The sequence below is a fragment of the Gossypium hirsutum genome, chromosome A12 (genome assembly GCF_007990345.1).
Source record: "Gossypium hirsutum isolate 1008001.06 chromosome A12, Gossypium_hirsutum_v2.1, whole genome shotgun sequence".
In the NCBI taxonomy this organism is placed as follows: domain Eukaryota; kingdom Viridiplantae; phylum Streptophyta; class Magnoliopsida; order Malvales; family Malvaceae; genus Gossypium; species Gossypium hirsutum.
Window position 1 is genome coordinate 43,104,709 of NC_053435.1, and position 72,089 is coordinate 43,176,797.

Sequence of the window (72,089 nt, forward strand, 5' to 3'; positions counted from 1 at the left end):
TAAAATACATATATATACCTAGCACAAAGCCGGATGCATATACACATTATAAACCTAGTTTGTCTCATAATATGACCGAATCAAATTTATCAATTACAGTATTTTCCAATTCATTTCACATAGCAAATTATACATCAAAAATTAGGTTATTATTAAACCACACCAAATAGCCAAATTCACAAGGCATAGTAATATCATCTCATAACTTATCTTATAAGAACATATACAATGAAGCAAAAACACATTCATCAACTAAGATATACCACATATCATACTTCCAAAATGAACTACTTATAACCGAAAGTACTTAACCATTAACAACATTATTAAGCCATTTTCGCATGGCTAAATATATATACAAATCAAAAAGAACCAAATCGAAACTAGCCTATACATGCCATATAACCAAATCTCAAAACATTATTTACCGAAATGATAACCAGATAGTGTGATGACATATCCAACAACTTCCAACCCGAACTGTCCCTGAAATTCTATAGACATAGGAAAAACACATAGAGTAAGCTTTGAAAGCTTCGTAAGCCATAAGCAAATAAATCATTCAATGATATTTATAAACCAATATCACTAAACTGAATTTAACAAATCTAAATCATATATAAACATTCATTGTACTCATAAATTCTTATAACTACATTAAATAACTCCACCTATCTTATTTATCAATGAACATATAATCATGCTATCAAATTCGAGTAACAATTGTTAGCTCAATCATATAAATCAAACTAGCACAAACCAAATTAACATAAACCAAAATTGCATAATTGAATCATATAGTTAACCAAGATCAACTTTATTTTACTAAATATATATTACATATAAATCATACACCAACTCAACCATTTTAATTTCATTATCTATTCAATTTTTTGAACCAAAAATCATATAGCAAAGCCATATTCCTTATTTCATAATTCTCATGTTCGAAACATAGAACAATAATTTCATATAATGAACATATATATATAACACATCATTCATTTATATACACTCATACCATTCTTTATCATGTATTTCACATATAGCCATATGATACACACTTACCTTTCGTTTTTGAATTTCATAACAAGTCACACGTACCTGAATCGGATACAATTTCACATTTTTATTCATTTCTCAGAATGCCCATTGAACTATTCAGAATTGGATAGGACACTCAGATAATCACACATATCGCACAATGGCAACATCCCATACGTGGCCTTACACGTAATCACATATCGATGCCACTGTCCCAGACAGAGTCTTTGTAATAGCCCAAAATTGGGTCTGGTTGGAACAGAGGTTTCGGGACCACAAAATTCGAGAGAGAAATAATTATTTTATGATTATTTTTAGATCTATGATATGGTTGCATGATTGTGTGAAAATTTTGTGAAGAAATTCTATGCATAAAGTGCTCAATTTGAAGTTAGGGACTAAATTGAATAAGTTGCAAAACTTGCATTCTAGAAGTTTCTAGTATGAAATTGCTTTGAAATATTAATTAGGAGGTCTTAAATATAAATTTGACCAATTTCTAAGTGATGGACAAAAATTGGACATGGATGGAATTTTTGAAAGTTTAGTAAGGAAGGGCATTTTGGTCATTTGGTAATTAAAAGAAATAAAAAGGGAAAATAAAGCCAAAATTGACTCATCTTTTTCATGGAGGTCAAAATTAGCATGGGGGAAGCCATGTCTAGGGTTTTCAAGCACAATAGTAAGTCCGTTCTAACCCCGTTTTTCAAGTTATTTACATTTTTGGAATCCCGGTAATTTAATTAAGCTTATTCTAGTAATAATATAAGCTAGGGTTCATATTTGGAAAAATACCCATAGGTGAAATGTGTTTATTTTTCTATTTTATGATAGAATATGAGGTTTTAAATTATGTTAGACAACTTGTGCTACTCGGTTTTGAGTGCAAACGAGTAAAAGTGCTTAATCGGTAAAAATACCTAATAGTCATAAGTATATGTTAGAGTGAGAATTTGATGTTTCCATAGAAGGGAAGAGTGATCAGCATGTCATAAAACATAAGAATAAGGGATGAAGTTTAATTCCCGAGCCTAGGGGCAAAAGTGTAAATATGCAAAAGTTTAGGGGCAAAATTGTAATTTTTCCAAAGTTTGAGTTAAAGACTGTTTTGAATAGTACATTAATTAAATAACTAAAATATGATGTTTTAGATCCCGAAAAACGAGATTTGAACCTAGAATAAGAGAAAAATCAAAAATTGGGAAAGTTGGTAAAATGGCCGTTTTAGTATCGAGGTAAGTTCATATGTATAATAAGCATTAATTTATGCATGTTTCAATGTAAAATTGATATATTCATTATGATTTACGAGGTGTTGAAAGTATGTAAGTTGGTATGATAATAATACAGCAATAATGCTGTAATTTATATTTGAAAGTTAAATTTAGTGAATTAATTGAATTATGTTAAATTAAATGATTATGGTGCCAAGTTTATGAATTGATTTAAAAATATGTCTATGCTACATGAAGTGCATTTAATTATCATACATAAATGTGATTTCTATGATTATGGATATTATGGAAAATTGTAAGTTCATATGATTTTTAATAAGGCAATGTGTAATTTAATGTTATTGCCTTGATATTAAATGAGATGTAAGTTTATATGTAAGTAATACATCAATATTACTTGTATTATGATATTTTATAATAATATTGGAAATATGTTTGTGGATAATTACTTGATTGGTGAAATTGTTGGAAAAGAGAGAGAAATCCCGGTTGAACCTTCGGAAAGATTGGATGATACAGATAGTATGTAGCTAGGTCACATGCATGGTGCTGAGTGCACATCATGTGTACAAGAGAGCTACAAGACATTACGATGTAGCTAGGTCGCATGGGTGATACTATGTGTACACCATGTAGACAAGAGAGCTACGGGATATATGTAGCTAGGTCGCATGCGTGGTTCCAGGTGAAGGACACCATGTAGACAAGAGAGCTACGAGATAAATTGGCTAGGTCACATGGGTGGTATTGAGTGTTCACCATGTGTACAAGAGAGCCGAACTATATGATGGGTGGAGCTATGTGCTGAAACCACCAAGTATAGAGGATTGATCCGAAGTGTTCAACGGGAGACTCTCTATGTATTGCTTTGTGAGTTTTGTGATGAATAAGTGTAGGAACTTGGTTATGTGAATGATGTGTTCATTAAGTGACTAGGATGTGGTAAGGTTATAAACAAGTTATACATGAGAATGATTTTAGGGTGACCTTGTGATCATGGGCCTATACTTGTGATGTATGAAATGTGGTGAAAATGATTTGTGATATGTATGTTAAAATGAGGTTAATACAAAGAAAGTGTGAAAGAGTGAATTAGCAATAAAACTATTTCGGACAATAGCAGTAATGTGATTTTCAAAAATCACCAAAAATAGTATAAATTGAATCAGAGACTGAATAAGATATAAAAAATCTTAATGAGTCTATTTTCATATAAAAGAAACAGAGCAAGAAAAGGAGTTCTATATTTTTAGATATTTATATTTTTATGAGACTGGTTCAGAATAATTATGTGATCCCCTGTTCTGAATTTGGAAAATCACAAAAATTTGGATAAAAATAATTAGAGGCTTAAACTTATATTTTTAAAATCCCTAATGAGTATATTTTCAAGATAAATCAACAAGAACATTATCCGAGTTCTGTACTGTGAGATAATTAATTTTTAGTGAAGAGAGGTCAGAACTGTCAGAATGTGAAATAGGGGAAATTTTAATGAATAAACTGTACTAATTGGCTAAACCAAAAATTATGAAAATTTTATGGTGGAAATATATATGAGTCTAGTTTCAGGGGAAATTTACGGATCTTAATTTGAAGCTCTGTAGCTCGAATTATAAATAAGTAAGTGACTATGACTCGTGTAGACAGTTTGATGTGAGCATTTATTAGTAAATTGTGAAATCGTACTTACAAGAATGCTATATACATTAAGGATGTGGAATGGAGAGGAGGAGGAGGAAAATAAATATATGTGGAATACATGGAAACTATGGTATATGAAATAAATGATATGTGTTTATATGAAAACAGAAAGAGAATGATATGTATCATGACATGTATATATATATGACTAGTCTCAATGTAATGCTTGTTGGGTATGGAGTTGAATTGAAATTTTTCAGGCAAACATGTTATTTTCCGCATCTGAATTGTGGTATTTTATAAAGATATGATCTAGTTTTCAATATGAATGCTTGATGATTAAGCTGAAGATATTTGGTAAGATGATAATCTTGGTATAAATGTATAAGTGGTACTATAATAAACAAGGTAAAATGAGTATGAGATACACATGTATGATGACATACAAATGCTATGTTTGTGGTTTAATTGAGAATATTTAATCATTAAATGAATATCATGTTATACGCTTTTGATTTTGTATAAGTGTGTAAGAGATTAAGGTTGACCAAAGCTTGGAAAATAGCCTAGGTATATTCCACACAGGCAGAGACACGATCATGTGTCTCAGCCGTGTATGGAACACGACTTTGGGACACGGGCGTGTGGAGCCTTAAAGCATGAAATTTCCAAGATTTTTGTAAGTTCTCGGTTTAGTCCCGAACCCTTTCTAAAGTATGTTTTGGGCTTCGTAGACTCAAATAAGGGACTATGTTAAGTGAATGAACGTTTTGAAATATAAATGAAATTTTATGGCCCGTATTTTAGTTTAATGTTTGTATGTTTGTCTGGTAACGCCTCGTACCTTATCCTGGCCTCGAGTACGAGTAAGGGGTGTTACAATCTTACACAAAAAAAATACGATGCCGATGTCCCAAACATGGTCATACTCGTAACCACATATATCGATGCCAACGTACTAGACGTGGTCTTACTCGCACACATATATCGAAATCACATATCGATGCCAACGTATTAAATGTGTTCTTACTCGCACACATATATCGATGCCATGGTCTTACTCGCACATCATATATCGGAATCCTATGTCATGACATACGTATCCTAGCTATTCCTAAGGTTCATATGGGGCTTTCGAACATCGTAACTCAATAGGTTCAAGCTCGTAATTAATTCTTCAATGCTTAAATCATTTCGGTATATACACATATATTTATTATAATTCAATTCAGCACATATAATACATATACAATTGAATTTAACAGCATTTATTTACTTATGAACTTACCTCGTACGGACATGAACGGACCGGAATGACTATTCGATAATTTTCGACATTCCCCAATCCAAATTTGATTTTTCTCATTTCTTGATCTAATTCAATACAAATTCAACTTACTTAACCATTTATTCAATCAAATTAATCTAAAAAACACATAAATGAGCAAATTACACTTTTACCCCTAACATTTCATATTTTTTCAATTTAGTCCCTAGTTCAAAACAACTCAAAATATTCAAAATTTCAACATACTCTAGTTCGGTCGAATTTATCTCAGGTCCCTAGCAACTCATTAATTTCATTTATTTCATAATTTTACCCCTCAATTTACAAATTTCACAATTTAGTCCTTAATAAGCATTTTTATCAAAAATTACTTAATAAAACATGATAATCTAACATCAAATATCTATTTTTCATCATCAAACAACAAAAACAACAAGCTCTCATCAATGTAAAATCACAAAATACACAACCAATTCAAAAATTCAAGCATGGGCCAGCTAGTATTCGAAGCAACGATCTCAAAAACATAAAAATTATCAAAATCCGAACAAAATCAATAACTTAATTTGATCCCCAAAGTGTCGAACCCTTAAACAAAGAAAATGTCTTTTTTTTCACTTACATTCGGCTATATGTATGAACAATCCACTAACTTTATGATTTGTTTGATTTATTTACAAATTAATATACCATTTACAAAATTATCCTTTGTAATTTAATTAAGAAACCATATAATGGTTGTCCTTAACCGTCCATACCACTATTAAATGGTCTCATTTAATTTTAAGGCCTCCATATTAAAAAGAACATAGCAATATAGCACATTAACAATTAGCATGCCACTTTTACATTTTACGCTATTAAGTCCTTTTTGCAAATTAAGCACACAAACGATAAAATTTTCACATGAAACTTTCACACATATCAATTCACATATTATAAACACGGAAATAATATTAAAATATTTTATTCTGACTCAGATTTGTGGTCTCAAAACTACTATTCTCACTAGGGTCTAAACCGGGCTGTTACAATATCGGTTGGCATTGCCGTCTGAGTTGGAAAGAATTCATGATGTGTTTCATGTGTCCATGTTGTGCTGATACTGATCAGAACCTTCACATGTGATTTCATCGATAGAGGTTGAGATTTGACCGAACATGACTTATGGGGAAGAGCCGGTTAAGATTTTAGCTCGGGAAGTCAAGCAATTGAGAAACAAAAGTATTGCCCTTGTGAAAGTATTATGGCAAAGATATGGGGTGGAAAAGGCTACATGGGAGCTCGAGGAAAACATGAGAAACCAATACCCAAACCTTTTTGCCGTAAGATTTTCGAGGACAAAAATCCCTAAAAGGGCTAGAGTTGTAACATCTCTATTTTGGGCCTAGTCAGAATAGTGGTTTTGAGACCACAAATTTGAATTAGAAATAATTATTTTATGATTATGATGAGGTCTATGATATGATTGCATCATTGTGCTAAAATTTCATAAAGAAATTTTATGCATAAAGTGTCCAATTTAATAATTAAGACTAAATTGAATAAGTTGCAAAATACATGTTCTAGAAGCTTTCAGTATGAAATTGACATGGATTTTTAATTAGAGGGTATTAATAGCAATTTGACCAATTTCTAAATTTATGGACAAAAATGGGCATTGATAGGAAAAATTTGAAAGAAATGCCTTAAGGGCATTTTTGTCATTTGGTTAATAAAAGAATAAAAAGGGAAAAATGAAGCAAAAATTGGCTCATCTTCTTCTTGTGTCTGTGCTGAAATTTAAAAGGGCGATAACTAGGGTTTTTCTTCAACTTTCAAGCTTAATAGTAAGTGCATCCTAGCCTCGTTTTTAATATTTTTTACATTTTTGAAGTTGTCGTCAGCCAATCTACCTATTTTAGCATTATTTTGAACTAGGGTTCAATTTAAAAATTGACCCATGTGTGACATGCATGTATTTTGATCTTTAATGGAGGAATATGAATGTTTGATGTGTGTTAGACAACTTTTACTAAGTGATTTTTCATGGAAATACCTAAAAAGGACCTTTTTGTAAAAGTTGTAAAAATGAGTAGTAAAAATCTGATTTGAAGGAAAATGTGGGCTGTTATGAGCATGTGTTAAGTTTGACTAGGCTTGGGTGACAAAGAAAATGGACACATTTCATTTTACGAGCCTAAGGACTAAGTTGTAAATATGTGAAAAGTTAGGGGTAAAAAGGTAATTTTTCCAAAATATGAGTTATGGACTGAATTAAATAATGTGTGTATTGAATAAGCTAAATTTGGTATTATAGAGTAAGAAAAACAAGAAACGGACCTTGATCGAAGGAAAAACAAGGTGCACGACAATTAGATTCGTTTTCACTATTTTTTACCAAGATAAGTTCATATGTAAATAATGCAATGTTGTATCATGTTTTAATGCCTTATCAATGTATGGATTTTTATATTTAATTGTTGTGATGAGTGTTTGAACGACATTATGGTATATGAGAATGACGTTGTGAATGAGTTTAACGAAGATGTGGCATTGAGAAAATCTCGTTTGAACCTTAGGAATAATTTATGATACAATGTGACATGTCACTAAGAAAATTGTGATTATGAGCTCATGAGATTATGTGTATATGTGACTATGTGAATCCGGGTGCTGGTCTTGTACATTCGACCAATGGCTGGGTAGCCCGGCATGTGTTGCGTGTGACAGCCCAAAGTTGACCCTAGTCGGGAAGTGGTTTCGGGACCGCTAAACCGAGTCACCGAAATGTTTGAATGTGATACTTATTGTGTAGAATATGTAATTATGAATGTGTGAAAATTTCAAGCTTCAATTTGGTTGATTTCATGTGAATTTAGTCAATAGGACTTATGTGAGAAAATTCTAAAATGTGATGGGTCAATGTGTGAGGACCTATTAGTGCATGTGGACAAAGGGGGGGACTTGCATGTCAAATTCCCCCCCTAAAGAGTAGTGGCCGGCCATGACAAGGAAGGATGGGTAAAACATGTCATGAAACATGTTTTGTTAGTGGAAGAATAAAATAAGGAGTATGGGTAATAAAGAAATGGAAAACAAAAGAAAAAAAAATGTGTGTGTAGTGTTTGTCCCCCCATTGCCGTGTGCTAAAGAAGAGAAAGGGGGGGGATTTTGTTCATCCTTTTCTCATCTTCATGCTTGCCAAAAACTAGAAAGACAAACAAAGAAAAATTTTCTCATCCTTTGGTTCATCCTTGGCCAAAAATTTTAAGGAGGAAAGAAGAAGAAAGATGAAGAGATTCGGCCATGCATGTAGCTAGGCTAAGGTATGTTTGATGATGTTCCATGAGAGGCATGCATGTTTTAGTTGTTAGCTTGAGTTCTACCTAACCCATGGTCTAAATCTTGCTATGTGATGGAAATGGCACTTGACCATGGATGAATCATTCTTGGTTGATGTTTGATGTTGTGGTGATGAGGCATGAGGATGAGTTAAGATTCGGCCTAGGTGGAGGTTGTGTTAATGCCATTGCATGCAAAATATGAAGCTTGTTAATGATGCATGTGATGATGGCTTGATGATTCTTGAACCTCCTTTTTAGCATTTTTGTGTGAGCACATATGTGCATTGGTTGCTAAATGGAGAAGAATCGGCTAGCAAGATGTGTGCTAAGGCCGAATGTAACTTTGCATGTTAATGAGCAATGCATGTGTTAAATTGATGAAAAGGGGGAGGATGCTTTACTAGTGTGTATATGTGTGTATTAAGTGTTGAAATCGACCCCAAAAATGGACATGCATATTCGGCCAAGGGGAAAGAAATTAGCTAATATGTTGTGTTGATGCATGATTTTTGCATGTATGAGACTTTAATGTCTAATGTATAAATATGGGCTAAGTGCCTTGTGTTCATCTTTTGATGCCTAAATGATGAAATCAATTTATTTGTTTGATTAAGCTCAAGAGCAAAGGGGAAATAAAACCGATAAAGGGAAGGAAAAAGTGGTTGAATAGCTAGCGGAATCGTTCGACAACACCCGAGGTAAGTTCTTGAGTAAGAGAGCCTAAATTTCGATGTGATTAAATCATGCTCTATGTGTGGCTATTGAGCCGATTGTGCAAGGACAATATGCGCCTTGTGTTTGAGTTTCGTAAACGAAAATGAAATATGAATGTACCATGAATTATTGTTAGATGTGTATGATTAATTGAATGCTGTCCGGGCTAAGTCCCGAAGGCTTTGTGCTAAGCGAATATATCCGGACTAAGATCCGAAGGCCTTTGTGCGAGATACTAAATCCGGGTTAAGTCCCGAGGGCATTCGTGCGAGTTATTAAAGCCGGGTTAAGTCCCGAAGGCATTCGTGCGAGTTGTTAAATCCGGGTTACGTCCCGAAGGCATGGTGTGAGTTACTAAAACCGGGCTATGTCCCGAAGGCATGTGAACGAGGAGCTATATCCGGTTAAATCCCGAAGGTACGTGAATTGGTAACGAATGAGCTTGCTGTAAAATTCCAGCGAATATTCGAAAAACATCCCAATATGGGGATATGTTACGTATGTGTTGAATTAAATCGAGCCCTTACAAATAAATGTTCGCTCAGTTGATAAACGAGCTATCGGCCTTCGGCTAAGTTAGTCTATTGTGTATGTGTATAAGGGTTGTTAATGTTGTGAAGCAAGTTTAAAATCGATAAATTGCGTATTATGAAATATTCCGTTTAGCTAAATGTGTGATATTCTTTGTGCATGCTGGAATTCCTTGCTCAAACTTACTAAGCATAAATTGCTTACTCGTTACATTGCTCCTCTGTTTTATAGATTTTTGGTTCTCCAGCTATCGGACTCGGGATCTTGAAGTCGAAGTCGCCCACACTATCAAAGGCTCTTTTGGGTACTATTTTGGTTGAATTTTGTTATGGCATGTATAGGACTACCCGTTGTTGTCTTTCGAGTACTTTATGAAATGTATAAGTGTACAGCCATGCGAAAATGGCTTGTAGAAGTGGAGTATGGCATTAGACCATTCGTATTTATGAATGTATAGATGGTTTCATGATGTAACTATGTTGGAATGGAAGTGTTGAGCAAATGATCAGCCACTAGAATGGCTAAGTATGATCATATGTGGGCTTATGTATGACAAGGCCCTAGTTGGTCCATGAAACCCCAAATTAGGTAAGGTTCACTTTGAAAACAGAAGCTGATAGCAGCAGTGGTGTGGATTGGAAAAATCACAAGAATTCGTAGGAGTGGAATTAAATAGTGAATAAATTATGTAATCGAACCTTGATGAATCTACTTTCATATGGAAGTAACGAAACAATTATAGGAACAGTACATAAAGATATATTTGGGTTCTTGTGGAACAGGGCCAGAACAGTTTCTGGATTCACTGTTCCGCCTTTGGAAATTCACTACAAATTGACCAGAGATAATTAGGGGTCATACCATATATGTATGGATTCCTCTCTGAGTCTAGTTTCCATGGGAACAAACGGCATCAGTATTGAAGCTCTGTGCAGAGAGATATCCCAGTCGTAATGGGAAGAGGTCAGTGTAGTCGACCCCTGTAACATGGGAGACTTTGACTAATAAACTGTACTAATTGGCCCGACCAAAAATTCTAGAAAAAAATCCATAGGTCGGGACATGAGTCTAGTTTCAGGGAAAAATCACAAAACTGATTTTTGAGTTGTGAAACTCAAGATATGATTTTTGAAGCGACTAGTACTCAGACTGGGCAGTGTCTGGAAAAATTTTTCAAAGTTTGTTAACATCTCGTGTCCGACTCCGGTGTCGGTCTCAGGTTCGGGGTGTTACATTTTATTGGTATCAGAGCCAGGTTTAGTCGATTCTAGGACTACCGTAATGTTTTGGGTCTAGCTATACATGCCATTTTATGTGATTACTTGATAGTGTGGTGATTTCTGACAATCGTAAATGTGTTTATTTATAGTAATGGATCCCGATCGTGACCGAGAAGTAGCTGATGATCTTGAGAGTGTAGCGCCTGCTCCCGCACAAGGGACAGTGCCGGCGGACTCTCAACCTAATGCTAGTAATCAGAATGATGAAGCTAGACAAGCATTCTATAGTGTGATGAATGATTGGTTTAACCAATACATTCGAACTAATATGGCTGTTCCACAACCTCCATTCCCGACAAATACTACCCCCGCACCTACAATACCACCGGTAACGGACCAAATAAGGTCAAATAAGCCCCCAGTTGACAGAATCCGAAAACATGGGGCTACTGAATTTAAGGCTATGGATAGCGATGATGCCGAGCAAGCTGAATTTTGGCTGGACAACACTATCCGGGTACTCGATGAGCTATCTTGTACACCCGATGAATGCCTAAAGTGTGCTATCTCCTTGCTACGTGATTCTGCCTACTATTGGTGGAGTACTCTGACTTCTATTGTGCCCCGAGAGCAAGTAACTTGGGAGTTTTTCCAAACTGAGTTTCGGAAAAAGTATATCAGTCAGAGATTTGTTGATCAAAAACGGAAGGAATTTCTTGAGCTTAAGCAAGGCTCCATGTCGGTTACTGATTACGAGCGAAAATTTGTTAGACTTAGCAAATACGCTCGGGAATGTGTTTCGTCCGAAGCTATTATGTGTAAACGCTTCGAGGATGGGCTGAATGAAGATATAAAGATGTTCGTTGGCGTTCTTGAAATACGAGAGTTCGTGGTACTTGTTGAACGAGCTTGTAAAGCCGAAGAGCTTAGAAAAGAAAAGCAAAGAGTTGATGAGGGAACTGGAGAGTTTCGTAAAAGATCCTCGGGAAGGTCTCTTCAACAGACATCGAAGAGATTTCGAGATGATGCGGGCCAGTTTAGAGGCACTTCGGGCCTTTTTGGACGAGATCGTGATCGACCCCCTGTGGGTACACGAGGCACTTCGGTCGCCAGTGTTGGGAATGAACGTCGAGACAGGACGAAATGCCGATATTGCGGTAAATGGCATTCGGGGAGTTGTAGATTTCCTGACCGCTCCTGTTACAAATGCGGATCAGTGGACCACTTCATTAAAGATTGCCCGAGGTTGTCGGGGCAGAATGCAAATCAGAGTGGGAGACCGGGTGCTACCACTGCTCGAGGTAGACCATCTGGAAATATGGGCAATGCTGGTGGTGGTCAGAGAGGATCTAGAGATGATATAACCAGATCCGAAGCCCGTGCGCCTGCTAGAGCTTATGCTATACGTGCCCGCGAGGATGCTTCTTCGCCTGATGTTATTACCGGTACATTCACCCTCTTTGATACTAATGTAATTGCTTTGATTGACCCCGGTTCTACTCATTCTTACATATGTGAAACCTTAGCATCCAGTAAGACTTTACCTATTGAGTCTACTGAGTTCGTAATTCGGGTGTCAAATCCCTTGGGTCGTTACGTGCTTGTCGACAAAGTGTGTAAGAAATGTCCCCTGGAAATTCGAGGTTCCTGTTTCCCGGCGAACTTGATGCTCTTGCCGTTTGATGAATTTGATGTTATCCTTGGTTTGGATTGGTTGACCGCGCATGATGCGATTGTGAATTGCAAGAGCAAGACTATTGATTTGAGATGCGCAAATAACGAAGTAGTCCGAATTGAGTCTGCGGACTTAGAGGGGATGCCAGCTGTAATATCAGCAATGTTGGCACAGAAATATGTAAGAAAAGGGTGCGAAGCATACCTTGCGTATGTACTTGGTGACAAAGAATTAGAAAAGAAACCCGAATCTGTGCCGGTGGTTTGTGAATACCCGGATGTTTTTCCGGAAGAATTACCGGGTTTACCACCTGTTCGGGAGGTAGAGTTTGGTATTGAGCTTGTACCTGGGACTACGCCGATTTCGATAGCTCCGTATCGTATGGCACCAACCGAGTTAAAGGAGTTGAAAGCTCAGTTGCAAGAACTGACGGATAGAGGTTTCGCTCGACCAAGTTTTTCACCTTGGGGTGCACCAGTATTGTTCGTGAAAAAGAAGGACGGAACCATGAGGTTGTGCATTGACTATCGTCAGCTGAATAAAGTGACGATAAAGAACAAATATCCGTTGCCGCGCATCGATGATTTGTTCGACCAACTGAAGGGAGCCTCAGTGTTCTCAAAAATAGATTTGAGATCGGGCTATTATCAGTTGCGAATCCGAGATTCAGATATTCCCAAAACTGCCTTCAGAACGAGATATGGTCACTACGAATTCTTAGTGATGCCGTTTGGGCTCACTAATGCCCCTGCAGTATTTATGGATTTGATGAATCAGATCTTCAGACCGTATTTGGATCGGTTTGTAGTGGTGTTCATTGATGACATTTTGGTCTATTCAAGAGACGAGACCGAACATGCTGAGCATCTGAGGCTAGTGCTGCAAATTTTGCGGGATAAGCAGTTATATGCTAAGTTCAGTAAGTGTGAGTTCTGGTTAAGAGAGGTTAGCTTCTTGGGTCATGTGGCATCCGCGTCGGGTATTCGAGTTGACCCGAATAAAATTTCAGCCATACTTGACTGGAAACCTCCGAGAAATGTTACTGAAGTTCGGAGCTTTTTGGGGCTCGCCGGTTATTACCGACGATTTGTGAAAGGTTTCTCGATGATAGCCACACCAATGACGAAGCTACTTCAAAAGGATGTTAAGTTCGAGTGGACGGAGAAATGTCAGAAAAGTTTCGACCAACTGAAAACTCATTTGACTGAAGCTCCAATTTTGGTGCAACCCGAATCAGGTAAAGAGTTTGTCATTTATAGTGACGCATCCCTACTTGGGTTGGGTTGCGTATTGATGCAAGAAGGTCGAGTCGTGGCCTATGCGTCGAGACAATTGAAGCCACACGAGAGGAATTATCCGACCCATGATCTCGAACTAGCTGCCATCGTGTTTGCTTTAAAAATATGGCGACATTATCTGTTTGGTGAAAAGTGCCATGTATTTTCGGATCACAAAAGTCTCAAATATTTGATGACTCAACGAGACTTGAATCTGCGACAAAGATGTTGGCTTGAGTTGTTGAAAGATTACGAGCTTGTCATTGATTACCACCCGGGAAAGGCTAACGTGGTTGCGGACGCCTTAAGCCGGAAGTCATTGTTTGCTTTACGAGCGATGAACGTGCATTTGTCTGTTCTACCAGACAGTGTGTTAGTAGCTGAATTAAAAGCTAAACCATTATTGACTCACCAAATTCGTGAAGCTCAGAAAGTCGATGATGAATTGGTTGCAAAACGGGCTAAGTGTTTTCCGAACGAGGAATCGGAGTTTCAAATTGATGATGATGATTGTTTGAGGTTTAGAAATCGTTTGTGTGTTCCAAGGAATTCGGAACTCATTTCGATGATTCTGAACGAAGCCCATTGTAGCCGAATGTCAATTCACCCGGGGAGTACGAAAATGTACAATGATTTGAAACGTCAATTTTGGTGGCATGGTATGAAACGGGACATCTCTGACTTTGTTTCGAGATGTTTAATATGTCAACAAGTGAAAGCGGAACATCAAGTGCCTTCAGGATTACTCCAGCCGATCATGATACCCGAGTGGAAATGGGATCGAGTCACAATGGACTTTGTGTCCGGACTGCCCTTGTCAGCAAGTAAGAAGGATGCGATATGGGTTATTGTTGATAGACTGACTAAGTCGGCTCATTTCATCCCCGTACGTACGGATTTTTCATTGGAGAAACTAGCTGAATTGTATGTTTATCAAATTGTGAGATTACACGGGGTACCTGTTTCTATCGTGTCGGATAGAGATCCGAGATTCACCTCACGATTTTGGAAGAAATTGCAAGAAGCTCTGGGTACCAAGCTGCATTTTAGCACTGCTTTTCACCCCCAAACCGATGGTCAATCCGAGAGGATAATTCAGATACTTGAGGATATGTTGAGATGTTGCATCCTCGAGTTCAGTAGTTCATGGGAACAGTATTTACCTTTGATTGAATTCGCTTACAACAATAGTTTTCAATCAAGTATTAAGATGGCACCTTACGAGGCTTTGTACGGTCGTAAATGCCGTACACCATTGTTTTGGACCGAGCTCGGTGAAAGCAAAATTTTCGGAGTTGATTTGATTAGAGATGCTGAACAGAAAGTAAAGGTAATCCGTGAAAGTCTGAAGGTAGCCACGGATCGTCAGAAATCGTACGCAGATTTGAAACGAAAAGACATCGAGTATCAGGTGGGAGACAAAGTGTTCCTTAAGGTTTCACCTTGGAAAAAGATACTCAGGTTCGGCCGTAAGGGCAAGTTGAGCCCAAGATTCATTGGGCCGTACAAAATCTCCGAACGAGTTGGAACAGGGCCAGAACAGTTCCTGGATTCACTGTTCCGCCTTTGGAAATTCACTATAAATTGACCAGAGATAATTAGGGGTCATACCATATATGTATGGATTCCTCTCTGAGTCTAGTTTCCATAGGAACAAACGGCATCAGTATTGAAGCTCTGTGCAGAGAGATATCCCAGTCGTAATGGGAAGAGGTCAGTGTAGTCGACCCCTGTAACATGGGAGACTTTGACTAATAAACTGTACTAATTGGCCCGACCAAAAATTCTAGAAAAAAATCCATAGGTGGGGACATGAGTCTAGTTTCAGGGAAAAATCACAAAACTGATTTTTGAGTTGTGAAACTCAAGATATGATTTTTGAAGCGACTAGTACTCAGACTGGGCAGTGTCTGGAAAAATTTTTCAAAGTTTGTTAACATCTCGTGTCCGACTCCGGTGTCGGTCTCGGGTTCGGGGTGTTACATTGCGGGTACCTGTCAGCTTGTGTGAACAGCCCATGTAGTTACGTCTTAACTGTCAGCTAGTATGAGTAAGCCCATGATTAACTCAAGAGCGAGCAATGTGTGACATGTGATATGAGGTAGCATGTGGCTACGTATGAGGCACTATGTGTAAGCTTTTCGTGTATCCGGTAGTATTCCAAGTGTTCAACGGGTAAATCAGTGAGTTATACGACAAGTAAGTCAATGATGAGAAATTATGAGAATGTGCTACGAGTTGGTATAGGTTTGTACGTAAAACTCATGTTTAAAGAACTTGGTATGTTATAAATATGTGGTAAGAATGCATATGAGAAAGTTGTGCTTATGGGACTTGATGACATTTATGAAACTTTTCCTTATATTAATTGTATGATTTATGTTTTTTTATTATTTGCATGTGAACTTACTAAGTTTTAAGCATACTCCCCTTCCTTTCCATTTCTTATAGTGTCGCCAAGCTAGCTCGACGATCGAAGAACGTCGGAGACTCAATCACACTATCAATTGGACATTTGGGTATAGCTAGTTTCAAATTTTGAGTATGGCATGTATAGGAGACTTGGTCATTTTGTTATGTGTCATTTTGAATATACAAATTGTGTTGGCTCATGATGGTATTATGATTCATTTTGTATAAGGCCATGAGATGTGGCTTATATTTGCTTCTCGGGTTGTAACCCTAATTATTTATGCATGCATGCAATATGTTTAGGCTTTGTGACGTGGTTGGTGGCTGCTTGTTGGTAATGGATGTGATAAATGGCACATATGCTTAATGAATGAATTGGGACTAATAGGTATGACCATAACTATGGTATAATTGAGTAGACTAAAGATAGGTTTATAAGAATGAATAAATATGAAATTGGTGTGGAATGCCGTATGAAAGCATGATGGTTTGAGTATGTGATATGTTGACATTAAAAAGTCATGGATTAATCATGATTGTGACTATTTGAGTGACTAAAAATGCTATGTTGCATGTCGTCAAAAATGTATAAGTGAGTGAGCATTTAAAGGTGGCAAACGGCTTGGAAAATAGCCTCAAAGTTATCCACACGGGTAGTCACACGGGCATGTGTCTAAGCTGTGTGTGACACACGGTCTGCCCCATGGGTGTGTGATCTGGCCGTATGTCCCCTGCACCCTAATTAGGTAAAACAGAATGCCCAGTAGTAAACACACTGGTAGAGACACGGCCGTGTGTCTCAGCCGTGTGAAGGACACGGCCTTAAGACATGGGCGTGTGCCCAGGTCGTGTGAAACCTGCACTTAATTTTTTGGATTTTAATTTGCCACACGGCCTAGCACACGGGCGTGTGACTTGGTCGTGTGACCCTAATTGTGTTGATGACGTCATAAATAGAGAGTTACATGGGCTGAGGACACAGGCGTGTCCCAAGCCACACGGGCATGTATGTGACCACACGGCCTACCCATACGGGCGTGTGACCCTGTTTCCATGAAAAATTTTCTAAGTCTTCCAAATGTTTTCAAAGTTCTCGGTTTAGTCCTGAACCACTCCCAATTTATGTTTTAGGCCTCTTAGGCTCGTAATAGGGACGATATGCATATGTGTAAATGGTTTTCAAATTGGATGAAATTTTATGGCTTGTCTTTGTATGTTTGCTTACGTTTAAGTTCGGTAACACCTCGAACCCTATCCCGGCGCCAGATACGGGTAAGGGGTGTTACAATTTTTACAATCCAACCTTAACCAACATATTTTATCAATGTTCAAAAACAACCAAAATGGTGAAGGGCTTCTTCAATGCCTTCACTCTAGAACCTTTTCCTTTCCTTTGCTAGGGCCTCGTCTAACTCGTTTTCTATTCAAAGCATACAAAACACGTACGATCACATAATAGAAAATGTTTACTCAACATCAAATGGCTATTTAATGGCTAATCAACCAAATAAAAAAGCATGAAATACGTAGTCTAAACTTAACACTTTAAAGCTGTAACATCTAAATTTTACATAATTCAAAATTCTCTCGTTCAAATCAAATTCTTTCACTTATATTAAAATCTAAAAATCTCTAGCAATCCAAAACCATATCTATAATTTAACTTATTCCCATTCTCTCTCTAAACTTTTTAAGCATTCAACAATCATCATCTAATAATTTTTCATTTTTAATCTTGCATCTAAAAGAATGGGCTTCTCCCCACTATCATTTAAAGCTATTAATCTAAACCAAAATTCAAAGAAATTACTAACCCTGGGGGAATAGCTCACAGCATGGAGAAGAAAACCATGTAATTTTTCCTTTTTCTTTCTTTTCTTTTCTCTCAACACCGAATGGAGAGGATGGAGGTAAGGCTTTCTCCATTATCTTTTCTATTTTTTCTTTTATAATATTACTTAATAACTTAATAAAATAAATCCAAAGGCTATGGTTGCTCCTCAAGTTGATTAGTCGGAATTTATGACTCATCTCAAGGTTCTCCACTAACTTAATTTAAGTGGTGGCCAAATTGCTTTCAAGGGTTTCATTTAATAGCTCCTTGAGTTTCTCAAATTTTGCTACCTTTAAACTTAAGTCCTTATGCAATAATTACTAAGTTCTCTAAAACATTACTTATATAGTAATCTTGATATTTTGCAATTAATTTATTGTTAATTGTTGCTTGTTGTAGAATCTAGTAACAGCGAATCCATTTTTACCAGTGGTGATATGATCTAGATTTGTATGCTATTCCATTGTGGTGCAAGGTTTACTTGGAGCAGGTAGTCGCATCATGTAACCTACATCCACCGAGTTTTGTGGATCTTCCTCCTTCAAGTTGATGGATAAAGCCTGCTAATGGCTTAGTAAAAATTAATGTTGATGCATGTAAAGGAGGACGATGCGAATTCATAGGAGTAGGTGCAATTATTATAGTTAATTTTGGTCATTTTGTTGCCAAATGTGAGTTTGAATGAGTAGTGCGATATAATGCGTTTAATTTATTTATCATTACAATTTAATTTATTTATCGTCTAACATTATAATATTTAATCTCACTATTATTAGAGTTTTTATACTAAATGCAAATAAACATATTTTGTATCTAAACTCACTTATATTAGACGGAAGCATGTCAGCCTATTGGAAGCATGTGATTTATTACTTGGCGTCATTTTCGAGATTCAAAGTTGAAATTTATTCGCTTTCTGTTATTAGCTATTTTGCAGGCAATGATGAATTAGTATATAGTACGGGTAAAGTAATTAATCAGATTAAGATCTGTTGTTTTTATTTCAATTCTATAGTTTTTAAATATGTTACGTCATCGGCTCACCATCTTGCTAATTTGTAACTAGTAATATCTGTAGTTAGTGGAGTCAGCCTGTTAATTGTATTACATGGTGAGGGTAAAGCTTGAAATTTTGTTATGAGATATAAGATAAGAGGTTAAAGTTCAAAATTTTACATTAAATTATTAATTTTTCAAAGGGACTACATTTATATTTTTTATTTAATTAAAGGTTAAAAAGAATTAAATTGCTTATTTTAATTTTGGGAGGAATTGTAAAATAATTTTCTCATTCAACTAAAAAATCCAAAGTTCTGTTTGCCCTCTTTAACTACGCTCTTATTATGGGGTTAGTACCAATAAAGGCTTATTTCTGAAATTATTTACAAAAATAGATTATTACAAAAAAATAATAATGGATATAGACCGAAAACACAAAAACGTGTTGACGTGGACGCCTTTTTAGGGGAAAACCTAGAAAAACACTTTCACGTCAGCGCTTTTTTTCCTTATGTCGAGCAAAACCGCACTGACGTAGACGCGCTTTAGTAAAAAGAACTGATGAGGACGCACTTTTGGCCGTGTAATCCCCAGTGGGTTATTTGCAAAGTATAGGGTTTTTAGTTTTGATTAGGGTTTAGGAAATTTTAAATTAGGGTATTATGTTTTTAATTGTTTAGGGTTTTAGTGTTTTTTTTTAAATTGCTAAGTATTGTTCTGGGAAAAATAATTTTGACAAGATAGGTTATGAAAAAATAAATTTGACGTGATATATTATGAAAAAATTATTTGATGAGATGGATTTTTTTTAGACGCTCTAAGTAAGATACACAGTCAGTAATATATTTGTACAAAAATATTCAAAAGAGCTTCTATTTTATTAAATGAAACAATATAAAAATAATTTGTACAAAAATATTAAAAAATCTATTTTATTAAATGAAACAATATTAAAATAATTTGTACAAAAATATTGAAAAGTACTTCTTTTTTATTAAATGAAACAATATAAAAACAATTTGTACAAAAATATTCAAAAATAAATCAATGAATGTGCCGGTCGGAATCAATATCACCTGGGGGTGGTCGACAATTACGCTCTGGATTCTTTCTTGGTGAAGCTTCCAACCAGGGTTGTGGTTGTTTGGGATCAGCTTCTGGTTGTGGGTGTTGGGAAGATGGCCCACCTTAATAGAACAAAGATCGCGGAGGTGTTTGCATCACCCACGACAAATGAGCATAACCGTCTTGAATCCCATAAGGCATGGGGATTGGAAATGAGTTGAGCTCCCCAACTCCGGAATGATAATCGGTTCGCGAGTAGGTATATTATCGTACTGATTTTCCCATATTTCGATATATTTCGAGTGGAAGAGCGGCCAATGCGTACCCGGTCACCGTAAGTCGATTTTGTGCTCATCATCAAGCACTTCAGATGCCACGGAATCGGTTGTCGGAATCCAAATTGTTGTAACACTCTATCTGTCTGCTACATCTCAATGGTAGCATAGCTAACCAATAGGACCCTAGCGTGCCAGATGTTCGAATTTTATAGGAATTCATCTGGAATTACTGTCCAAATTGTTGGATCCTCGTATGGTGTCCATTGAAACTACATGAACGTGATAAAAATATTAGTTATATACATAATACTAAATACTAAATACAAAATCAACTGTATTATGTATATATAGTTCAAAATGAAATAAATACTTATATGCACTTCCAACCGTTGGTATAATAGAAGCCGTATATCTTTAAGAACGGTAGGTATTCTCCCATAGCTCGGCGAATGGTTCCTCCTATTTAAATAAAATTTTAGCATAAAATTTTATTTTAAATCTATTTAATAATTGCAAAATCTAATATAAATTTTACCTTTTTACGAATGGGAATTGTTAGAGTTGTGCGACCCAAATTCTAAGAGATTGCTTGCAAGTCAAGTTAAACAAAATATATTTATTTCTAGAAGATTTAGTATTTATTAGTATAATATATTTGGCATTTATTAGCATAGTTTATTTGACTTACTAATTTAGCTTATAAATAGGTTCTTTTACAAGCTTAGAAAATACAACCATTAGAGATTAGAACTCATAACACATTTAGAGAATTTTGTGATTACGTTTTGAGGGTTCTTTATTTTCGAGTTTTTGGGGTTTAGTTTTTATCTCTATTTTTTGTACTCTTCATTCTTTTTCCATTATATTAAAATTATCTTTGCTCATGGTTTTTTATCCTCTTTGGAGAGGTTTTTCCACTTTAATTTTGTGTGTTCAATTTCTCAATTTATTCCGCTATTTTTTTAGTTGTTACTTAGTCGGATCGATCCTATCAAGTGGTATCAGAGCTAATTCAATTTTTATAGATCAGCCCATTTAGAGATGGTAACAACAAGGTTTGAAATTGAGAAGTTCGATGGTAAGAAAATTTTCAATATGTGGCAAGTTCAGATGGTGTCAATTCTAGTTCAAACTGGATTGAAAAAGGTTGTTACCGGGAAAAAGCCTAAGAATCTAAATCAAACAGAATGGGAAGAGCTTGATGAAAAGGCCTTGTCTGCAATCAAGTTGTTCCTCACGAATACGGTATTGCTAGAGGTATTGATGGAGAAGACCTCATCTGCCTTGTAGAAAAGGTTAGAAACTCTTTATACGACTAAGTCTTTGGCTAACGGTTTAGTGTTGAAACAACATCTATTTACATTTCGCATGAACGAATGTGAGCTTCTTAGATATCAAATTAGTCAATTCATTACTTTTTTAAATGATTTAAAGAACGTTGAGGTTCATATTGAGGATGAAGATCAGGCTATGCTATTATTGTGCTCTTTACCCCCTTCATACAAGTCTTTCAAGGAGACCCTAATTTATGGTAGAGACAAATTCTTGTTTGAAGATGTGAAGGGTCATTTGTTGAGTAGAGGCAACCTTGAAAATGAGTTTGGTTTGGATAACAAGGCAGATAGGCAAGCTTCCATTTTGGCAACATCAAAGAAAACGAGAAAAAATGTGTCGCTACTGTAAAAAGTTAGGTCACGTCAAAGTAGATTGTTTTAAACTGTGAAATAAAAAAACTGTTGAGAGTAACGAGGAAGATGTAGCTAGTGTTAATTTGGCCAATGAAAACGGTGATGATTTCTTGTTAGTGCCAACAAGCGATAACTCCAAGCTCACGTCTAAGTGGATCCTAGATTCGGGATGTTCTTTCCACATGTGTCCCAATAGAGAATGGTTCTCCACATACAGTTCGATTGAAAGTGGAGTTGTGTGCATGGGAAACGATTCATCTAGTAAGATAATTGATATTGGAATTATTAAAATTAGGATACACGATGGGACGATTAGGACACTCTCAAATGTCAAGTATGTACTTGATTTACGAAAGAATCTTATCACCTTGAGTATTTTAGACTTGAAAAGATGCAGAATCAACATCAAGTCGAGCAAACATTAAAGTATCTTGTAGAGCTCTTGTTTTGTTAAAAGGTAAAAGAACAGGCAATCTTTATATTCTGGAAGGTTCTACAATGACCGGTGAAATCAAACGTCCCTCGTCCGTTACAGAGTCGAAGTCAACTCGTTTGGAGCAGAGGCAACTTAGTCATAAGAAGGAAAATGGTATGACTGTTTCGTTGAATAGAGATTCTCTTTTGGATGCAGGTTTGAAAAGTTAGGACACTGTGTTCGTGAAAATCAGACCCGGGTTAGTTTTGATTTGGCAGTGCACAAGTCGAAGGCTAGAAGTCTTCCAGCTTCTAAGCATAGATTCGACTCAGTTAATTCCTTGCATAGTTCAAGATAGGTCAGTTACGGGCTTTGGCAAAGATGGTGTTGTAAGAATTCATGTCAATGTGGAGATTGTTAGAGTTGTATGACTCAAATTCTAAGAGATTGCTTGCAAGTCAAGTTAAACAAAATATATTTTCTTTCTATAAGATTAATATCTATTAGTATAATATATTTAGCATTTATTAGCATAGTTTATTTGACCTACTAATTTAGCCTGTAAACAGGTTCTTTTACAAGCTTAGAAAATACACCCATTAGAGATTAGAACTCATAACACATTTAGAGAATTTTGTGTTTGTGTTTTGAGGGTTCTTTGTTTTTGGGTTTTTGGGGTTTAGTTTTTAAATCTATCTTTTGTACTTTTCATTCTTTTGCCATTATAGTAAAATTATCTTTGCTCGTGATTTTTTATCCTCTTTGGAGGGGTTTTTCCACGTTAATTTTGTGTGTTCAATTTCTCAATTTATTCCACTATTTTTTTAGTTGTTGCTTAATCGGGTCAGTCCTATCATGAATGTACACGGGTGGTCCACTCGAGAACATAAAAATGGAAAGTGAAATCGAGCCCATGATTGTAGCAGTGAGAGGTAACCTCCGATTTTGATTTTATTTAGTTGTGTCACTTGACACATCTCCCAGTACAATGTCGCCAACATGGTAGACCCCCAGTTGAGTTCGGCAGTTGCTTTAAAATCAATGAGTTTCAGTAGTCACCTTAAACGTACGAGGTTTCGTGAGTTGTCCAGTATCAAATAACTTTCGAGGATCTAAAGGATGAACGCCCGAGCATATCGTACTCTTTTTACTTTAGTCGAATCATCCCTTAGCACTGGGAATGTCTCTTGTAACCAGCCCATATTGATCTGACCTCCATAAATAATATTTGAAATCGCACCCAAAAGATCGTAACATACAGCTCCCCAATCAGCAGATTGAGCAGACCCGGTGAGTACGGATCCATCCACTGGTAACCCCAACTGTAATTGTACATCCTCCAAAGTGATGTTACACTCTCCACATGGAAGATGAAATGTGTGTGTCTTGGGTCTCCACCTCTCCACAAACGCGCTGATGAGTTTCAGGTCCAACTTGCACCCCTAACCTACATTAGCCACATGCCAAAAACCCACTTCCCTCAAGTAATTTTCAATCAACAGTGATAAATGACCAGGTAAATTACGAATAAAACATTGTAACACTCAATTTACCGGCTATTATAAAAAGAATTATTAAAAAATTTAATTAAATTATAAAATTAAATGATATTAAAAAAATAAAATTAACCCTTACCATTTGCATTTGGTCAACGGAGATATGTTTATCATCGAGACGAATTAATTGTCGGACCATTGCTAACACTGTCAAATTTTTTGGAAATTATAAAAAAATAATACTAATTCAGACAAAAATAAAAAATTTAGAGAGCTTTGAAAGCTTTTTTGAAATATATAGAGAGAAATTTGGAAGAATAATAAAATTGGTGTGAAAAAATTGGGTTGGGGGATTTTATACTCTTTTTTTCCTGGCCGTTAGACCCAACAGTCAGATTTTTAAACGACCATTGGAGGTGACCGCTGGGGGATTACACGATCAAAAGTGTGTCCTCGTCAGCACTTTTTACTAAAACACGTCCACATCAGCAAGCTTTTGCTTGACACAAGGAAAAAAGCGCTGACATGGAAACATTTTTTTGGGTTTTCCCTGAAAACGTGTCCATGTCAATGCATTTTTGGGTTTTCAGTCCATACCTATTATTATTTTTTGAAACGGCCTATTTTCATAAATAATTTCGAAAATGGGCCTTTATTAATACTCAATCCCTTATTATATAGAGGAGTGCATGGGCCGGGTCTTACTTCATGGTTTACTTGCTGAGCACGCCCTCATCAACCTAATTATCTTGGCATTTCCTTATAACCCCCCTATCTTCCTACCTACATGTTTCCTTTTCCTTCATATTATATAATAATCGGCCTAAAATTTTGTCCAAGCCCGACCCGAATAAAAATATTAAAACCCGGGCCCGATCCGGCCCGCCCATATTAATTTTTATATTATTTTTTATATAATTTTAAAATATATATAAACTATCAAAAATACTAAAAACATCAAAATAAATATTTCTCAACATATGAAAATAAATTTTAAAAAATATGTATACTTAAATAACACTAAAATAGATGCAACTTAACAAGAAAATGGTTCTAAAATAGTAACAAAATTAACAAATGTGTTTAAAATAATAAAAAAAATTAACAATAAAATAAATTTTATACAATATCCAAACAATAACAACAAAATAGTAGCAATATAATAGTAAAATAGGGAGAAAATAATAAGGAAATAATATTAAAAAATATATTTTTTGTCATGTAGTGAATTCGGGCCGGGCCTGGCTCGGGCCAAAAATACCTTACCCGAGGCCCGGCCCGTTTTTTAAACGGGTCTAAATTTTTTCCCGAGCCAATTTCTCGGGCCTATATTTTTGCCCAAACCCTCCCAAATTTTGGGTGGGCCTTCGGGCTGGGCCGGATGGCCCCGCCATGCACACCTCTATTATTATATACTAACAATTCCTTTATTAATGAATAATTATATGACCTCACTCTTTTGGACCATTTGTTTTCATTAAAAAATACTTGTAATGGAGTTAATTATAATTTATACTATTCCAACCATAATTATTAAAAATAATAATATTTGAATTTGAATTTAATTATAAATATGTAAATATTTTCTTAAATCTGTATAACTCTATATGTTGACACATGGCAAACTATTGTGATCACTTTCTTTTCTTTTTCTTATATTTTATAAAAATGGTTAAATTTCAATTTTGGCCCTTTTAACATGTTTAAATTTGATATTTAATCTCTATCCTTTAATTTGTAACTTAATTTTTTATCTATATTTTTATAATATTACTAATTAATCCAAATAGTTAATGTTGTTAACTTTTCGATTAAAATGTTACATGATTATATATAATTTGAAAACGGATTTTTAAATCTAAAGAATAGAAGAGCTAAAATTCTTGAAAGTAAAAGTAAAAATTTTAAATTTTAAATGTACAAAGTGTATAAGAATTTAGAATATATTTGAATCTTTAAATTTTTATTGTATAATTTGACACAAATAAATGATCAACCTAATACGAAGCATGATTAGATAAGGGATTTAGAGGAGTTTTATCTTTATCAAAGTTCAAAATTCTAAAAATGAATTTACTAGTTTGAATAAAAATATTGAAGAATTTCAAAAGTTGAGTGTAAGCTCAAGAGGAAATCTCAATAACTTAATTTCCTTTTTAAAGTTCCACTTAAAGAGTTGATTTTTAAAAATTCTCCGTAATTTTGTTCATTTAAACACAGTCCCACTCTAATATAAAAAATTTAAATTTCAAAAATTATTTTTATTTAATTCTAATATAAAATCTTAATATTTTATTTTACTAAAAATATTTATATTTTTTTACAGATCTAATGATACCTATATTCAACATTTTTATATTATTTATTTTAAAATAATTATTTCTTAATTTGTAAAATTATGATAACTTGAATTTTCCTTTACATAGTTATTTAAACCAAATAAAAAAATTAAAATAGTAGCATTTTAAAATTCTATAAAATGTTAAAAGTTTTCATCTAAACACCTATGTCGAACCATGCTAGTTTCAATAAAAACAAGGACATTCAAATTAGTCCAGACTCGACCGAGTGGATTTGAATAAAATAAGTTATGTTTATATAATTAGGTTAGAAATATTCTGTCTGTAGAAATATTTACAAAAATAAATGGAGTTATTTGCAACCAGCAAGCTTAACTTCAAAAAACTTTTTCAGAATACTTTCTACAAGCTTATGTTTTCACAAACGATTTAAATGAAAAATTTCCTATTATAAAGTTTAGACTTGATCATGAACCATTTGATATAAGCAGTATTGAATGGATTTTGTTAAAGAAATAACAGTTCAAAATTTTTCTTTCCATTTATTAGAAGATTTTTCTGCATTTATTAAAACTATATTATTACATACGATATATTAAGATAATATTTATTATTATTTTCATCTTGAAATCAGCAATCTTATTGGTATAGCTGAAAAAGAAAAATTTTATCAGCGATATCAAATTTAAATCATTAAAAAAATGATTAGAGGTTCTAACCTTTCAGCCGCTAAAGAGGAGAAAGAACACTTGACAAAAAAATATTGCCAAGTGTTACAATAATCCCAATTATTATCAAATTCAAGCAGGAATAGATTGAATGACCAAAGCCAATATTTACTTCAGCAAAAAACTTATAGCCTCTGGACTGATGAAAGAAGAATATTAGCATATGATACTGGAGTCGGATACACTCATGATGATAGAAATAAAAAATCAGTTCAACTATTAAAAAAGATAGCTGATATGAAGATTGATAATTTTCCATCACATAATAGAAGAAATCAAGAATACGTGGAAAAATTAGAACTCACCAAGACTATCAATCAATTCATTACATCTAGATGAAATTAAAGAAATGAATTTAGATAATATTCATGAAGGATAAAAGCCAATTGGAAGAAATCAATAAAAATATGAAGGAAGCAACATAGGAAAGCAACATCAATGTCTAGACAAAAAATAAAGCAACTTGAAAACCAACATCCAAGTTCAAACAAAAAAAGAAACAACTTGGGAAAGCAACAGTTTAGGAAAGCAACATCCAAGTTTAAACAAAAAAAGAAACAACGTGAAAACAACTATGTCATGACTAAAATCATCAAATCAATGATGAGACATCATCCTTATCAGAAAAATTGTGCAAGATTCAAAGAAAATTAAATAGAATTCAAAAATTCTCTTATAAACAGAGATGAAAGAAGCCTAAGGAAGGCATTGAAAATAGTTAGAAAAACCTTTCTCTATCCACTTCTCATCCATCATCTCTCTTAATATCTACTTTTACCCACCATCCTCTCTTTCTTTGTAAAAAACCTTTTCCTTACTACCAGTTTTATTTTGTAAATTTGTAATATTATCTACTGTCTCCCGTATCCCTTTCAGCCCAACATTAGCCTTCTATTTCATTCTGTGATGAGAAAAATGGCATGAGATTGAGCAACTGTGGGCAAATTATTTAGGAAAATGTTTCTCAAGTCTCAACCAAATAGTATATTTCTCTGTCAAAATCTACAATCCTCATAAGCTAATGTTACCTACATACAGAAGAAACTCTAAGTTCACTGGCAGTGCAAGATATCGAACATGTACATCAAATTATTGCGGTGCGTGAGCTCGGAAAAGGCTCGGCAAAATCATAGAGACAACCATGCGAACCAGTGAAAGAATAGGTGAAGAGCCTTAATATACAATACACTAAACCAAATATTTGGAAAGAAGAAAAATGAGAATCATTTTGTCACTCTCCAACTCGAGGGAAGTCTCCACTTCCGATGCCAATATATGGAAACCCTCGGCCATAGTGGAAATCCGAAATTGAACTCAAAAGGCCGATCAGCAGGGCCTCCAACTATTAAAGGTAACCATACATATCTCGAGTCACTTAAGTCAGCTGGATTCCACCGGTCTGCCATGAAAATATACGAACCTGGAATCCCAGGCAAAGGGATCACAAATGTACTCTGCGCGAAAAATGTTGCAAGTCGAAACATTTTGTTCCCTCCGATGCAGGGGTTTCCCATCGTCTCCCATGGTCCCATGATTGAGTCAGCTGCATGAGCAAGTGCTTCATTTGGTGCCCATCCAGTGCAACCAGAGGTGATCATGTAATAAGTCCCCCTGTACTTAAACAGAGCAGGGGCTTCTCTGTGCTGCCCGACAAGAATCCTTCGCATATCAGGCTTGACATCTAGATAATCCTTGGTTAGTGGTCCAATGTGAAGTTCACTATTTTCTTCGGATGAATATATTAGATATGCTACACCATCATCATCTTTGAAGACAGTCATGTCCCTGCTCTCGTATCCATGGGGTCTTTGGCTACCGAGATAATCAAAAGGACCTGTTGGGTAATCACTAACAGCAATACCAACAGCAGCTTTAGTATAGTTGGCGTCATCAATATGCATCCACATTACGTATTTTCCTGTGTTCTCATTGTAGATAACTTTTGGCCGCTCCAACACATTTGATTTGTGTAAATCATGGGTTTCATTCAACTCTTCTGCAGTCAACACGATGCCCTCATTTTTCCATGTCCACAAATCCTTGGAAGAATAGCAACCAACTCCTATGATGTCAACCTGATTACAAGATAACCAAACTATTCAACGAAAACCTCTTAAAACTAAAGAATTAGATATGCAAAATATAGGTTCAGAAGTCATCTTGAAGTTAATGATGCTTAGAGTGGGAGATGATTCTACAGGGAATAAATTGTAATTACATAGTATTTATCTTCCTTTGAGAATGAAGTAATGAAAGAAGAGGCTAAAAGATTTTTTATTTACTACCAGAATGGTCTGCTTAATCCAACGATAACGGAGCTCTATTTATATCTCTTTGAATAATAATTACCAAGAAGTTATACAAATTCCTGTAACAGAAACTACATCAATAGAGGCAACCTTAACAACAATGAAATGCTTCTCTTCTATTGTTCGAAAACAAGTTGAAATGCTTCTCTTCTATTGTTCGAAAACAAGTTTATAAGGAACCTTACTAGTGCAGTAAAACCATGACATTCACATACTTATGTCTCCATCACTTGCGGCAGCTAGGCAAAATAAAATATGGAATATAATCTCTCCAATTTCAATCACAAATCCTAATCTCAAGTGAACTCGACAATATTACGTATTTTTGTAACGCCATCGAAGGCATTGCACTTTTACGAAATGGAAATTAAACAAATATGAAGACATGGAAAAGGCGCTTCGTTGCCACTACGGTAAATAGGATAATATAACATGTGACCAAGTGTTTAGTCTGGATAAAAGCATTAATATTCCATATCATTACACCTATATAACCATCTTTTGACATATACACTGAAACCTTACGCATTCAGAAATTGCACAATGGGGTTGTTCTAGTATCACAAGCATCATGCAACTTAAAAAGTTAGTGATAGAGATGATAGCTCCATTAGCTACTCATAACTCAAGCTTATAGTTGAAACATATGTTTTTTTTCTTCAATAGGAAGAGAAAATTTTTTTGCATAAATCAACCGGAAAACATAAGAAGTCCAATGGAACCAAGATACTTGTTCGATCTACAAACTAAACCAACCAAGGAAGCCTAAAATCCAAACTAAGTCAAACTAATAATTCTGCAAGGATCTGATCAGTTTCCTGGTGCATAGGCAGGCATCTTGTATTAGGCTCAGAATTGAGCTTCTCCATTTCTAAACAAGTAAACTTTGCAGAGAAGATGAACTTCTCTGCATCCAAATTGTTGTTGCATTCCATGACAATAATTTGGACGTAACGTAAACATTTGAACATGAAGTTTCAAAAGAAGGCAGGCATCTTGTATTAGGCTCAGAATTGAGCTTCTCCATTTCTAAACAAGTAAACTTTGCAGAGAAGATGAACTTCTCTGCATCCAAATTGTTGTTGCATTCCATGACAATAATTTGGACGTGACATAAAGATTTGAACATGAAGTTTCAAAAGAAGGAATTAACAAAGCACCTACAAAATGTGTCCTTAGAGTCCATTGTATTTTGCATTTTGTACTAAAAATATGGGCTGTCTATTATAAGATACCAATAAGCATGAAACAATACCCCAAACACACTAATAATAATGTATATCATACGAAGAAAAACAGCTGAAACTTTGCTACTTGCATTCACTAGTTCCTTATATAGGAGTTTAGTACTTCTAAGAGAGGCTTTATACGAGTCACAACCAGGCCAATACGTCACACTTTAAGAGGCCCATATTGATGAATTTGTAAATCATTTAGCAATGGGGAACGGATGTCTATAATCCTTGTTTCACTCTTTTATCTCTATATCCTTATTCATTCATTTTTCTATTTATGTGATTCCCAGTTCCTTTTCAGAGTTTCTGCAACTAGATCGGTCTCATCTTCATCTAACTGATAAAACCCATAGTCCTCAAATACTATTCACCCTTAAATCCTCAAAACATTTTCCTCACCCACAAAGAAAAAAATCTACATCTAGGTTCTCTATTTCTGTGGACTTGCTCCAGTCATAGAAGGCAAGCAACATATTCTTCATTGACAGCAGAACCAGAATCCATAAACCTACGGCTTTTCCACCGTTCAACTCCTACACCTAAGGCCTTCTCTTCCAGACACAATATATATATTAAAACTCTAATTTATTAAGACTTAACTCGTAAAAATCACAAAAGTCCTATTTCTCAAATATGTCTGTTGTCGAAAAATAACAAACCAGCATTAGCTCCCCAGTCATAGTAAACCAAGCTAAGCAAATAATAGTACTGTGGTAGTTTAAGCAATAACCCTTGCTCAGGCAGAACTCATATGGGTGGTTCTTCAAGGAATATCAGTAACTTGGTCGATGCATAAGGGCTAGTTACAGCTTTGCTATATTGTAAATTAGATTGTGTATTCCAATTATAAACTTACTCGTGCTGCACCCTTTTTATGAGCATGGTAGGTGGGTCCATCTTTATACTCTCCATACCAATAGTATGCACTGGATCTTTCATCATATATCATGCCACCTCCATGAGCTTGAATAGGATTTCCTTCCGTATCCAACCATATTCTCGCTGGATAATAGTAGAAGCTATCATTTCCTGCATCCTTCAGTGGATCTATAGCAGTTTTCATATCTGGAAAGAATACATGCCGAATCTGGGAATTCTCATCAAGAAATTCATCAACCAGAGTGGTAGTTCGCTTGGGTCTCCGTTTTGCAGCACGTGGGGACCGTTTTCCCTTAGGAGGGGGGATTTGAATATTCTCCTCCTCCACTTGTTCAAGTTCCCGGACTAGTGGATGACGACTCATATGCAATTTGACATCTCCGCTGACAGTATTTCTGTGGCTAATAAGAGAGTAGATTTGAAGCATAAGAAGAAATCCCACCAAGCTCCACACAACGATAGAAATTGAACATCTGCTCCCTACATTGCAAGGGAAAGCTGTTGATTTCCTGTATTTGTTCCTCACCCTCATAATCTCTTCCTTTTCTATCTCCTTAATAATGCTGCAATTAAGAAAAAGCAACCTATAAAGATAAATAAAAAATAAAAAGGACCGGCTATGAATCACAATCATGCTAATCTACTCTTCTCTCTCAATTTCATCAAGATTTAACTCCATCCACCAGGACTATATAGGCTGGCTAGATTTAGAATGAGAACCAATGGCAACCAAGTCCAGAACATAGTCAAAATGCACATTTTCATGATTATAATAGGCGACTATCAACTCCGAATCAGAGAAAAAAAAAGGGACCATCTTGAAAGAACAAAATATGTGTAATTGAATTAAGTTTAATGTTTCCCTATACCTTAAGTTAAACACAACCTTTCATACTCCAATAACTAGAAAATAAACTGGAAATCAAGTATAGACAAACAACAAGTAGAAGTTTAGTATCAAAGCATACAAGCCTATTTACATCGTTATTATCACCTCAAAAATCATCGAACTTCCAAATGATCATCTTTACAGTATAAAAATTAAAAGCCATACAGCAGATCCACAGACCACTAAAAAGATGAATTTAAAAGAAAACAATCGATACCCAGAGAAGGGGAAAAAACCAACCTGACAAAACTCTAGGAAAATTCACAGTCCAAGGGCATCTCTGCTTTACCCTTTCTTTAAAGTTCCAAACAAAAAATCAAGCAAATGATAGTCAGATTAAAGAAGAACAGAAGAGCCCAAAGAGAAACAGTTGCCAACAATCTTACTATAGACCCAGAGAGAAGGAAAACAGCAAAAGAGGTAAAATTTGACAAGAAGAAAAAGACAAAGTGGGGAGAAGTTGGGTGGTAAGTGTCTGGTTTGTTTAAAATAAGATCCAAGTTTTTTATGAAGAAGACGGTGGTGACCTTTGAACAAAGAATTTTCCCCTTTTTTCTTTCTCTTTTTTTATTTCTCTTTTTTTATTTCTCCTTTTTCACTCAGCTCTATTAATGTTCTATCAACATTTTGTTTCTTTGTTCATATATCTGAGTTTTGGAACATGGACTTTTAAGTTTTAAGTTTAGAGGGTCAGATTTGTTGTCTTATTTTCTCTCTCTTTCTTATGTCTTTCCTTCTACACAATTCAACATTTATGTCATCATAGCTTTTGTAGAGTTTTTGTGTTAATACAATAAAAAATTTCTCATTTTTATCATTTTATTTAATAAAAAATATTTTTATAAATACTAATTTTTAAATAATATCTTTCTGTAAAGTGAAATTTAATTTAAATACAATAAAAAAATCTTATTCTTAAAATTTTGAATAATTTAGGACTTTTCTAATATTTTAACTAACCAAGACTTCATCCATTTTGGGAAAGTTATAAAATGTTTTACATGTAAAGATTTGTTTAATTGATGCTTACAAACATTATTTAGCTATTAATTTAATTAACTTTAAAAAATTATTAATTGTAATTTCTTCTTATAAGTATTTCCTTAACTGGTATTTATAATTATAGTTATATGAAGAAAAATATTTGTGGATGTGGATGTGGATGTAATTATTAAAAAGAGAATTTGTTGATATGTAATTGTAAAGAGGTGAATGCGTCGAATGGGATTAGAGCAGTTGAAGAGAATAATGAATTTAGAGGTGTCCAACTCCAACCCTTACTTTGAAAATAAATTAAATGATCAAAAAGGTTGGTTGAAATGTGGACTGCTCGACAGCCTAAGCCACTCCATAATATGCCATCTTATGGGAAGCTATATTATTAGTTAAAGTTATAATTTAGTCATTAAATTATTTAAAAAAATTTATTTTAATTGTTAAATTATTTAAAAATATATATTTAAGTTATTGGGTTAAAGTTTTTAAAAAAATTACCAACGAGCTACGAGTGATGATTCGATGATTGGTACGGTAGATTAGTACCCATCAACTAGTAGAATAACATACCTTAGTTCCAAATCAATCTAACAATTACCGTCGAAAATTGAAAAAAATTTTGTTTGAATTTTGGTTCGGAGATTCCTAATGTCAAAGTTATTTTATGAAAAGAAAAAGTTGAACTTTAAAAGAGAAGTGAAAAGAAAACTTTTGGTACAAAGAAAGCCACGTAGTATTTATTTTAATAGTCCAGTGACTTAAATGAAATTTTTTGAATAATATAGTGACCAAATTATAACTTTTTTTGGTCAACTTATCAAAATGAAAATTTACCCATAATTTAATAATTGATAGTTTAATTTACTCTAATATTATTTATGTGATGGTTTTTTTTATTTTCGAAAGGTAAAATATCTGAAAACATAAAAGAAAAAAAAAACACAGAATTCAAAACAAACATAAAGATTTTCACGTTTCAAATTTATGTCACAACCATAAATCATGAAAGGAGAGGAGATCATAAATTCAAAGGTTTTTGTTCATCCACTAATATACATCTATGATATTTAGCATATTTTTCTAAAAAATTAATCTATTCAACTTGGATATTGATAAAGCTCCTAGTATATGATTCCCTTCCTCTTTGGAGATGAATGATATAAATAAATAATAAATCCCCTAATAAGTTGATTAAGTCTTTTGGAATTTGCAAAACAGAACAAAGCTGTCTAGTTAAAATGTTAGTGCAGATTACCACAATTATTTGTAAAGATTTATTTCATTAAATTATTTTTTTAGGAAAGTTAAATTATTACTTTAAACGTTTTATTTGAAAAAGGTTAGGTATCACAAATATTACAAATCATTGATTGAGTAATCAAACAACCATTATCATCATTGATTTGTCACAAAATTAGTTCTAATGAAATTTTAAACCAAGCACTTGATTATTAGGAAACTGTCTATTGACAAAGTTTCATTTGATGAAACATTGAGCTTTAGAACATACAACTTATAAACTTATAATCACACACTTATGATCGAATATAAAGCTTAGTTCAATTGATTAATATAATCATCGCATTCAACAACTTTAGAGTTTCAATTTAGGCATTTGTATCCTTTTCATCTATTTGGTTATCCTTGAATTGCAACCCTCTTGGAAAAAAAAAACAAATAATTATTCACTTAGTAGTCACCTTTGTTTATGTTTTATGATGGTCAGCCATGTCTTAGATAATGAAAGTAGCCTTCAGCATCTTTTTTGAAGTTACAAGAAAATTTAATTGATCTGAATTTGGACAACCTAGCTAGCTAAGATACAAGTGTTTCACCGAACATTTTGCTATTATAATGAAGAGTTTGACTTGCTTGGTATTAGGGGAAGATAAGATTGAACATCAAGAAAAGGATCATACCCTTTTCTTGATAAGCTTTTAAACTCTAAAAACATCATGTAAATCAAAAGAGATATGATTTCTTGAATGGCATGCATTAATGCAGGAAAATTTTAAGGTGTGTTTGAACTCTAGAGAATAATTAGATGAAAGTATAACTACTAAAGTAGTAATGTAACATCCTGATTTTGGGCTTAGTCGGAACAGTGGTTTCAGGACCACAAATTCGACGAGAAAAATTTTATTTTTATTATATTTTTATGGTCTACGATTTCACGGAATGATTTAGTGAAAATTTCGTTCAAAAATTTCGACGTTTGGGCACTCAATTTGGTCAAAAGGACTAAATTGTAAAAAGTACAAAATTTTAGTGAAGAAAGGTCAAAGCTGTTAAACAGCAAAATAGGGGAGATTTTGAATAATAAACTGTACTTATTGGCTGGACTAAAAATTCTGAAAATTTTATGGTGGAAAGATATATGAGTCTAGTTTTTCGTAAAATTTACGGATCTTAATTTGGAGTTCCGTAACTCTAAATATAAATGATTTAGTGACTATTACTCAAGAAAACAACTTAACCATAACATGTGTAAATGTACAAATGAGTTAGTTTTATTGTGGGAAGCATGTTAGTAAATTGCTTATTATTATTTCATGTGAGCTTACTAAGCATAAAGCTTACCCCCCCTCCTTTCCATTTCTTTTAGTGTTGTCAGGTTAGCTCAGGGTTGGAGACCGTCGGAGGCAGCATCACACTATCAAGCCAACACCTTGACAGTATAAACACATATGCTAGATTTATCAAGTGAGTGTAATGTATAGGGACCTAATTTTATAACATGTGTTATTATTATTTGGCCAAATATATTGGTCTTTAGTGAACTAATGATTCTGACTTATAAATCTAGCTATTTATGTTATGTTTGATATTGGTGATGTGCATATGCTTGGTTGTCATGCATGGTTGGTAATAAGTTGTTTAAGTTGTTTAATTGATGAATTAAGTTTAGTAACACTTCGTACTTGACTCCGGTGATGGTCTCGGGTATAGGGGTGTTACATTTAGTGGTATCAGAGCTATGGTTTAGTCGGTTCTCAGACTAATCTAGCATGTGAAAAAGTCCAACTATACATGTCACCGATCCGTGATAGTGTGATGTCTCCCGACGCGTATGAGAGCCACTTTATTTAGACAAAGGTACTCTCCAACCGAGCTACACAGAGCATGTTGAATGTGATGCTAAAATATTCGAGTAAAGTATAGTCATGACGAACTGAAACTTGGAAAGGTACGAATGAGGATTCATGAAATGTGTACATGGTGAAATGAGTTTATCCATGATTAATAGATAATTCCATGATGTATATGATCGATTTATTTGAACAAATGCATGTGTTTGAGTAACTTATCAAAAATATTGATAAGATGAATATTCATGTATATTGGTTGGGATGATTATGATTGGTAAGCTCGTATAACTTGAGTAAATGTATTAAATTGCTTGGATTGATATATATATAATTGAATGATATGTATATGATGATGTGTAAGATAAAAGTTTAGACTGTGATATACTTATCCATGTTTGTTTGGCCCTTATATGATATTATGTGCTTGACTTGTCTGATTTAATGAATGAATAAGTAATATTATCTAGGAAACATTGAAATACATGTATAAGTACACTTGTTTAAATGAGATAACTAAAAAGTGAGTAAAAATCAATATGAATTTTAGTTCCTTGAAATGAATGACATGATTGAAATATGATTGCTATGATGAAAACTGTGTTACATTTGTATATGAGAGTTGAGTTAGAGGCCCTACGACCCCTCCCCCCTTACCAAAGTGGTGTTTTATAAGGGAAATTCCTGAGATTTATGTTGAATGAGTTTCCAGGTGAGAAACTAAAGAGTTCAATGATGGAATGGTTATAAGTATGATTAGAGATTGAGAATGGGTTGATAAGTACAGACATGATCTAGAAAGATATCGAATTGACCGAAAGATTGTTTAATTTTTGCAACATCGCAGTTAGCAGAAAAGTTAATTTTGGTAAAACGATCTATCCTGGTATGATGTCGAGAAATGTATTGATTGAAATTCCCCCATGAACTGGTTTTCTTAGTGAGGGAATATTATGGAATTTGGGATGGTAGAAATAGTTAAAGGAATAATGTTCGAAATAAGGAAATGTTCCCTGATCTTAACTTTAGATGAATGTGTTGTTAGTCTAATTGAATTATAATCTACATGGTTCTATTTTTCTCTGGTATTTTGTTATATTCCGTCTGTTGGGAATCAATGAGAAATTGTGTATGGTGCCATGATTTTATTTCTACCGATCATTGCTCTGATTGATTTTATATATATACGAGAAGCATATAGTTCCAGTTGTATTTGTTGTCAGTGGTTTGGAATGACGTTATTCTGGATTTCTTTTCTTTGAAAAAAAAACTATTGGGGACTTTCATATTTTTATGAGTCTGGTTCTCGGTCTTCTGATGCAGTGCTGTAAATTGGATTCTCGTATCATGGATTTCTTTATCTTGGATTTCTTTATTATTGGCTTCTCTGTTTCAGATTTCTCTATCTTGATTTTTCTGGATATTTTATCTTGTAACTTGTTGATCATGCCTTGCATTTAGAGTATGACCTTCAGCTTGTGATTGATGTATATAAAGAACAAATATGACAATACCTCTGAATTGATCCTGATAATGTGGTGAATTTTCAAGTCCCAATGTGTATGGTGAATTTCCTTTTTCAAGTGAGTTAATCAGAGGTAATGTATTCAGTTGAGGTATCAGTATTACTTATGCTAATGCATTGGTTATGGTCTTTGATTAGCATGATGAGTGAATTTGGAATGATGTATGTTGAACCGTTTTGTTGATTAGAAGAGAGAATTTCTTGAAATATCAATTACGGATGAATAAGGTCGACTTGATTGTTCAATCTGTATAGAGTATATGTCTAGAACTTAATGAGATGTGCATACTTGAGAATAAGAAGATCTGATATTGGTAATATGAAGATAATCTGGGTATAAAAAAAATGTTGAAACGATCATTGTTTATCTTTGAGTACAAATTCTTGAAATGTTGAAAGTTTAAAGATGTATAGCAAGAATCATCAGAATTATTTTTGCCGTCTGGGAATTAGAATGGAAATAGAAAAGGTTAATATGGATTTTCTTGCCTGAGTCCTTCCTGTCCTTGAAAGAGGAAAGTAATATGTAGTTTTGTTAAACGTTATGAGATATGCAAATTATGTTGGTATACCCAAATGTCTACTCACCAGATTTATAGGATTTCATGTCTTTATGAATGTTAGATATCATGGAATTTTAATCTCCATTAATTGGATTGAGATCCGAGTTTCATATCATGATTTCTTTGGAAAGCCAGAAGAGGCTTGAAATAAAAAGTAACTGAGGGTTGAATTGACAAAAATTTAGACTGTGTGAAATTATTAAGAGTATGAGGCCGAGATGAATTGACTAGTTTTGCTATTTGAATCCGAAAAGATTCTGGTGCGAATGTATATGTAACATAATGGTATGGATCGGACTTTTGAGTACATAAGCTTTTTAGTAGAGATTAAGTTTCAGAAAAAGTATTGTAAAGTGAATACCACTTACGACTTTTGTTTGTAAAATTTAAAGAGAGAGGTAGTAAAAGTTTAGCCTGAGTGAAAGTTCTTTAACATCGATTATAGGATTGAGGAATCCAATTGAAAAAACAAAACCATTTTTTTTGGTAAGATTTTCGGGGATGAAAATCCCTAAATGAGGGAGAAATGTAACATCCTGATTTTGGGCTTAGTCGGAACAGTGGTTTCAGGACCACAAATTCGACGAGGAAAATTTTATTTTTATTATATTTTTATGGTCTACGATTTCACGGAATGATTTCGTGAAAATTTCGTTCAAAAATTTCGACGTTTGGGCACTCAATTTGGTCAAAAGGACTAAATTGTAAAAAGTGCAAAAGTTGAGTTTTACATGTTAGAAGTGTTTAATTGTTATGAGTTTTTAAATAAAAGGTCCTTAAATGGTAATTAGACCATTTTGAAGTTTATGGACAAAAATTGGACATGGATGGTATTTTTTTTGAAAGTTTAGTAGTAAGGGCATTTTGGTCATTTGTATATTAAATGAAATAAAATGGGAAAAATAACACAAAATGGTCATCTTCTCCATATGGAGGCCGAAATTAGCATGGGGGAAGCCATTTCTAGGGTTTTCAAGCTTTCAAATCTCAATAGTAAGTCCGTTCTAGCCCCGTTTTTCAAGTTCTTTACGTTTTTGGAATCCCGGTAACTTGATTAAGCTTATGCTAGCAATAATTCAACCTACGGTTCATATTTGGAAAAATACCCATAAGTTAAATTTGTGTATGTTGGTGTTTTATGATAGAATATGAGGTTTTAAATTATGTTAGACAACTTGTGCTACTCGGTTTTAAGTGAAAATGAGTAAAAGGGCTTAATCGGTAAAAATACCTAATAGTCATAAGTACATGTTAGAGTGAGAATTTGATGTTATCATAGAAGGGAAAAATGATCAGCATGTCATAAAACATAAGAATAAGGGATGAAGTTTAATTCCTGAGCCCAGGGGCAAAAGTGTAATTATACAAAAGTTTAGGGGCAAAATGGTAATTTTTCCAAAGTTCGTATTAAAGTCTGTTTTGGTGAATGTATGTATTAAATAAATTAATTTGGTATTATAGATCAAGAGAAACGAGATTCAAGTCGTGATCGAGGGAAAAACAAAGTTTACAAGGAATAGGCTCGATTGCTAATATTTTGTATCGAGGTAAGTTCGTATGATAATAATAATGCAATGTTATGTTTGAATTATATTTCTTACTATTATTGCATATATTGTATGATTTAATATATTGGAAAAGTTGATGGAATGGTGTTTATGATGTGGAAATATGACATGAAAGAATGTTACATGAAGTGCAAGAAAATGATGATACATGACAAGTGATATATGAAATATGTGATTTATGTTATGTAAATTCTTAAAAGCTGATTTTCTATTTGAGTTGTGTCTTATTATACTATGAATGGACAATTGGTACTATGGATAGTGAGATCGATACTTCGAGTAAGTTCGTATATAAATAATCTATCGATTCTTTTTATGTTAATATATTTTGATATCATATGAAATGTGGCTGCCTATCAAATGATTATTTGATGTAAATTATGAATTTAAATTGATTACGGACAATTTAGTAAAATGTTGAAAAGTGAGGAATTTTCCAGTTGAACCTTTGGAATAGAAACGATACCAATGAGCTATTGTGAGGTCATGTGTGTAGTACTAAGTGTAGGCTACTATGTGTACCAGATAATTGGTCGCATGTGTAGTACTAAGTGCAGGCTACTATGCATACCTGAAAACTTCGATCACGTGTGTAGTACTAAGTGCAGGCTACTACGTGTATCAGATGGTTAGGTCACGTGTGTAGTACTAAGTGCAGGCTACTACGTGTACCGGATAATTGGTCGCATGTGTAGTACTAAGTGCAGGCTACTATGCGTACCAGATAGCTTCGGCTACAAGTGTGGAAATGAGAAAATGTGCAGGCAATTGTGTATCTGTTATTATTCTGATGAGTTCAACGGGAAATCGATTAAGTGAAAATAAATGTGAAAGTGATTATGTGATGAACAAGTGCAAGTATATGTTTATTTGAATTTATGAGCAATATGCTCGATATTTGAGTGAACCTCGGTAAAATGGAAGGGATTAAGTGAAATTGTGCAAAAGTGAACTTTAGTAGTAAAACAGTGTTGGACAGCAACAGTGCATGAATTTGAAAATTTACCAAAAATTTTGTAAGTTGAATTAAATTTCAAATAAAATATGTAATTAAATTTTATTGAGTCTATTTTCACATAAAATAAACAGGGGAAGCAAAAGAATTCCATATTATGTGATATTTGAATTCTTGTGAGACAGTGTTTGAATGAATTCGAGATCCCCTGTTCTAACTTGGAAAAATTGTTAAAAATAATAGAAAAATAATTTTGGGGTATAATTTATATGCCTATAATCTTGGATGAGTATACTTTTAATAAAAACAAACTAGAACATCATTTGAGTTTTTTACTATGATATAAATAAATTTTAGTGAAGAAAGGTCGAAGCTGTTAAACAGCAAAATAGGGGAGATTTTGAATAATAAACTGTACTTATTGGCTGGACTAAAAATTCTGAAAATTTTATGGTGGAAAGATATATGAGTCTAATTTTTGGTAAAATTTACGGATCTTAATTTGTAGTTCCGTAACTCTAAATATAAATGATTTAGTGACTATTAGTCAAGAAAACAGCTTAACCAGAACATGTGTAAATGTACAAATGAGTTAGTTTTATTGTGGGAAGCATGTTAGTAAATTGCTTATTATTATTTCATGTGAGCTTACTAAGCATAAAGCTAACCCCCCCTCCTTTCTATTTCTTTTAGTGTTGTCAGGTTAGCTAAGGGTTGGAAACCGTCGGAGGCAGCATCACACTATCAAGCCAACACCTTGACAGTATAAACACATATGCTAGATTTATCAAGTGAGTGGCATGTATAGGGACCTAATTTTATAACATGTGTTATTATTATTTGGCCAAATATATTGGTCTTTAGTGAGCTCATGGTTCTGACTTATAAATCTAGCTATTTATGTTATGTTTGATATTGGTGATGTGCATATGCTTGGTTGTCATGCATGGTTGGTAATAAGTTGTTTAAGTTGTTTAATTGATGAATTAAGTTTAGTAACACTTCGTGCTTGACTCCGGCGATGGTCTCGGGTACGGGGGTGTTACAAGTAATTACACTTAGGGGTGTAATCAAGTCTGGTCGAGCTCAAATACAATCAATCTCAAGCACAAGCTCAACTCAAAATTCAAAGCTTGTCAGTGTCTCGGCGGGCACTGAGGTAGAGAATCAACACAAAACTATTGGAATTGAAGTGGTTATTTGCAAGTGTGACATGTTTGTTGTAATATTTTTGTTACAATAGAACACGGAGTGTTTTGATTATCGAACCTAAGAGAGACTGGGTGATAATGTGACTAACAATAAAAATGCTTGTAATTATGAAATCTAGCTAGCTGCTCGCTAAATATTATTACAAAAATTCATTATCAAAGATTAATTAAGCTATCTGCCAACTAGGATTAAATTGAAAAACAATCAAAAGTGCACAATTATCAATTCAAAGAGCTAAAGTGGTCGATTTATTTCCATGTTGCTAGTTAATTCTTGGATTAGGGGTCTAAAGGGTTCAAACTCCTAATTAGTTCAATTTTACCTTTCAGACGCCATTTTCCCAAATTAGACGATTTTGTCTGATTTATCTTTCGATCTCACTAAACTAAATCAGGACAATTGAATTGGTTCTCAATACGATCTCCTCTTGGTCTCACCTATCTAGTTGTTCACCTAGACACGTCAATTATAGGTTTTAAAGTATATCTGATTCAATCCAAATTTTACGATTTAGTTTTTAACCAAAAAAACTAATCATGCAACATTTCCATCAACTAACCACCATGAGATTTAGTTACTACCATCATCAACATACAAACATCACTCAAATATATGCTCAAATGATTCATTAAAGAAAGCGTAAAAAGCAAGGTTAAGAAAATCTTAAGGACTCTTGATAAAGCTTTTATAGAAGATGACAACAACAATGAAGAAGAAAGCACAACTAAAGTAAGGATTTTTACACTTTTGATTGTTAAAAAAGCTACAATCTTTTGAAGGATTTAAAGGAAAATCAAAATACAAAATAAGGTTTTTGTATCTAAGTACAAAGAAGCAAAAGCTACAGTAAAAACTAAGAAAACTATCAACAACAACTACAAGCTAAGAAAGGTAAGGAATTAAACCCAAAAAATGGAGAATAGAATAAAAACTAAGCTAAAAAGATGATAAAGTTGGCTCCTCTAAGTTTGACAACAAAAGCATCTTTAATACAACCAAGATTAAACCCTAAAACATGACAAAAATATCCTTCGAGTGTATGGTTGATTTGTATTGGACATAAAACTAAGCCTGTAGTATTTTTCACCTAGTCAGACACCAGTGTCGTGACACCCTTGACAGTGCCACAATCATGGCTATAAGGTTTTCGATGTCATGACATTGAATAGTTGGTGTCGCGACATTCTCAGCAGTGGCCTTAGCTTCTTCACTCCAACAATCAACAATGATATTACTACCTTGGAGATTTAGTGTCACTACACAACACCTTTGGTGTCACGACATCCTTGATAAATTGTTGCAGGTTGGCTTAAAGTCCCAACGGACCCCTTTTAGACGACTCCATGGAGACAGGCACAGAAAAACACATTTCATAGCATGCTTTCAAGACACATGCACTTTACTTTTCAGTCACTCATATACAATCATTCTTTAGCCTCAAGATTCCTATTACACACTTAGATCAGTCAAACCTCATAGTCTTCATACATAGAAGACCTATCCATTACTTGTTTTACATCAGAACCATCGTACCATATTCATCTAGATTCCGTTTCATGTTTCATCACTTTTCACATAAATTTCTAGAACACACAACATACATGCAAGAGTCAGCTTAGGGACTTAACGAATAACTTCAAAGGGCAGCTTAGACTCCAGTCCAGCACTCAACAAGATATTGCAGCAACCATTTCCTTGTACAATAGAATATCACCATTAAAACACATTCAAGTAACTTTTACAATCATTTTAAACCCAAATAACCCATAAACAAAGCCTTACTTCATTAGGCATTCATGCAGATCTACTTTTTCAAAGCCATAAAACTTACCTCAACATGGAGAAAGATCACTTAGTAAAACCCAGAATTTCATATCTAGCTTAAACAAGAAAAAATGCTTCTCGATTTCTCCAGTTCTAGATCTTAATACTTTAGAGGAAAGAGGGAAGAAGATAACTCCCTTTAACCAAACAAGAGTACTCTTCTAACTTGACCCAAGTCTCTAATGTAACTTGGTAAATGTTACATCCATACTGAGTTGTCTTATCCAAAATCTGCCACTTCCAAGAGACCTACTCGATTGTCTCATTAGCCTTTAACTCTTCTAGTTCAATTCGGTTAGTTCCTAACCAGCTTACCCTGTAACCCAACTAGCACGAAACCACAATCACAAGGTGCACTATACTACTAGTGTAAATCATACCCTAAGAATCATTTTTCGTAGCCACAATTCTTATTTCACTAATCGTAGTAATTTGTCATAGAATCATCATCCCCTTATTTTTACGTAAGGGTTTTGTAACACTCCTTACTCGTATTCAACGCCAGAATAGGGTTACGAAGTATTACCAAATTTATAAAACATTTAAACAACCAATTCACATATAATTTCACATTTCATGCAATTATTATTCAAACTCAAGCACAATGTCCCTATAACGTGCCTGCGAGGCCCTAAACATGCTTTGGGAGTGGTTCGGGAGTAAACCGATAACATGGGAAACTTTAAAAATTTTCTCAAAACAGGGGACACACACCCGTGTGGCTCGTCCGTGTGTCTCACACGGCCAACTGACATGCCCGTGTCACTGGCCGTGTGGACATTTGAAATGGGATCACATGGCCGTGTCCCAGCTCATGTCTGACCCCGTGTAACTCTCTAACTTGGGTCACAAGGCCAACACACACACCCGTGTGGCTAGCCCGTGTGCCCTAATATTTGCCATACACACCTGTGTGCCAAGCCGTGTACTAGGTCGTGCCAATCCTGAAGGGTATACTGACTTATGCCACACGGCCATGTCACATGCCCGTGTATGAGGCCTTGTGGAGCATACTGACTTGATTTTAATTTGAACACCAGGGGACACACGACCGTGTAACATGACCATGTGTCATACACAACTGATACATACGCCCGTGTCTCTGCCTGTGTGGACAAAAATAGGCTATTTACCGAGCCAATTTGCCACCCAAACTTAGGCACACCTACACAACTCATATGGCACAAAACATAGCATCAATAGACATATAATTCAATTCCAAATCAAGCATAATTTACACTATTTCCAACACCAACCAATACAAAACATAAATACCACATTGTAACAGCCCGATTTAGACCCTAATCAGAACGGTAGTTTCGGGACCACGAATCCGAGTTAGAAAAATATTTAAAAACTATATTCTGTGTTTATTTTGTGTGAATTTATATCTGTGAAATTTTCGTGATTTAATTTTATCGTTTAGGTGTCCGATTAAATAAAAGGACTTAATCGCGTAAATTAAAAATTTGGTAGTTTAATATATAAAAGGGTGAATTGTTAGTGGCTTTTTAAAATGAAGGATTTAAGTTGTAAATAGCCCATTGCAATGTTGAATGGATGGCTACAGGCTTATAATATATGACTATGTTATAAGTTTATTAAGGTTAATTTAGTAAACTATCAATAAAAGTTAATATAATATAAAATATATCATAAACATTAGTGTTCATACTTTTGTTTCACCATTGCCAAAACTTCATAAAAGAAAAAGAAAGAAGACAAGATAGGGTTCGACCATAACCAAGCTTGATTCAAGATCAAGAACCAAAGAAATCGGATTTGGACCGGGGAAAAACGAAAGTTGTCAACTAGCAACCCCGTCCCATTTTACAACGTCCGAGGGAAGTTTATAAGCAAATAGACGTGTTATTGGTAATTTAATGTTATATTTATATGTTGTTATGAAATGTTAGAATTTAAATATGCTATGGCTGAACATGATTAAATTTGACTACTACACTTTCGAGTTCGATTCAACCGAGATACGACTTTCGAAAGCCCCGTATGAACATTAGGAATAGCTAGGATACATATGTCATGACATAGGATTCCGATATATGTGTGCGAGTAAGACCATGGCATCGATTTGTGATCCCGATATGTGTTTACGAGTAAGACCTTGTTTGGGACAATGGCATCGATATGTGACTACATGTAAGACCACGTCTGGGACGTTGGCATTGTACGATTTATGTGATTATCCGAGTGTCCTATCCAATTCCGAATGGTTCATCGGGCAAAGATAAGTCGAGTTTGAGTATGTAAATTGAGCTAAATGGCCAGGTATGAGTTAGTTCGATGTCTACAAAAAAAGGTAAGTGTGTTCAGCCTATTGCACCTTATTGAATGAGTCTTAATTATATGTAGGTGTGTTTATGCGTATTCGGCCAAATGACTAATATATGTACATGAAATTATATTATGATATATGGGTTTATGTAATTATGAGTATGTGAACTAGGTATACAATGAATATTCGGCCTTGAAGGTTAAATAATAATTTGCTAATTTTGGCTATATAGGCATTCGGTTAAGGTGATAATATAATTAAATACAAATATATATATATATATATATATGACTATATGTATGTAACATGAATACATAAGTGCCTGGATTTTAACTATGAAATGATATAGTACTTTGGTTTAGTTTATTTAAGTTGATAACATCATTGAATTGTTTATTTGCTTATGACTTACTAAGCTTTGATAGCTTACTCTGTGTGTTATATTTACTCTGTTTTATAGATTCTAAAGTCAAGCTACAAGCTCGGGGATTGACAGCCAAGTTCATCACACTATCTACTATTTGGTACATTATTACCTAAACTTAAATTATGACATGTATAGGCTGGTTTGTGTTTTGAAATGTTGGATTTATTTTTGGTTATGTATAAAAGCCATGCGAAAATGGCTAAACCCTTATATTTGAATTTGGTTGTGTTAAGTATGAGCTATGTTTATTTTAGTTTTATAGTTATGTGCTATGAATAAATAATGTTGTGACAGATATTATATGCTTGAAAACGGTTTTCTTATTATGTCTAAATTGGTCTTACATGTTCTTGGATTGAAAGGTTTAATGAGTTAGGTTGATGATAAATTGCTAAGGGAAACTTGGATGTGTATGTGGTACTAGGTGAATAAATTCGGTTATGAGAAATAAAAGGATAATATGTATTTAGTGTATGTTATAATTTATGATAGAAATATGAAAAGTGGAATGAATAAAAGTGTTGGACAGATATACTAGCTTAATTGATTCGGTTACTAAGTGGAAGTATTGCATGTGTTTTATGAATATTTGGTCAAATGTTCTATTATGTATTTAATGCTAAATGTGATTGCTATTTCAAGGTTGATTGCGTATTATGTACAAGTACATGTTAGCATATTCGGCCATGGTACAAAGCATTAAATATTTATATGTGATTACTTATTAAATTATATAATATGGTTGCATGATTAGACATGGATACTAAGGATTTGCTTTTAATGTTAATCGTGGATGACATTAAGAGACTAATAGTTAAGATGTCCAAATATTGATCACTACTTTGTAGTTGAACACGTAACTTTAGGTATATATATAATAAGTATTCTTTGTAGTGTGCGCATGGAATGATTAAATTTATTATGACCATGTATTTTTGTCTTAATAATTATAGTAGGTATGAATAGTCCTTACTGATTAATATCTAAAAGAATTATATGGAAATGTATTATGATTATTGTGAAGTTGTTTCATTTTGTATTAAAGGATAAAGCATGCAAGTTCGATTTGTCTATTACCTAAGTCGCATATGTAGTGGTTTAAATATGTATTATGGCTCATTAAATTCTAAAAAAAATATGTATTATGACTAGTATTAGAAGTATGTTTGACCATGTTGGTCTTTGATAATATAGTGTATATAAATGCATTGATGTAGTAAGCAATACGTTGAGTTTAGTTGCGACTTGTATATACAAGATGTATATCAATGTATGTTCTGAAATTTGAATTAATTTTATTTTTAATTATAAATGAATTTGATTGAGTGAATATTTTATGTAAATGTTTGGAATTGAATTGTTGATCAGTAATGCCTCATAATCCTAATCCGGTGACGGATACGGACTAGGGGTGTTACACACATTATGCCATTTAAGTTCATACCAATACCCAAAATCTCAAACCTTCAATATGGATACATTCAAACATGCATTATTTCACCTAATATCCCAAACATATCCTTCCTCAAACATGGACTATTTCATACTCCAAATACTAATTCAAAAACTACCTATCACAATTATCATTTATAGGAAAATTACCAAACTCAAAACAAAGATCATTTGCACACTTTTATACATCATCAAAATCACCAATATAAACCAACTCACATGGCTATATATATACAATCCAAAACATAAACATTTACAAGTCAATTCAAATGGCCAAAATCATTATCAGCTTATAACCAAAATGACCATAATCCTATTCTTGACTGTCATCACCAAAACATGTTTCTTTAAGTCTATACATGTGTTAAAAAAAGATGTAAGTGCCTTTGGACATTGAGTGTAACATCATTTATCTAGAATCATTGATGGTCTAGGTAAAGAATGTTACAAACTATATCAAGAATTGATTTAACATCTTTTCTATAACCATTAAACAGAACAATACTAGAGACTTGTTGAGAAATGACTTTGGTGGAAGTTGGATTTGCAATAGTAAATTCAATTAGTTGAGTAGTTTAGTGTCAATTTCAATAAATTCAGTCATGTTGGTAATTCTTGATTTGATTAGTGTATTTTTGAAGGCATATTCTCGATTGGTAAAGGTGAAAAGTTGAATTATAAAATTATGATTTTATACTCTACTCTGTGAAACCTATACAACGGTATATCATATGCTCAAAATGGTTGAGTGATGAATGAGAAATTGATGCTCAAAGTAAGCTACTTGTGAATTATGTTGAGAAAAAATGAAAAGCTTAAATCCCACATTGGTTAAATACCAAGTATGAGATATGTATATATATGAGAACCCACTTGAAAGGTTATTGAATGATGAAATTTTAAACCTTGCCTTACGCGTAGGGTTGGGGTTGGGTGTGCACCCGCACAACATGAGCGACTCGAAATGTCTAGACCGGTTGGGCCCAAAAAGGACCTGTGGATATTTTAGCCCAATACGTATTTTATTTTTCTTAGTAAATATTATATAGAATCTGTATTTATTCAAACTGATTTAAAGGCTTCTTTAATGAAAAGATTTTGTATCTTTATTCATGAAAATTTTCAAAATTCCTCCATATTGAATGCCGATAAAAGCCTAAAGAATACTGCAGAATTTTTTAGAGAAACAGAGACACACAACAAATTTTTCACTCTCAAAAATTCATTTTTCCTCTTCAAATTTTCAAACATTTCGGTGATAGAAGAAAGCAAGGTTTGTTCATTAATCACTGCAGAGGTGCTACTACTTCTATCAATTTGTTATTGTATCCTGGGAGACAGTGGACCAATGTTTCTCCAAGTACCATAAGAGCGGCCGAATTTGTCTTAAGAAAACTATGAAAATAGACCTCAATATCTAGTAAAACTGGACTCCTTTTATTCGATATTTGATTTTTCAAAATCTTATTTATTTTAATTGTTTTCAAATATGATGTTTTAAATAAATATAAATATTTACTTTATTTTATTTAAATCTAGTGTTTTTATATAAATATAAATATTTTTTATATAAATATTTGCTTATATTAATTTGTATTATTTGTATATATAATTATTTATATTTATATATATCTGTTCGCTAATGTGTTTTGTCCAACAATTAGATTGATACTTTATTTGTTACTGTGAAGTATCAAACTCAACAAAAATATTTAATCACTTTGGTTCTCCTATGTTCCTTAGAGTATTCACCGAAGTATTTCATTGTAAACAAAATCTACACTATAACTTGGCATTGTACGCTTGTGGTTGATATAAATCTATACTATAACTTGGCATCGTACGCTTGTGGTTGATATAATTTAAAGTTTTACATATTTTAATAGACATAGAATAATTTGATCTAGTTTTTGGTGTCGTTGTTAGGTAGAATTGTATTTAAATTTTTTTTTTATTTTTGAAATTTAAATAAGTTTTTCAAAAGTGCAAGTTAGTTAAGTGAATATCGATCAAAGGAAGTGGAGTTAATTAGCACATTGTTTGCTTTTAGTACTAATTCTACTCTTGCGTGCTAGTTCTTGAGAAGTAGTTTTGATCTTATGATTTTGTTAGAATTGCTTAACTGTTGATATAACCTAGTTTTTATTTGTTGGTTTGGCTTGCTTGAAATTGTGGATACTTGGTATTGGTTGTGGATATTGTCTTGTAGTTTTTCTCACAAGTTCGTTAATGTTACATGCATAGGAAAAATAAGATAATACTGCCTTTAGATTTTGAAATTGAACGAATTCTTAAAGCTCTTAAGAAGTCCAAAAAGTGGTGGAGCCTTATCGACTCGAGTGTATATAGATGGAGAATCATAGCCCTAGAGAGGTACCAATTCAATCAAACCAAGCTCATAAAAGTTTTAAGTGACTATGCCATGCCCACTGTGATAAATTAACAAATCAATTTCTAGCTAAATACTTTACTCTAAAAGGATAGTTAAGTTTAAGATGGATATCACTCATCACTCATTTTTAGCCATTTGAGGTCTCCATAGTCTATTTCCAAAGCTATCAATTTTAGAACCAATACACTTGTACATTACTAAATTTTCCAAATAACCAAAATTATTAAACCAAACCTCAGTATAATACTGTGATACTCTCGTAATTCAAGTGGAGCTTTCATAAAAAAAATATCTTATCATGTATTAATCCCTTCGAATATATTTTAATTATTAATCTATTATTAATCTAATAGTGCTCTAAAATACTTAATTTAGATTAATTAATTCATATATGTATTATTTATAAATGTAATTTTAACTTTAAAAAAATTACCTCTTTCATCATAATAGCAAAATCGAGAAAATTTAAAAGAATAATAGGTAAAGATTAGAAAAACCAGATACATTTTCAGTTATAATTTCTAACATTGCAAACATAAAACACCTAAGACAAAACAAGGGCACCATTCTCAGCCATTCCAAAACTTCGCCCGTCAAGCCCTAAAAATGGCGAATGTTAATTTTGAATTTGCCACCATCTTTCAACTGTAATAATGTATTCAACCTACAATCGACCATTAGCTACTTTTTTATGACCAAAGAAACCACCAACGGCGAGATCTGGTGGAAGCACTGCTCAAACTACTTCTAGGTGTTACAGTGATCCTCTCAGCATTTGCGGCTGCCCATTTGCTGAAATCAGGCGAAGAAACAAGTTCTTTGACAGCCTTTTTTGTGGAGTCTCTGGTGAACTTCTCCCACTCACCTTTAGAAAATTTTCTCCTCTCTGGTGTGTTGTGAAAGATGGATGGGAAAGAGTCTATATCTGACAGCTGACTTGGAGATGTCTTGGTAGTTCCTGAAGGAGTGGCCGTGAAAAATACATGAGTTGTTTTCCTTAATTGGTCAATTGAAAAACAACCAACTTTTCTTAGGTTGTATATAAATAAAAGGATCAAAATCCGGGAGCAAACCTAGAAGAGAAGTATTGCAAGAAGCAAGGGGTAAGGGCTTAGACCGTCTATTAAGGAAATTAGAGTCTTCAGGTTTCCTGTACGTATATTCGTCATGAGAATATAGATCTGGTGATAAATCAGGAATTTGAGTGTTTCCTTTGGCTAACTTGAACAGCTTCCTGCAGAAGTAATCCAACATAATGTTATGCAATAAAATCTAGTGCGATGAAAAAGGAACAATGTCAAGGATGAAACCAAAGCATAAATTTAGAAACCAAAGCATAAATTTATACTTGTATACACGGCGCAGGAATCTCAATCGAGTGACTTTACACAAAACTGATGAGAGCATTATCCCAGATAAAAATGCCTCCACCGCAAGGATGGGATCCATAGAACTCTGCAAACATAGTAAATTATAGTTTTAACAAAGAACGAAAAAACAATTAGCCATGGGTCGGGGATATTTTCATTGAGTTTGAGAAAGTAGAGAGACTTGTGAAGAGGTACAACCTGAAGCATCATGATAGCAGCCACTATCCGGATGGTCCAAGCAACAAAGTAAGATGTGCTTATGTCAATTGATCCATCTTCGGTGAGGACAAGTTTGCGAACAACCCAGAAACCCAACCAAGCTCCAGCCAGAACAAGAAAACCCAAGAGAAATATAGCCAACTGAAATTTAAACATAAAAAGCAGTTCTCCGGATTATCAGGAAATATTTGCAAAGCTTCTCAGCAGCTACCACATCCATTTATAAAAGTTCAAACCACTGAGCCATAAATACATGTCACACATGTAACATTTAGCTGCAACCAATATGTAGTTAAAATGTGCAGATAAGAAAAATGCCCGTATTTGAATCTGGAACCAACTGAAATAAAGAGTGCAAGTAGAGAAACTCTAGTCTCAATACTAGAATGAAGGTATAAATCTAAGCCAATTGGCAAATCAAGTATTTAATTCAGAAATTTTTGCATTTTTTGGGGGGTTTAAAATAATACATGGATTGTTTTGTTACTTTAGAACACCTATATGCAATGATAAAATATTGATTACAACTGGAAGGGGAACAAAGGAAGAGGAGACAATAGCTAGATTTCAAACAATTCATACAACCATTAAAAATTAAACACCATAATTTTCAAGAGACAGGAAGTATTCAATATAAAGAAACCCTTAACAGAATAGAACTTTAGCAATTCTACATTGATTTTACCATTTCATTTTACATAATGATATCATATGAACAACAGTTTGATTTGACGGCCAAAATCCATAAGATCTTTAATCATTCATGGTTCACTCGCTACCCAGTCAAATTTACAGTGTCTCATCCAACATGAACAAAGTAATTGATAACAATAATAATTAGTGACTGAAAAATCCTAGAGGTTACGCTCTATATCATAGAGAAACATAGAGCAAGCGAACAAAAATATTTGCAGGAGACTTACATACAGGATTATACATGTCTTCAGTGATTCCCATTTCTGAAAGTATTGATTGCACCAACTGTGGTATATAGCGGAGAAGTATAGATCCCAAACCAAGCTAAAACAATGACAATACCATACGTGAGAAGAATTAACAGAAGACATAGGCATAAACACATACGCATGCATATGGAAATGTGCACATAAACACACACAGACAAACAATAAAGTGGCAGAAAAAGGAGATCATCTCATCTGTACAGTTTATACTCACCATAGATGAATATATAACAATAGCAAGTGAGCTCTTCCGACCAGTTGGGAGAAGCTTCATTCCCTATTAAACATAAGAATATTAATCATAACAGAGATTGATAACTGAACAGACAACAACAGTGAGCACAAGTTGAGGAACTTTCAAGTAATTCATCAATCACAGTATTTACCTGAAACAGGACTATTAATACCACAAGGATAACCCCGATTGCCATTGCACCACCATAGTAAAATACTAATGATTGGCTTAGTGTATATGCCACACTCCACAACACAATGCCCAGTGCTAAAAAAACTATACGATATTGGAAAAATTCTGCAAAAAAGATGAGCAGGTAAATGATCAAAGAACAGGGTCCGTAAACAAGTTTCAATTGTCAAGACATAAAGCAACACAGATAGAAGGATCACAAATATACCCTCAATTGTCAAGACATAAAGCAACACAGATAGAAGGATCACAAATATACCCTCTTCAATTGACACTTCAAGCGTCTGTGTGGAAGAACTGGTCATTCGTATATCTAAGAGCTTGTGATCGAAAGGAGACATCGATTTAGCCCATAATCCGTTTGAAACCTTCTCCCACTTGCCTTGAGGGCACATCCCTATCCCAAGTGAAGCATTCCTGCAAAAACAAAGATATCAGTCAGAAATAAGGTTCAAATTTTGCAAGTTTTCAACAGATAGAAACCTTCTAAGTTGAAAACTTCTAAGTCTGTTCTTTTAAAGAATTTATCACTGAATTCAACCAAGTAGTTATGTGAAACCACATACCTGTGGAAGCAAACTGCAACATTAGGTCTGCGTAGGGTGGAATTTCCTTGTGAAACCTTCAGCTTGACTGAATGAGCAAATTTCATGAGATTCCTAAACCTAGGCAAACCATCAACGTGAACTCTTTCGCAAACAACTTTAGTTCCAGGCTTTAAACCAGAAGACTTCTCCACTTGTACGCCAGGAGTTAACTGCAACGTCTTATTAGACTCCCCAACAACTGCAAACATAAAAAACATGATACAATCAAAATTTAAGAAATTTCCACTACTAAGACATTATTATGAGCAATTACAAGAAATATGATAAGCACAGACAACCCAACCAACTAAAGCTATTTGAACATTTGATTCCTTATCCATCTAATTTCATCAAGATTTAACTCTTTAACCACTAAAAGGCAAAAAGAAAACCCTAATTCATAGAATTCAGAGAGTTAAGAAAAACATGCAAGAAGTAAGAAAGAGAAAGAAGGCAGAGAGTACCCAAAGAAAGTTTCTGGGCAGATGCAAAGGAGGAAAAACTTGAAAGAAGGAAGAAGATAAGGCAGAGAAGCAAAGCAGAGGGGAGGTCCCGTTTCCTGATACCCATTGTTGAGTCGGAGTTGAGAGATTGAGGAAAGCATGCATAGGCAGGACTTTGAAAATACGGTCGGAGTCGGAACCGGTCGTTTTGGTGTCTGTTCGATGGCTTTCTTGTCTTTGGTGGTGCCTTTTTAGCTCTTTTATTAGTAGCGTCGTTTTGGTCTTTTTTCACTCCAACACCAATCTTAGAACCTACTGTAACGGACCCAACTTCCAAAACACAGAAAATTAAGAGACATACATGATAGCTTAAAGCACTCACAACATCATAGTCATAGTCCATGCTTTTGTAACATCTTACCCGTTCTTTGATTGTTCACTGGTATTCAACATCAACAGTTCATTAATTTAACTTAGCTAAGTTACCTGGTGTTGTTGTTGTTCAGTTTCAATTGGTACCTTTCTGATATGAAGTGCTTTCTGGACACTGATATCAGTTGCCCAAACTTTGCAAAGGTAACAATAATAGTTCTGTAATATGGCTTAGTCAGCAGCTCGATTTATCTAAACAGAGTCTAAAACACAAGTGAAAACTAAAAACACAACTTCATTTCTCAAACCTCAAACTCAAAGTTTAAAATAAAACAAAATAAATTACACACGCTCAAATCCAGCCAAAAACCAAGCAACCCGTCATTCCCTCATCTACAATACACATCAAGAGTCAAGAAAATGCTTAAATTTTCAAGTACCTATTTTTACTTGAGTCTTTCTTGATCTTTGTTTTGTTTCTCCATTTTTGATGCAGACATGAGGAGAAGGAAGGACTAAGCAAGGATTAGAAGTTAGATCTTAGATTCATGAGATTTTTATGGGAAAAAGTTTTAGGGAATAGGGAGTTTTGAGGTTAAAAAAGAGAGTTTTCTAACTTTCTGTTTCGGACAGAGCGAAACAAAGAAACAAAAACAAATGCTGGAAAAAGATAGAAGGTTATAATTTGTGAATTAGGCCCGCTTTCTAAAGATTTTTTCGGCCTCACCCGGCTCATTCTGAATTTGTTTAAATATCTTTTTATTGTTATTTGCTGTCATTTTTACAATGATTTATTTTTATTATTTAGTTAATTTATTCACTCGTCAAAACTCGAAACTTTGTTTAAAAAATGAGAGTATTTGGATAAAATATAAACTCAAAAAATTAGATTAGATAAAAAAAATAGGCATCAAGTAAAATTTTTTTTTGACCTGTCCAGCTCAGCCTGAATTTACCTAAATATTTTTTTACTGTTGTTTTATTGTTATTTGTTGCCATTTTGATGATATTTTACTCTCATTTTATTATTATATTGGTACTATTTTATTATTATTTAGATATTATATTAGAATTATTTAAATATAAAATTTTTTTAATATATTTTTAATTTTTGATAAGAAAATATTTTAATATTTTTAATATTTTTAATGTATTAAATTTTTAATATTTATTTTTATATAAAAAATTAATATATATATAAAATTAATACAAGCATATGGGGCTGAATTTAAATAAAATTTTAAACTTATTTTTCAATAAGTTAGATTGGACTCAAATTTAAAAAATAAACTTAAAATTTTAGATTAGCTCCACCCGACCCATGATTGGGTATAATCGTGATGGGGGCCATGATGTTTTTTATGGGTTTGGCCTAAGTTTGGGGATTTGGGTATTTGAGTGGGAATGGGTGGGTGTGGCTGATGGTATTTGGACTTTGGGTCGATTTTGTGTTTAAAACATAGTTTTCATTTAATATTTTTATGGTTTATTTGGTTATTAGTTATATTTGTTAGTTATTTTAATGGGTTATTTAATGATTACTTATATTTGTTCATTATTTTGGTTTTGTTATCTGATTGTTATTTTTTATATTATTAATAATTATAGTTATGAAATTATGATTATTGTATAACTAATCATAAAATAAGGTTTAATTTATTAAAAAATTATGCATTATAATTTGAGGTAGATTCAATTTTGGTGATGCTATTAGTAACATAACACTTTCATTTTAAAGATTATATTATTATGATTTTATACAAATGAAGCATGCCATTAGGTGAGGAGTTCCCGACTAAAGGGTGCATCAAGCGAAGATATAGGATGGCATTTTAGATCTTTTATGCCAAATATAAAACGAAATATTGCATGTAAACTATGTGGAATAGTTATTAAAGGAGGAATAATGCAATTTAAAAATTCCATTGCTTATAAAACCAACAATGTTGCACAATGCCCAAATGTAACTAATATGTGACATTTTATATGTTTTTCAAAATTTGTAATTTTATATTTATCAATAAATATTATATAATAATATAAATGTGTGAATCAATAATATAAATGTGTGAATCATTAATCATTTTTATTTTCTTAACAGGAATCATCAAAAAAAAAATGATGAACCTTTTAAAAGAAAGCAAAGAGAAAGAAGTTGACAATAAAAGAAGACAAGATGAATTTTTAACCTGATTAAGAGAAGATGATGACTATGAGGGATTTGATGATAAGGATTCTACTATTAAACAAGCTACTTAGGACAGTCTCTAACCACAACACGAATGAAATAGGAGGCAAGAATTCAAAAGAAGTAAAGTTGGTTGGAGTAACATTATGATGAAGGATAAACTCCTTAATGGTCTATTGCACAATATTTTGGAGAAAGAATAAGAAAATACTGTCCAAGTAAGTTCAAGTTTGTTTTAAGAGGAGCTATACCTGAATTAGTCAAAAGTAAGAGCTCAAAGCAACCAAAAGTGACTCTATTTTAAAGACTCTAAAAAAGAAGTTAGGTGAATCATTATATAATTTTTTTTATATAAGAGTGACTTCCATTTCAATTAACAAATTCTCCTTAGTTATATAACTTAATTGAAGTGGTCGGAGAAATTGGGATGATTATCATCTAATGATATTATTATGAATTATGTTTAGCTTATTATCTAAATCCACAATTTCAATTTGGGGTGGAGCGTTCTATGAACATATTATGTGAAACATTAGAAGGTACAAAAGATGTAATTAAAAGACTTGAACCTTGTATAGATACTCAAATAAGAATGATTAGCCTTGTTAGATTCAAATAATTTTATATATAATTTAGTTATATATTTTGAAATGGATTTATTTATTTCTTTTTTGTTCAATCTTTTATTAGAGCAATTGTTCTTTTTTCGAGAAAGAAGAGACATTTATCACTCCACAGGCATAAAGCCTAGAAGTAAATGAATCCGGGTAAATTAATAATTAAATCATTTAATTTTTTTGTTAAGGGTTTATTCATTTATTTTAATTTATATTATTTAATTATATTGTAAATTTTAAACTTATTTTAAAATTAAATAATATTATGTAGCTAAAGTACTTAGTCAAACTGTCACACCCTAAAATAAAGCCTAAGAATTTTAGGGGTATTTTAAGAATTTTAGCCTTAGAGTGTTCAAAATTTTGTGACATGGCATATCGGTAATGTTTTCAATTATGATTTTTAGAAAATTAAATTAATTTCTGAAAATGAGTTTTAAAAACCTTTAATTTTGAAGTTAGGACTGATTTGTAAAAAAATCAAAATTTAGAGTTTTTATGAAGCAATTTAACTAGATTTCAAAATTCAAGCTAAAAAACTCTCTTCTCCAAGTTATTTCACGTAAAAACTACCCAAAGTTTGTGTTTGTCGTCCATTGATTCTCTCTTGCTATTTCAATCAATTTTGAACTCCAACTGCTAGTTCCTTTTGATTTCTATCATCTCCTAAGTTATAAACCTCTATAAAAACCAAGAAAAGCACCTAAAACACCATAGTTTCCTCCATTGTCAAGCTTGTGGGTTTTTTGGGTTTTCGATCACACATTGATTTTCTTCATCTAAGGTAACGATTCAATTCCTTATGAGTTTTTAATGTTATCTAGTCTTTAAAACTAAGTTTTTAGCAATTAAAATGCATGTTTTAAATAAAAGCCAAAAATTGGATTGTTAATGGTGGATTTCGGGATTTTACATAAAAATGTGGTTTCAAAGTATTTTTCAATTAGTTTTAACATGGTTATAATGTTACTAAACTTACTTCGAAGTTTCGTTAAAGATTTCTTGAGTTTTAATGAATTTTCGAAAAATAGGCATAAAACATATCGAAAAAGTCAATATAATGAATTGAGTAGTTTTTTGTAGTTTAAAGGTAATTGAGTAGTTTTTTGTAGTTTAAAGGTTGAGAATTAGTTGTAGGTGAATTATAAGATGAATGGAATTGATTTTAGGTGAAAGAATTGAGTATAGATCGAGATATTTGAAATTAAAGTTTGCTATGTTATAAGTTTCGGTTACATGAGAACTTAGTTTAGGCTTATGCAACACCCTCTGTAACACCCCTTACCTGTATCCGACGCCGGAACAGGGTACGAGGTATTACTAGACTTGAGTACTTGTAATCATTTAAAACCGAGACATAAAATTTCATTAATTTTAAACTTTTCAAACATATTCAAGACTATCTACATTAAATGACTTTATACAATAGAGACCTTCAAATAACATATGTCAGTATTTTAGGCCAACTCCTAGCAACTTACTAATAATTAACCGAGTCCCCATACATTCCAAAGACTTAAAAATACTTTAAAACCTTTATATATCGATCAATAGTTTGATAGTGTGATTTAACCTCCGGCGACCTCCAACTCGAGCTAACATCTGCAACACTATAGGAAAAAGGAAAGGAAGGGAGTAAGCATTATAGCTTAGTAAGTAAATATGTAAATATTAATAAACAATACATTATCATACATTAAACAAAGTTACAATATGTTCCCGGAACATTACCATCACAAACACACATACTTTCACTATTAAAATTATAAACAGGTTCAAAATAAGCTGTCTAGCAGAGTACCAGCAGCTAAATTATTTATTTCTGGAGCTAAAAAACTCAAAATTACAAACTGTTAATTTTCCTTGAAACTAGATTCATTTATATTCTTACCATAAAATTTTCAGAATTTTTGGTCTAGCCAATTAGTACAGTTTATTCATTGAAATTACCCCTGTTTCACTGCTCAACTGCCCTGACCACTCTTCACTACAAATCAAGTTTCTCTTCGTACAAAACTCATATTATGTTATCGTTTATTTTATTTGAAACTAGACTCATTAAGGATTTAAAAAATATAAATTATATCCCATAATTGTTTTTTTACAAATTTTAATGATTTTTCAAAGTCAGAACAGGGGATCATGTAGTCATTCTGAACCAGTCTCATAGAAACTTAAATATCTCAGAATATAGAATTCCTTTGCTTGCTCTGTTTCTGTTATATGAAAATAGACTCATTAAGATTTAATTTGATATCTCATTTAGTCTCTGATTCAATTTCTATTATTTTTGGTAAATTTTTAGATTCCCATCACTGCAACTTTCCAGAACAGTTTTATTGTCAATTTTGATTTTTCACACTTCAATTATATTCATCACTTACCCATAACAATCTTTCTGATTTCCAATCACATATCAAGCATATTACTCATAAGTTACACACGTATATACTTACACTTATCTTCACAAAGTCATACACAATTTCATTTAATCAATTTCCCAGTTGAACACTTCAGAATAATAACATATACGCGATGGTATCGTACACAGTCCACCTTTAAAATCGAAGCTCTCTTGTACACATAGTGGCCTTCACTTAGCACCACTCATGTGACCTAGCTCGATTGTACACATAATTTTGGCTCTCTTGTACACATGGTGTACACATAGTATCACCAATGTGACCTAGCCACTTTATCTCGTAGCTCTCTTGTTTACATGGTGTCCTTCACCTGGAACCACACATGCAACCTAGCTACATCTATCTCGTAACTCTCTTGTTTACATGGTGTACACATAGTATCACCCATGCGACCTAGCTACGTCATAATGTCTCGTAGCTCTCTTGTACACATGGTATACATCCCGTATTACACATGTGACCTAGCTACATACCATCTGTATCTTTCGATTTCGAAGGTTCAAACGGGAAGTATCTTACTTTCTAATACTTTATTCCATTATTCCAATAGTCAATTATGATTCAAAAATCAGCTACAATACATAAAATATGATGAAATATAAAAACGTAATAAAGATAATGTATTATTTACATACAAACATACTTTCTCATTTCCATGTCTAATTAATATTGAACATTTAAATCATCATAATTATACTTACTTTCAACACCTCGGCAATCATAGTAAATATATTAATTTTACATTGAAACATGCATAAATTAATGCTTATTATACATATGAACTTACCTCGATACTAAAACGACCATTTTACCAACTTTCTCGATTTTCGATTTTTCTCCCATTCTAGGTTCAAATCTCATTTTTCGGGATCTAAAACATCATATTTTACTTATTTAATTAATGTACTATTCAAAACAGTCCTTAATTCAAACTTTGGCAAAATTATAATTTTGCCCCTAAACTTTTGCATATTTACACTTTTGCCTCTAGGCTCAGGAATTAAACTTCATCCCTTATTCTTATCTTTTATGACATGCTGATCATTTTTCCCTTCTATGGCAACATCAAATTCTCACTCTAACACATAGTTATGAACAATAATAACTTTTACCGATTAAGCCGTTTTACTCATTTTTGCTCAAAACTGCTTAGCAAAAGTTGTTTAACATAATTTCAGCCTTCATATTCTACCATAAAACATCAAAATAAACACATTTAACCTATGGTTATTTTTCCAAATATGAACCCTAGCTTAAATTATTGCTAGAATAAGCTTAATCAAGTTACCGGGATTCTAAAAACATAAAGAACTTGAAAAACGGGGCTAGAACGGACTTACTATTGAGCTTGGAAAGCTTGAAAACCCTAGACATGACTTCCGCCATGCTAATTTCGGCCTCCATGAAAAAGATGAGTCAATTTTGGCTTTATTTTCCCTTTTTATTTCTTTTAATTACCAAATGACTAAAATGCCCTTAAGGCCTTTCTTTAAAATTGTCCTATTCATGCCCATTTTTGTCCAAACGAAATATAATGGTCTAATTTCCATTTAAGGAGCTCCTCTTTAAAACCCATTTCAATCAAGTACTTATGAATTAGAACACGTATTTTGCAACTTTTGCAATTTAGTCCTAAAAGTCCAATTAAGCACTTTATCAGTAAAATTTCTTAACGATATTTTTACACAATATTTTAATCAATAAATAAACCTTAAAACTTAATCGGAATAAATTTTTTGACTTCGAATTTATGGTTCTAAAACTATCATTCCGTTTAGGCACTAAATCGGGCTGTTACAGCAACTTCTGCAAATAAGCCCTAGTAGGCAAATTAAACATGCAATCTATAAAATTTCTTATCAATACTCCAACACATGCATCTAATCACTCGGTAAACCATAAAAAAATTAATCCAAATAAACTTTTCTATCTCAGATTTATGGTTTCGCAACCACTATTCCATTTAGGCCCTATTTTGAGATGTTACATTTTTCCCCCTTTTAGGGATTTTCGTCCCCGAAAATCTTACCAGTAAAAAGATTCAATATCTTTCCTCAAAATTTCTTAAACATCTCCAACCAAATTTTCTTCAAAGCAGTACTTTCAAAATCACCCCACTATCAAATTGAAATTCAATATAACTAAGTTTCAACTCTGTATGACCTCTATATTAATCGAAAACTATTTCCAATTCTCACATTTGCTTTCACTTTTTTTTAACCAAAAACTCTGCATTCAGCTATTAATATAGCTCAATCATTATTCTTCTGTCTAATTCTATCATTACTAAATCCACATTATCTCATTCACAATCAAAATTTATTTTAAAAAAAATCCAGCAATCATATACTTTAAGCATCATACCTGGATGAGTTAATTAACTAAGTCTAATCTTTCTTTAACTGTGACATTTCAGAATTCAGAAAATCTTCATATTAACTTGACATCTTTTCTGCAACTGAGTTCATTTATTAAACCATTCTCAAATGCTATCACATTGTCAATTAATCTTATTGGAAGGGGGTGAGGCTGTAACACTTCTAATTTGCCTCTTATATATTCATGCATATAACTTACCACTCATCAATATATATATAATTTGCTTCAAATAACTCAACATGCATATTCATTTTACACAACCCTCCTATCATCTTATACAAACAAATACACTTATACATGTGTTCATAATTCTCAAATAGAATTACTCATAACATTCATTTAATTTCACAAGTTACACTCATAGCATCACACAATTGCCAATCAACATGAACACTTATCATAATATAAACTTTCCCTTCATCTCATCTTTCATATTCCAAGAGAAATTCTTATTCACGACTCATTCATTATCACATAAACATCATGAACTAATACTTTTACCTTTTACGAGTCTCATTTCATCTTAATATTATCACAGTTATATAATTCACTTTAGATAGACTTACACACATATTCATATCTTAAAAAAATGCACTCAAACATACATTCCATGAATTTGATTAAATCTATTTATCACGTTCACTTAGCTGAATAAGTTAGACACATAATATCATGTCAATGTCAAATGAACATGGATGAGTTTATAACGATGTAAACTTTCGTTTCTTTTCACTTTTCTATATTTCTCCACTTATGGCTATTTCATTTACACTTGATCTCACACATATCATCACAAGTCACCAAGATCAATTTTTAAGTACACCAATATATCCACCAAATTATATGAACTTACTTAACCCCTTTTTACATTATCAATGGTAGCTCGGTTGGAAAACACTTCTGTGTCAACAGAACTATTTCATCGGGATCGGGAGGCATCACACTATCATAGGTAGTAATATGGCATGTATAGCTTAACTCTTACACATGCTAGATGTAACACCCCGAATTTGGGCCTAGAAGTATTGGGCCTTGAGTGTGGGTCCGTAAGGAGGTTTTATATAGGTATTTAATTGTGCAATGAAATGACACAATTAAATGTCCGCTTTGGTGGTTAATGGCCCTGAGAAGTGTTAGAGAAATCTTGGGTTTAAACTTGGGCTCTAGCAAAATTTTTGGTATTAAGTGAAAAAAAATCTAGATGCTTGGATGAGGGTTTTTAAATTATTGTGTTAAATAAATGACACAAGGAAGCTTGTAGTCTAGTGGTTGTGGCGTCATTAAGGTTGTATGGGAGCCTGGGTTAAAGCCTTGGCTCTTGCAATTTATTTTGGGTTTTTTAAAGGGAACCTGGACTTTGGCCTTTAGACCTTATAATTAATTGGGGATAAAATATGACACAAAAAGCCTTGTGGCTTAGTGGCAAGTATCGTGTGGAGCATCTGAGGGGAGGCATGGGTTCGATTCCCATGGTAAGCAAGGAGCATTTATTTTGCTAACAGGGGGCGGCAAGAGTTGGTGTTGAATTTAAACTCTAATGTTGGAGGGATCCCACATCAGGAAGCTAATATAAGAGTGGACGCGAAGCTGGCTTTAAATAGAGAGAACCATGAGGAGAGTAAATGTACCTTTCTTGGCTGATCCCTTTCGCTGAATGGCGTGCTCGTTTGGGTTGGGCGTCGGCTAAGAGTGCTCGGAGTGTGGATTAACTCCAGTCTCCTATCAGGTGTGTATTTCTTACTACTCTAGCTGTAGGATGGCTACTTCGGGCCGCGATGGGCCGAAATAGGTCATGTGGGCCCAATGGGCCTACGGGCCCAATTGGATAAGTTGTTTGATTGTGTAGTAAATATTAGACTAGGCTAGGTGAATCTCATATCTGTGGTTAGATTTGGGCTAAAAGGGCCACACGAGCGTGTGGGCCCATTTGGGCCGAGAATAGGCTTTAGGCCCATTCGTATTGTTATCCCTGTTTAGAATACTTTAGTTTACTAAAATTACCGAAATACCCTTAGTTGTAAAAATACTGAAAAACCCTCGATTTGTAAAATTACTGAAATACCTTCGACTTGTAAAATTACCAAAGTACCCTAAATTTACAGAATTACTGTTTTACCCCCGATTTACATAATTACCATTTTACCCCCAATTTACATAATTATCGTTTTACCCTCGACTTACAGAATTACTGTTTTACCCTCGATTTATAGAATTACCATTTTACCCTCAATTTATAGAATTACTGTTTTACTCTTGATTTACAGAATTACTATTTTACCCTCAATTTACAAAATTACTAAAATACCCTTGGTTTGTAAAATTACCAAAATAACCTTGGTTTGTGAAATTATCGAAATACCCTCAATTTGTAAAATTACCAAAATACCCCTGATTTACAAAGTTACAGAAATACCCTTGACTTTCTAAAAATTATAGAAATACCATTGGTTTACAAAATTACTGAAATACCTTTGGTTTGTTGATTTACCAAAACACCCTTGTAGGATGAAATGACTAAAATACCCCTATTAGGGTAAAGTGACCGTAAAGCCCCTGTAGGGTAAAGTGACCGTACCCCTGTATGGTAAAATGACGAATATGCCCTTATGTTCCGTATGACTGATGTGCTTAGGATTTACATATATTGATATTGGATTAGTTAAGTTTGAGTGACAGGTGGTGGTTATCGTAGGCGATTGATTTTGGAAACGTTTCAACTTCAACCCGTAACAGGTGTGTACTAACCCTTGTAATAGCTTAGATTAATATTTGCTGAGAAGTCGAAATGTTAAAATACAGGTATTTCGAGAACTTGTAATGTTACGTTTGGGTATAGATGCGATAAATATGATAAGATCGGTGTTTGGATCGATGGAACAGGTAAGAACTCAATTTTGTGCACGATGGTAAGTTGGGCCTCAATGGGCTAAAATTGGGCCCAATGGGCTTTCGAACCCATTTGGGTAGAATTGATAGAAAATGGAATTTGGAAAAGTTGCATGTTAACACGGTTAATATTGTTGTAAAATTTGGGTTAAGTAGGCTAAATCAACATTCGTAGGGCCTATTAGGGGTTTTGGGCCCAAAAGCCCGAATTTGATAAAGTTGGTTAAAGATCATTGTTTAAACACTCGGAAATATTGATAATTGTAATGAACATGGAAAACCCTGATATTTGGTAAAATTACGACAATACCCTTATAATGTGAAAAATGACTATTGTGCCCTTGTGGGCAAGTGACTGACTTGGACTGTGTGGTTGACGGATTTGATTGTGAATATATGTTGGTAATATGAATGACTTGACTGTGATTGTTTAATTCAAATATGGGCATGACATTCTGCATACATGACATATTGCATTGGGTTGGGTTTTTATATGGATGGAGGAAGTGCAAAAGGGCTTATGCCCCAGTTTACCGAAAAGGGCTTATGCCCCAGTTTATTGAAAAGGGATTATGCCCCAGTTTACCGAAAAGGGCTTTTCCCCAGTTATTAAAGAGGCTATGCCTCCAGATATATGATAAAGCAGCTATGCTGCTAGTGGTGTGTTGGTTGGGTGGGTTGAGTTATTCCCCACATGGTGTGTTGGTTGGTACGGGTGGAGAGTAGCGGATGGTGGGTTGAGTAGTCTCCCCAAATGGGCTTGCATACATTCATTGGTATTTCATGTGATATTGAAATGGGCTTGCATACATCCATTGACATTACATGTGATATTGAAATGGGCCTATGGGCCATACCGTTTACAGTAAAGGCTTCGGCCCAATAAAATGATTTATGAAAAGGCTTTGGCCCAGTGATATGATTTATGAAAAGGCTTCGGCCCAGTAATCGTTAAACGAAAGGCTTCGGCCCAGTATATGTCAAGACTAAATAGGGCTTTGACCCAGATTGTACTGATACTGTGTTTTCACTGTTTGTTTGTTATTGGGATTACACACTAAGTTTTCGTAAACTCACCCCGTTTCTAACTGTGCAGGTAATCCCTAAGCTTAGATGGTTTAGAGCTGCGAGGGACTCGGAGATGGCCATACTACTGTTTCTGTTTCTTTTAATTGCAATAAGTAGCCGATTTATTTCCTTATAAGTTTTATCTTACTAATATTATTATTTGGTTTTGGGTTGTAATAAGGCCATTTTAATTATTTTTCTGGGATTATTTTATTTTTAATTTTAATCTGTTTGTTAATAAATGGGCTAGACTTTGGACGTGTTTTCCAAATGATAATTGTTTCCAAAATAACACCACGCCACGATTATCCGATTTATCAAAGATTTCAACTTAAATAAATTACAACTCGATTTAACCAAGTGTGGCAATGGTTGTGGGCATGTCTAGGATTGGATCCATTAGAAGAGCTTGGTACTTAAGCAGCCTTCATGGCTCACCTCCTCTGTTACAGATTCCTACCTGGTGCCCAGCTCCCATTCACTTTGTTAGCTTAACAAAAGTCAGTTTTTAAAGAACTAAAACGAAACATGGGTTTTTAACTTCAATGTGGCACATCAGATTCGGCCATAACGTCTGGGCCGGGTTTGGGGTGTTACACTAGGTTAGTCCGAGAACTGACTAAACCATAGCTCTGATACCACTAAATGTAACACCCCTTACCCGTATCCGACGCTGAAATAGGGTACGAGGTATTACTGGACTTGAGTACTTGTAATCATTTAAAACCGAGACATAAAATTTCATCAATTTTAAACTTTTCAAACATATTCAAGACTATCTACATTAAATGACTTTATACAATAGAGACCTTCAAATAACATAGGTCAGTATTTTAGGCCAACTCCTAGCAACTTAATAATCATTAAACGAGTCCCCATACATGCCAAAGACTTAAAAATACTTTAAAACCTTTTTATATCGATCAATAGTTTGATAGTGTGATTTAACCTCCGGCGACCTCCAACTCGAGCTAACATCTGCGACACTATAGGAAAAAGGAAAAGAAGGGAGTAAGCATTATAGCTTAGTAAGTAAATATGTAAATATTAATAAACAATACATTATCATACATTAAACAAAGTCACAATATGTTCCCGGAACATTACCATCACAAACACACATACTTTCACTATTAAAATTATAAACAGGTTCAAAATAAGCTGTCCAACAGAGTACCAGAAGCTAAATTATTTATTTTTGCAGCTACAAAACTAGAAATTACAAACCGTTAATTTTCCTTGAAACTAGATTCATGTATATTCTTACCATAAAATTTTTAGAATTTTTGGTCTAGCCAATTAGTATAGTTTATTCTTTGAAGTGACCCCTGTTTCACTGCTCAACTGCCCTGACCACTCTTCACTGCAAATCAAGTTTCTCTTCGTACAGAACTCATATTATGTTATTGTTTATTTTATTTCAAACATATAAATTATATCCCATAATTTTTTTTACAATTTTTAATCATTTTTCAAAGTCAGAACAGGGGATCACGTAGTCATTCTGAACTAGTCTCATAGAAACTTAAATATCTCAGAATATAGAATTTCATTGCTTGCTCTATTTCTGTTATATGAAAATAGACTCATTAAGCTTTAATTTGATATCTCATTCAGTCTCTGATTCAATTTCTACTATTTTTGGTAAATTTTTAGATTCTCGTCACTGCAACTTTCCAAAACAGTTTTATTGTCAATTCTGATCTTTCACACTTCAATTATATTCATCACTTACCCATAACAATCTTTCCAATTTCCAATCACATATCAAGCATATTACTCATAAGTTACACACGCATATACTTACACTTATCTTCACAAAGTCATACAAAATTTCATTTAATCAATTTCCCAGTTGAACACTTCAGAATAATAACAGATACGCGATGGTATCGCACACAATCCACCTTTAAAATCGAAGCTCTCTTGTACACATAGTGGCCTTTATTTAGCACCACTCGTGTGACCTAGCTCGATTGTACACATAATTTTGGCTCTCTTGTACACATGGTGTACACATAGTATCACCCATGTGACCTAGCCATTTTATCTCGTAGCTCTCTTGTTTACAAGGTGTCCTTCACTTGGAACCACACATGCAACCTAGCTACATCTATCTCGTAGCTCTCTTGTCTATATGGTGTACACATAGTATCACCCATGCGACCTAGCTACCTCATAATGTCTCGTAGCTCCCTTGTACACATGGTATACATCCCGTATTACACATGTGACCTAGCTACATACCATCTGTATCTTTCGATTCCGAAGGTTCAAATGGGAAGTATCTCACTTTCTAATACTTTATTCCATTATTCCAATAGTCAATTATGATTCAAAAATCAACTACAATACATAAAATATGTTGAAATATAAAAACGTAATAAAGATAATGTATTATTTACATACAAACTTACATACTTTCTCATTTCCACATCGAATTAATATTGAGCATTTAAATCATCATAATTATACTTACTTTCAACACCTCGGCAATCATAGTAAATATATTAATTTTATATTGAAACATGCATAAATTAATGCTTATTATACATATGAATTTACCTCGATACTAAAACGACCATTTTACCAACTTTCTCGATTTTCGATTTTTCTCCCATTCTAGGTTCAAATCTCGTTTTCCGGGATCTAAAACATACTTATTTAATTAATGTACTATTGAAAACAACCCTTAACTCAAAATTTGGAAAAATTACAATTTTGCCCCTAAACTTTTGCATATTTATACTTTTGCCCCTAGGCTCGGGAATAAAACTTTATCCCTTATTCTTATGTTTTATGACATGCTGATCATTGTTCCCTTCTATGGCAAAATCAAATGCTCACTTTAACACATAGTTATGAACAATAACAACTTTTACCGATTAAGCCGTTTTACTCATTTTTGCTTAAAACCGCTTAGCAAAAGTTGTCTAACATAATTTCAGCCTACATATTACCATAAAACATCAAAATAAACACATTTCACCTATGGGTATTTTTCCAAATATGAACCCTAGCTTAAATTATTTCTAGAATAAGCTTAATCAAGTTACCGGGATTCCAAAAACATAAAGAACTTGAAAAATGAGGCTAGAACGGACTTACTATTGAGCTTGGAAAGCTTGAAAACCCTAGCCATGGCTTCCCCCATGCTAATTTCGGTATCCATGAAAAAGATGAGTCAATTTTGGCTTTATTTTCCCTTTTTATTTCTTTTAATTACCAAATAACTAAAATGCCCTTAAGGCCTTTCGTTAAAATTTTGTCCTATTCATGCCCATTTTTGTCCAAACGAAATATAATGGTCTAATCCCATTTAAGGACCTCCTCTTTAAAACCCCATTTCAATCAAGTACTTATGAATTAGAACACATATTTTGCAACTTTTGCAATTAAGTCCTAAAATTCCAATTAAGCACTTTATCAGTAAAATTTCTTAACGATATTTTTACACAATATTTTAATCAATAAATAAACCTTAAAACTTAATCGGAATATATTTTTCGAGTTCAAATTCGTGGTTCTAAAACCATCGTTCTGTTTAGGCCATAAATCGGGCTGTTACAGCAACTTCTGCAAATAAGCCCTAATAGGCAAATTAAACATGCAATCTATAAAATTTCTTATCAATACTCTAACACATGCATCTAATCACTCGGTAAATCATAAAAAAAATTAATCGAAATAAACTTTTCTATCTAAGATTTGTGGTTTCACAACCATTATTCCATTTAGGCCTTATTTCGAGATGTTACACCCTCACCCATATTCAACGCCGGAACAGGGTTACAGAGCATTATCAGACTTACAAATCCATTAAACAACCATTTAGCATACATAACATCATTTCATACATTCATCATTCAAACTCAAACAATTTGTCCCTAATACGAGCCAACGAGGCCCTAAACATGCATTGAGATTGGTTCAGAACTAAATTGATAACTTTTAAAACATTTGGAACACTTAGAAAATTTTTCTCAAAATAGGGGACAAACGCCCGTGTGACTAGGCTGTCTGTCTCACACGATCAGCAGACACGCCCGTGTCACAGGTCATGTAGACATTCAAAATAGGAGCACATGGCCGTGTCCTAGCCCGTATCCTACCCCGTGTAACTCTCTGACTTGGGTCACACGGCCAATACAGACGCCCGTGTGTCCTAAAAATGGCCACACACGCCTGTGTGCCAGGCCATGTGCTAGGCCGTGCCAAACCTGTAGGGTATATTAACTTAGACCATACGGCCAAGTCACACGCCCGTGTGTGACGCCAAGTCAACGCTAGGGGATACACGACCATATATCGTGTGTCACACACGGCTGAGACATACGCCCGTGTCTCTGCCCGTGTGGACAAAAATAAGCTATTTACCAAGCCAATTTGCCACCCAAATTTGTATATACCTACACAACCAAAATGAAACTAATTCAAATCCTAAATAAGCATCCAATTTAGCCACAATCAAGACTAATTCATACCATATCCAATACCAATATTTCAACATGCTTATAACTTCAAATTTTACTCTATCAAAACATACCAAAATACATTACAAATCCACTAGTTTAACCTTTACTTAACATGCATCATTTTTGCACCAATTCACAAGCATGTTACCGATTCCACAAACCTCATAATAAAAGTCATTCACACAGCCATTCATGAACTCAACTATCAACCATATATGCACATATATGCACATAACCAAATACGACAAATTAAGCCAAGTCTCATGGCTATATATACAGTCCAAAACATGACCATTCACAAGCCATTTCAAATGTCAAAACTCACACCAAAATACATATAAAAAACAACCATAATTCTATACATGCCATATGACCAATCTATGAGATCAAAAGTACTAAAGTGATAGTTGGATAGTGTGGCGTAGTCTTTGACGATCCCTGAATCTGAGCTATCTAGAAATCACTATAAAACACAGGAAAAATAAACAAAGTAAGCTATAAAACTTTGTAAGCTCGTACGAAATATACTCAACAAATCATAATACACAAATCATCAATTTGAACTATATAACATATAATTCATGATAACAACAAACCTTCCATATGCTTAATCATATGCTTATATGAAAATTCATAACTTCTTCTATTTGAATCTCATACTTTACATGTACATACCTGTACAATTTCACAACGAACTCATACATTTCCGGAATACTGTCGAATTCTTGATATCTCGCACACTAAGTGCCAATACATTGCCAAAGCTATTATAATCTCACACACTAAGTTCCTTATATAGTCGAAGCTATCTCGGTAGTGCCTTACATAGCCGAAGCTATCTTGGTCTCGCACACTAAGTGCCTTACATAGTCGAAGCTATCTCTGTCTAGCACACTAAG

At 33.7% G+C, this 72,089-nt stretch overlaps 2 protein-coding genes across 5 annotated transcripts; both read right to left on the reverse strand.

Moving 5' to 3' along the window:
- Nucleotides 1-28,127: 28,127 nt before the first annotated feature.
- LOC107924392 (uncharacterized) lies at nt 28,128-33,194 on the reverse strand. The gene is made up of 3 exons (XM_016854828.2): nt 32,722-33,194; nt 31,570-32,155; nt 28,128-29,244 (listed from the first exon to the last, which is right to left on the reverse strand). The coding sequence occupies exons 2-3, from the start codon at nt 32,122-32,124 to the stop codon at nt 28,393-28,395; spliced, it is 1,407 nt and encodes a 468-aa protein (XP_016710317.1). The 5' UTR covers nt 32,125-32,155; nt 32,722-33,194; the 3' UTR covers nt 28,128-28,392.
- An 18,044-nt stretch (nt 33,195-51,238) lies between these two features.
- Nucleotides 51,239-55,937, reverse strand: LOC107924401 (uncharacterized). Of its 4 annotated transcripts, none has more exons than XM_041084100.1 (12): nt 55,595-55,868; nt 55,302-55,373; nt 54,804-55,097; nt 54,319-54,538; nt 54,012-54,169; nt 53,712-53,857; nt 53,540-53,602; nt 53,291-53,383; nt 52,343-52,504; nt 52,123-52,229; nt 51,848-52,008; nt 51,239-51,732 (listed from the first exon to the last, which is right to left on the reverse strand). In XM_041084100.1, the coding sequence occupies exons 3-12, from the start codon at nt 54,907-54,909 to the stop codon at nt 51,464-51,466; spliced, it is 1,485 nt and encodes a 494-aa protein (XP_040940034.1). In that variant the 5' UTR covers nt 54,910-55,097; nt 55,302-55,373; nt 55,595-55,868; the 3' UTR covers nt 51,239-51,463. The 4 variants fall into 4 exon arrangements, with proteins under 4 accessions (XP_040940034.1, XP_040940033.1, XP_040940032.1 ...); XM_041084099.1 differs by having other exon boundaries at nt 53,961-54,169; nt 55,595-55,829; XM_041084098.1 differs by having other exon boundaries at nt 54,804-55,373; nt 55,595-55,937.
- Between the last annotated feature and the right edge of the window lie 16,152 nt (nt 55,938-72,089).

What these genes read in the sequence shown, in the direction of transcription:
- LOC107924392 (XM_016854828.2), bottom strand. Translation starts at nt 32,124, where the DNA reads ATGAGGGTGAGGAACAAATACAGGAAATCAACAGCTTTCCCTTGCAAT. An exon ending in ATAAAAAGGGTGCAGCACGA is followed by an intron (nt 29,245 to 31,569) that starts GTAAGTTTATAA and finishes TCTTGTAATCAG; the next exon opens with GTTGACATCATAGGAGTTGG.
- LOC107924401 (XM_041084097.1), bottom strand. Translation starts at nt 55,185, where the DNA reads ATGGACTATGACTATGATGTTGTGAGTGCTTTAAGCTATCATGTATGT. An exon ending in TGCCCAGAAACTTTCTTTGG is followed by an intron (nt 54,539 to 54,803) that starts GTACTCTCTGCC and finishes TTATGTTTGCAG; the next exon opens with TTGTTGGGGAGTCTAATAAG. An exon ending in GTTGCAGTTTGCTTCCACAG is followed by an intron (nt 54,170 to 54,318) that starts GTATGTGGTTTC and finishes TTGTTTTTGCAG; the next exon opens with GAATGCTTCACTTGGGATAG.